Raw genomic sequence first — 72,089 nt, forward strand, 5'->3', positions numbered from 1 at the left:
TGATAGCAGAGCGCCCCCTAACAGCTATAGACGCACATGTTAAAGCTAGGGTGTGCAGTCTTTTCCAGAAACATTTTTGTTATACTGGTTGAAAGTCTCTTCACATCCTGAAAGCAATCAATAATTTAAGTGATCTAAATGTAAAAAAATATATAAATATCTTCTGTGGAAAGGACAGGACTAAAAAATGATCGACCAATCATTGCATTCGGTCCGAATGTAATGATAGGATGTCCTTCCTGTCTCTCAATCTATATTTGCATACCACCATGCAACTTATTCACGCAGACAATCACACGTCATCAGCGCAGGTTCCTTGATGCTGTGCAGAGCGAGCGCGAGAATGGAAGGCGAACTGCAGCTACCTTATGTTCCACCTGAACCACCAGTAAAAGGAAACAAGAAAAGAAAGTCCGTGTTAGAAACTTCTACAACGCACAACGTCTGGATCAAGAGCGTGCTAAAAGCAGAATTAACATTGGCGTTGCTTTCCCACACTGGAGACTCTGCTCTGTGTGTGTTTTTGTGTGTTCATGTGTGATAGAGGAGGCGTGGCTTTGGAGACACCTCTGAAGCGAGGGCTATGACTATCCTATGACTAGCTTGCTAACTGTTAGCCTCTCTGGATTACACAGCCTAGCTTTAAGCAGTGTAACAATTTTAGATGATGTTTATCATATTACAATTTAAATTGTCTTGCCTTGTCTTGCCGGACAGCGAAAGATGCATTTGATGGGTCCTGGTTACCTTCTCTCCCCCTCCGTGCTAAACAGCTGAATGCCAAACCATACTTTCCTTACAAGTGCTTTGGGTAAGTAATACGGGGCTGATGAACACTGTTGTCTTTTCCGTGTTTCCTGTAGCGCTTCACAGTTGATTTTAAAACAGCACTGCATGACTTGATAATGTTTTTTTGTGATGTGACGGTTAATCCCAGCTCTGAGACTATTTTCGTGTCTGGAGGATGTTTGAACTAATGCATAAATCTCTCACAATGTCTCATTACGGAGTACAGCAGAGAAGGTGTATTAATATAGAAAGGTGATTAAAACTGCCTGAAACTACCTGTGTATCAAACGGTTTTAACACACGCATTCCATCCAATCAGAATCGAGTATTCAAACACATCATGGTATAAAATGTGGTTGAAGGCGTACAATAAATCAGAAGATTTAACTGAGGAGAATGACAAGGATGTTTGCAGGCATAAAATTGCTATGGTGAAAATTCGTTTTGAGAAATCTCCCTTAATATTTCTGAACAAATATTTTGAAGGGTAGAATTCAACATACAAAACCACTGCTAGAAAAAAACCTGTTTTTGCAATTGGACTTTTGACTTAAAACCTTATAATTACTGAAACAATAAAGTAATAAGGTAACTATGAACTTCAAACAAGTACTCACCATAGACAGTCACACTGAATCTCATGGATGAGCTCTTTTTGCCAAAGATCTATAGGTAATAAAGTCCAGTGTCTGTGCTTCTGATGTTCTTGATGGTGAGAGATCCAGTCTCATTGTTCATCTGCAGCCTATTTCTGAATCTTTCCATAATATTAAATAAAGAGATGGTATGCTTATAGATTTCAGCTATACGAGTTTCATTAGGTCCAAACATCCACAGTATCAGATCATTTCTCTGTAATTCAGTAAGATCAGTTTGTAGAGTGACAGAATCTCCCTCCATCACCGACACTGACTTCAATCCGTCTGTATCAACACCAAACACACCTGGAACAACATTAGTAAGTAAGAGAGCTGAACCTCATCAACTATAACAACTTAAGATCTTCCAGGTTTATGACTTTTTATCAGAATGGGCCACAAGGAAGCAGCAGGATGTGGTTTATGTTAAACTTCTCATTTGTGGCTCATTTATACACCATTAACAATGATGTTTAGTTTGCAAAATCAGTTTGATTTCAACAATACTGCAATATTATCTGTGTACGAATAAACCAGTTAGAGTGTCAGAACTCACATCACAGAGACCAGAACAAAAAGTCATATTAATACTGCCAACACTGGTTAGTGGTTACCTTGACGTTTAAAAAAAAAAAAAAAAAAGTATCTATATTTATCTTTAGCGGCAACCATACAGACAAAAACACATTTATTGAAGGTATAATTACTGATAACAAACATCTTACCTGCCAAACAAATGAAAAACATGATGAAACTCCACATGTTGGTGTTAATTACCAGAGACTGACAATTGTGTGACTGACTAATGTGTTTTTTTCCACTCTGTTATTGTGGTTTGAATGTGACTGTGGGGGAGAGAGTACGTGAGACGAGAGACAGCATCACAACACTGTGGTTAGATCTTTGTCATCAGCCCTCTGTCCACATGTGTGACCACATACACATTTTTCCACTTAACATTTATTAGGCAGACAGGCAGACAGATAGACAGACAGACAGGTGAATGGACGAACAGATAATACTACTAATACTTAACACAGATGGACATACGGACGTACGGACAGACAGATAGATATCGTGCACACCTGTCGTAAAATGATTTGGCAATGTTTTAAACTCTAACAGTCATGCCAATAAAGCTGACTTGACAGACAGACAGACAGACAGACAGACAGACAGATAGATAGATAGATAGATAGATAGATAGATAGTTAGATAGATAGATAGATAGATAGTTAGATAGATAGATAGATAGATAGATAGATAGATAGATAGATAGATAGACATAAAATGATTTGGCAGTGTTTTAAACTCTAACAGTCATGCCAATAAAGCTGACTTGACAGACAGACAGACAGACAGACAGACAGATAGATAGATAGATAGATAGATAGATAGATAGATAGATAGATAGATAGATAGATAGACATAAAATGATTTGGCAGTAATTTAAACTCTAACAGTCATGCCAATAAAGCTGACTTGACTTGACTTGACAGACAGACAGACAGACAGACAGACAGACAGACAGACAGACAGACAGACAGATAGATAGATAGATAGATAGATAGATAGATAGATAGATAGATAGACATAAAATGATTTGGCAATGTTTTAAACTCTAACAGTTATGCCAATAAAGCTGACTTGACAGACAGACAGACAGACAGACAGATAGATAGATAGATAGATAGATAGATAGATAGATAGATAGACAGACAGACATAAAACTATTTGGCAGTGTTGTAAACTCTAACAGTCATGCCAATAAAGCTGACTTGACTTGACAGACAGACAGACAGACAGACAGACAGATAGATAGATAGATAGATAGATAGATAGATAGATAGATAGATAGATAGATAGATAGATAGATAGACAGACATAAAATTATTTGGCAATGTTTTAAACTCTAACAGTTATGCCAATAAAGCTGACTTGACAGACAGACAGACAGATAGATAGATAGATAGATAGATAGATAGATAGATAGATAGATAGATAGATAGATAGATAGATAGATAGATAGATAGATAGATAGACATAAAATGATTTGGCAGTGTTTTAAACTCTAACAGTCATGCCAATAAAGCTGACTTGACAGACAGACAGACAGACAGACAGACAGATAGATAGATAGATAGATAGATAGATAGATAGATAGACATAAAATGATTTGGCAGTAATTTAAACTCTAACAGTCATGCCAATAAAGCTGACTTGACTTGACTTGACAGACAGACAGACAGACAGACAGACAGACAGACAGACAGACAGATAGATAGATAGATAGATAGATAGATAGATAGATAGATAGATAGATAGATAGATAGATAGACAGACAGACATAAAATGATTTGGCAATGTTTTAAACTCTAACAGTTATGCCAATAAAGCTGACATGACAGACAGACAGACAGACAGACAGATAGATAGATAGATAGATAGATAGATAGATAGATAGATAGATAGATAGATAGATAGATAGATAGACAGACAGACATAAAATTATTTGGCAATGTTTTAAACTCTAACAGTTATGCCAATAAAGCTGACTTGACAGACAGACAGACAGACAGACAGACAGATAGATAGATAGATAGATAGATAGATAGATAGATAGATAGATAGATAGATAGATAGATAGATAGACATAAAATTATTTGGCAGTGTTGTAAACTCTAACATTCATGCCAATAAAGCTGACTTGACTTAGACAGACAGACACAGACAGACAGATAGATAGATAGATAGATAGATAGATAGATAGATAGATAGATAGATAGATAGATAGATAGATAGATAGATAGATAGATAGATAGATAGACATAAAATGATTTGGCAGTGTTGTAAACTCTAACAGTCATGCCAATAAAGCTGACTTGACTTGACAGACAGACAGACAGACAGACAGACAGATAGATAGATAGATAGATAGATAGATAGATAGATAGATAGATAGATAGACATAAAACTATTTGGCAGTGTTGTAAACTCTAACACTCATGCCAATAAAGCTGACTTGACTTGACAGACAGACAGACAGACAGACAGATAGATAGATAGATAGATAGATAGATAGATAGATAGATAGATAGACATAAAATGATTTGGCAATGTTTTAAACTCTAACAGTTATGCCAGTAAAGCTGACTTGACTTGACAGTAGGTAGGTAGATAAAAAGAACCACTCCCAGATACGCAAACAGAACAGTTTTTTCCAAGAACAAAATGACAACAGCATTGAGATTATGTGTTTGACTTTCACATTCTCCCTCCTTTCTTGATATCCAATCAATGTACAGACTATTACAAATGGAATGAACCAGTGACTTTAACCACAAAACCATTAGATTGGAAGTTTTTTTTTTTTTTTTTTATATGATACTTTTTATATTATGCTTTTCAATTCTACACATTGTTACAAGAGGATGACATTGTATAGCTATTTTGCATGAATCAATACAATTCAAATCAAATCCATACCATACAAACACAAATGAACCAAACAAATGTAACAAAACAACAACAAAAATTCTATATACAAAACAAGCCATACTCCTTGGAAAATAAACAGACATGTATCCATGCATCCCCACATACTGTACATACAGAAAACTGAGAACAATCCATTTTACATTAATATAAATAAATGATACAACATGGAATCCACAAGTCATTATGTCATAATAACTGTTCTTGTCACACGGTTACAAAAAAGGGGGAGGGGTTAAGTAGACAAGAGATAATACTGTCCTATGACTCAAACATTAGACATTTTGATTTAGCAAACATACTGTAGTGTGTCAGGTGAGACATTCCTGCCAAAGCAAATAGTCACTGGATTTGTCGGTCTGACCATTTTTTCACTGTCAGACAGTCAGTGTAGATTCTCATTTCTGGCTACCCGTACAACAGTAAAGGAAAACCCACAGCAGAGAAACAAATGAAACAGGATTATTTTGAAATGAAAATCTGTTTTATTGTTGGCACTCTATCACTTGTATGTGGTAAGTAGTAGGTCTTTTCCATGGCTTAAGCTTTTGCTCTTTTAGTCGAATGAATGGCAAAACTATAGATATGCAAATACATATTCTCACTGTAAACAACTCATCAATTTGTAATTTTCAGAAATTGGTTATTCTTATTTAGCCATCTTCATGTAAAGTGGGTCATTTTTTGTCTCAATTTATTTTTTCCATATATATATATGTATGTGTATTATGACAGGGCATATTTGCTTCCTTTTATGGTGTTTATACAGTATATATACAATATATATGAAATTGATTATTATCTAAATCCCTTCAACCTTTAACCTAAACACTGAACTGTAACAGTTTGGATTTCTTTACTCTTATGAATTATTATGACAAAGTAACTAAAGTAAGACTGTCATGGTTGAACTATTTCAATGAAATGAATTATGCCTTCTGTATAATGAACCAACATGGCCGAACACCAATAGAGGAGTTATTCAACTGGAAGTGTGATGTTTATAGTGACAGCTCATTTTTCTGACAAAATATAAGGTAATTATTAAAACACCATACCAAAGTTTTACCATTACAATCTAATCAATTCATCTTAATTTCAAGAAGAAAATACACTTTGAACAACTTGCCTTCCTTGTATGGTTATAGTTACCTGCGTCAGTAACCGGAAAATACCTTATGTGACATCAGCAACAAGCCAATCAAAAGCAGACAACTCATTGTAACAGCTAGGCATAGAGCTCAATCTATGACATTCCACATTACAGTGTTGCCAATTTAGTGACTTTTCAGACCTCTTTAGCGACTTTTATTCAAAAAAGCGCCTAGCGACAAATCTAGCGACTATTTGGACAAACCTTAGCTACCTTCCATAGAAGAAAGTCACCAGTACTGCCCCGTGAGCATGTGGTCTTGCTTTTCTGCCCAGACTCGGAGGCACACCTCTCTCTGCATCTACTCTGTTCAGTGAGACTGACAGAGAGAGAGGTGAGCAGGCGAGAAGACGGAGCAGCACAATCAGTTGACTGCACGGCAGCTGACATAGACGTGAATGAGCTGCGCATGTGCAAACGGCGTTGTCAAGGACCAATCACGAATCTGTATTGTTTTTTTGGTTTTTGTAAATATGCACATAGTGGTTTGTTATGGCTGAGCGCTGTGTGAGAGAAAAGTTCCGTTTCTCTCGCTTCTAACTTTCTCTCTGAGTGATTGATAGACATAGGGAATTAATAGGGTATTACAGTATGAACGGTAAGCACAGAGAAGCAAACACATATAAAGGGCGGACACTATGCAAAATTCAAATGTGACGCGATGACGTCACGAATATGCTAATTAGCTTATGACGTCATCTAGCGACGTTTAGCGACTTTTCGAGCAGGCTTTAGCTACTTCCCATTGAAACTGCATTAAACATTTACATGCATATTCGCCATCAATAAACATACCCAGTTTACACAGTAAGAGCCACCAACTGCACACAACGCAATAGTTTGCGTTCCCTTACGATAAGTTTTAAGTGCTCTCGCAATAGTTTTACGTTTCCTTGCAATAAGATATGGCGTGCCCTCGCAACAGTTTGCGTTCCCTCATGATAGGTTTTGCGAGCTCTCGCATGCTCTTGTAATAGTTTACGTTCCCTCGCAATAGTTTTGCATTCCCTTGCGATACGTTTTGCGTTCCCTCGCAATAAGTTTTGCGTTCCCTTGCAATAAGTTTTGCATTCCCTCACAATAGTTTTGCATTCCCTCGCAATAAGTTTAGCATTTTAGAATACAAAAAACACTATTAACCTTTAATTTATCTAATATATCTATAATTTATTTAATTCATCTATAATTCAGCTAAGTGCGTGCGCACACGCACACACACACCAATGATTCCCTAAAAAATCCTCCAAGTCCTGTAAGTTGCGAGGTGGAGCCGCCGTGGATTGGACTTGTTGGTCCAGCACATCCCACAGATGCTCAATAGGATTGAGGTCTGGGAAATTTGGAGGCCAGGGCAACACCTTAAACTTCATCATGTTCCTCAAACCATTCCTGAAAAATGTGTGCAGTGTGGCAGGGTGCATTATCCTGTTGAAAGAGGCCACTGTCTTGTGGGGTGTACCCGGTCTGCAAAGATGTTTAGGTAGGTGGCACGTGGCAAATTGACGTCCATATGAATGGCCGGAGCCAGGGTTTCCCAGCAGAACATTGCCCAGAGCATCACACTCCCTCCACTGGCTTGTTGTTTCCCACAGTGCATCCTGGTGCCATCACTTTCCCAGATAAATGGCACACACATACAGAGCTGTCCACGTGATGTAAAAGAAAACGGGACTCATCGGACAAGGTGACCTTCTTCCACTGCCCACAGGTGCTTTCGATGGTGGACAGGGGTCATCATGGGCACTCTGACCGGTCTTCGGTTGCTATGCACTGTGTGTTGTGACACATTCCTCCTGTAACCATCATTAACATTTTCTGTGACTTGTGCCACAATGGACCTTCTGTCGGTTTGGACCAGACGGGATAGCCTCCATTGCCCTTGCGCATCAATGAGCCTTGGGTGCACACCCTCCTCGGACCACTGTGGGTAGGTACTCACCACTGCTGACTGAGAGCACCCCACAAGCCTTGCCGTTTCAGAGATGTTCTGACCCAGTCGTCTGACCATAATAATTTGGCCCTTGTCAAAGTCGCTCAGGTCTTTACTCCTGCCCATTTCTCCTGCATTCAACACATTGACTACGAGAACTGATTGTTCGGTTGCCATCTAATCTACCCAGACCTTGACATGTGGCCTTGTTAGGAGATGATCAGCGTTATTCACTTCACCTGTTAGTGATCAGAATGTTTTGGCTCATTAGTGTATATACTGTATAAGCATGTTATATCCCATCTTTGTTGTTTAATGCATTCTTCAACATCCGTTTGGTGTTTCTTTTCCTCTGACACCTTAATATTCATACAAATATATATACTGTAATCGGATGCTGACACTATGTATCAGAGATAATTTCTGTCATAGGAACTTCATCACATATGTTCTTTTATCTCACATTTAACTTACTTTGGAAAATAATAATAATAATAATACTTTTATCCAGACCGAGCTTCTCTCTGACGCATGGTGTTAGCGTCCGAATTCGCTCACTGGTTTTTGTAGCCATTCATTCCTTTCTGATACAGTGATCTTAAAGAAATGTTTTCAGCATGAATACAAAATAAAAGTGTGACATTCTAATGTCATAATAAAAGCATATGTAATTAGTACAGTCCTGTAGTTTATTTTTCACCCTGATGACTTAGCTGAAATGGACCTTTGGAGAAGTTTGGACTGTATTAAAGAATTTAGAGAGAATTTAAGGCTTTCCCTTTATCTAAGGCACATTATGTTTATTTTCAGATGAGATCATGAACATATATCTTAGTTGGTTCAGTCCATTATTTATGTTTAAAAGTTTAATTTTAAACTTATGAACTTTTCTTGAACATGTTCCACGAACGATGGGTGCCGGTAGGCCTAAACATGAAATGAAGTCAGTGGAGGGAGATTCTGTCACTCTACACACTGAACTTACTGTAATACAGAGAGACGATCAGATACTGTGGATGTTTGGACCTAATGAGACTCAAATAGCTCTAATCCATAAGCAGAACATTGATATGTTTGATATTAATGAGACATTTGGAGACAAACTGCAGCTGGATTATCAGACTGGATCTCTCATCATCAGAAACATCACAATCAAACACTCTGGACTTTATAAACTACTGATCATCAGTAACAGAGGAACTTCATACAAGAGATTCAGTGTTACTGTATACGGTGAGTAAAGTGTTTCAGAACATTTTGCCCTATGCACTTTAAACATGTTAAAAATCAACTTTTATTTTGAAAATTTATTTTAGCAAGAAATACAGGTCAGCTTACTTTCTTTTCCAACCATTTTTATTAGTTCCTCTGTATCTGTCAGATTCCTTTGATGCTCCAGGATAAACACAAATTTACATATTTTCAGAAAGTTGTAACTGAGTGTAAAAAATAATTAAAGAATTCTGTCAGTGTCCCCCTCTGAACAGCCAATGAGAGTAGAGTGCTATTTATAAACATTCTGTTAACTCCCTTTCAATCCAAAAGATGTGTTAAAACAATCACAATGTACACTCACTCAGCTTTTTGACCTTATTCAGAATAGGGCCATATTTGATTTTTGACAGGAACAAAAACAAGGTTGTAATGGATAGAAGTACAGTCTCTTCAGTGGGCTGTTTAAATTGATGTTGATTGTTCAGCTAATGAAACATTGAGAATACATCTTTCCAATACATGATTTGTGAAAATTACATGTGATCTAGTAGCTTTATATGTCTACGCCCCACAGCCTCGTTTTCATTCCTATCAAACATGGCACTGCTATGAATAAGGTCGTTAAACAACAGGCTAACACATGCACTACTTGTACATGTAATACTAAGCTGTTCAATTTTCAATACTTCTTGTTCCTGACCTAGATCTTTATAAATGATCATTTTATTTTTTATTTTGAGCTTTACGGTATGTACGGTAAAAGAAGAACACCAAAAGAAACTGTTTGGCCAATATGGAGCTAACAAGTGAAGTCAGCCATTATGTTAGGATTAGTGCATGTTGCTTGTTGTAACAAAATGCTACTTTTAAATCAGTTTTCAATTAAATATTTTACATTTGATATATTTAAAAAATACATTTTCAAACGTTAAAACTATTTTAATATTTAAGAATAGTGCATTCTATATTCTGCAAACAGTTTATGGGAGATGTTAGTTTCACAGCCCGGTTTATATATTAAAGAATACAGAAAGTTATTCATACAGTAAAAAAATAAATAATTTGATCTGAATTTAAATGAAACAGTCATAAGGATTCTGTTGCAGTTTCTTCACTGTTTACACATGATTTTTGCATGACTGGACCAGCTGCCTGCTTTTTAAACGTGAATCGTGTATTGTTTGATTTGATTGTATGCCTGAGTCAAGCTAACAGCCTCTGTCAAATGTGAATTTAATAAAGTGAGAAACTGCATGATAGTGTATTTACTCCTGTTTATACTATCATGTTTTTCAGCTCATCTGCCTGTTCCTGTCATTATCAATAACTCTTCACACTGTTCATCATCATCATCATCATCATCATCATCATCAGAAAGATCATCGAGCCCAAAATGTGTCTTTCAATGTTCAGTGGTGAATGTGACACAGGTGACTCTCTCCTGGTACAAAGGAAACAGTTTAATCTCCTCCATCAGTGTGTCTGATCTCAACAGCAGTCTCTCTCTACCTCTGGAGGTGGAATATCAGGAGAACAACACCTACAGCTGTGTGGTGTCCAATCCCATCAGAAACCAGACTAAACATCTCAACATTACTGAAGTCTGTCAGACGTGTCCAGGTAGGACAGCTGCAGTGTTAAAATGTCTAATAATGTATTCTACTTTTGAACACAATTTCTGCTCTCAGATTACAATACTGAGAGAATTTCTCTCATTGTTCCCTGCATGAAGATATTAGAGGAGAAGTGCTTCAAAGATTTTATTTAATAAATCTGTATTTTCTAGAACTGCTGTTGTCCTGTAATTTCTGGTTGATGTCAGACTGAAGAAACTCTGTTACACTAATTACTTTCCTCTTTTTGTTTATTACAGAAACAAGCCTGAATTCATATTTAATACCACTGATAATTGTTGCTGTTGTGTTTTTTGTTGTGCTGCTGGTCATAATTGGAGGTGTGATGATTTGTCAGTACATGAGCGGTAAAAAACGGCAAGTATTTATCTTCATACAAAAACTATTTGTTAAATATTTCTGATTGACAAAAAAGGTTTTTGCTTCAGAAATTTTATTCCAACAATCCAGGCTTGTGAGGAAATGATGCAGCAGATCTGTGTTGAGATCTGTTTTGGCTTGCTCAAATTAAGGAACAATATTTGTGTGTCTGAATATTTCATAAGTGGCATTTATCTGCATGACATCATAGACAATCATCATTCAAATTTATAGCAGATGGTTTTCATCCAGAATGATTTATAGTAATTGCACAGAGATTTTCCTGGAGTGACTTGAGGTTTTATGTACTTGGCTGGTTAATGGATAGCCTATATTAAAGGATTACTTCACCAAAAACTGAAAATTTTGTCATCATATACTCAACCTTATGTTGTTCCAAACGTGTATAACTTTTTTCACAGAATCACACAATACAAAAGGAGGATATTTGAAGACTATTTTACTTGTAAGCCTAAAGAACGGGGACTAAGCACCATTAAAATGTCTTAAAATGTATCCATACGACTCATGTGCAACCCTATACAGTCTTCTGAAATCGTAGTATAGCTTTGTGTGCGAAACAGACCAGATAACTAAATTAGTGAGATGAACTCCACAGCCAGATCAGACTTATTTGTGAATGAATCATTCAGACCCTTTTTGTGAACTGTTTTTGTGAACCAATTCAAAGAACACTTTGTTCACAAATCACAATTCACTCCTCTCATAAACTCTCATGAACCCACCAAGGAGAGCTACGGTGGATGTCAAGATTTTCAGTGAATAAATGTTTCTCACACAAAGCTATCATATGGCTTCAGAAGACTTGTATGTACACAGGTTGAATGAACTACTTTGATCATAATTTCATGGTGCTTTTTCTCATCCTTTTTTATGTTGGAAAGCTTAAGAAATTTCACAGAAAAGTGTATGGAAAACAGTCTAAAAATTGTATCATTTTGTGTGTTCCATGGAACAAGTAACGCCATTCGGTTAGGGATGATATGGGGTGAGTAAATGATGACAGGATTTTCATTTTTTTTTTAATTAGATATGTCCAATTGAGAGAAAAAAACACCAATCGGCACTGTATGACCATAATGATTTCTTGAAGATAAAAGAGTTCAGCTAAAAGAGAAATGTATTGTTTTAAGAAATTTTGTTTTCGTTTTTTAATGTTTGGGTTTTTGTTTTCTTCGTTTAGGTTCGATGACTCTCCCCAGTCATGTACACCCCTTGTGTCTGTGCTTTACTGTCCATCCCAGAACCACAGGGCCAGAGTACCAGAACTAGATTCCTTGTCGTCCACTGAGCCATAGTCCAGGTTTGCCAAATCCATCACCCCAGCAGAGTCCTGATTCACCATATCTACCATCTGTGGTCCACACCATACATTTGACATGGGCTTTTTTCTGAACAGCCCATGTCGGAAGTTTGGTGTGGAAAGGTGAGGTGTGGAAATGAAGGTAAGGTCTTGAAAACCCCCATGTACAAAGTATGGCCGGCCAAACGACCATGTATAAAATATTATCTGAAAAATGCCCACATTCGGAGTATAGCCGGGAAAACACCCACACTCAAAATATAATCTGGAAAATGCCCACGTACAAAGTATGGTCGGGAAATGCCAACACTCAAAATGTGACCTGGAAAACGCTCACGTACAAATTATGGTCGGGAAAACGGCCACGTATAAAGTATGGTCGGGAAAACAGCAACACTCAGAATGTGACCTGGAAAATGCCCACGTAGAAAGTATGGTCGGGAAAACGCTCACGTACAAAGTATGGTCGGGAAATGCCAACACTCAAAATGTGACCTGGAAAACGCCCATGTACAAATTATGGTCGGGAAAACGCTCACGTACAAAGTATGGTCGGGAAAACAGCAACACTCAGAATGTGACCTGGACAACGCCCACGTAGAAAGTATGGTCGGGAAAACGCTCACGTACAAAGTATGGTCGGGAAAACGCTCACGTACAAAGTATGGTCGGGAAAACGCTCACGTACAAAGTATGGTCGGGAAAACGCTCACGTACAAAGTATGGTCATGAAGACATTCATGTGCTTGTTGTAGTTGTATGTTGTAGTTGTATTGTATATTGTACTTAATTTCTGAATAAAATAATCAAACCTCATAATGTGTTCATTCAATGTACAAAAAGCCGTAGACAAATACTTTATAGAGACAGATATATTTTTATTTAAACCATTTAGAACAGTGGTTCCTAAACTTTTTCAGTCAAGCCCCCTTTACTAATCGAAAAATGTTTAGCCCCCCCCCCCCCCCCCAAATCCATTCACACCTTTCATAGTAAAATGAGTTGTAATTGTTGCATAGTCATACAAAAAGCAATTTATTGTCTCTGCAAACAAGAATACAAAAGATAAAACTAAAGTTGATGTCAATTTGTTCAAATGTAATTGTAACTAATTACTAATAACTGATTTTGAAAGAGTTAAAAATGTGCTGCACATTAAAAATGTTCCTGGGTAAAAAATTATCTTCGGTGGTGGCTGACATACATGGTCATCACATGCGTGATGCAGTTTTTTGTTTTTTTACATAATTGCAATTCATATTTAAGATATGTAGTTGTATATATTGGAGCACTTGACAGTGAGGACAGTGAGGTCAGGAACTGATGTTGGTTGATGGGGCCTGACTTACAGTTGCTGTTCTAGTTCATCCTACCGTCTCCCTGCGCCTCCCCTGCAGTGCCCTTTGGGAGGCGTGCCTCAGAATTTGGGAACTACTGATTTTGAAGATATAATAGGGAATTTCACATATTTCCACATAGCTTGTAACCCAGCATCTGAACGCAGGAGACCGTAAATGCAAAATCATGCACAAAAAAAAAAAAAAGGGTTTTGATGCATTCAAAAGCTCTGACCAGCGAATTTGTTACATGATAAGACGTATGACCAATAGAATATCAAATAGCCTCAAATTCACCTCATGGCTCAATACAAATAGATAATTCAAAGCTTTTGATTTTGTGGGAAAGTGGAGTAGATTTTGAATACAACATTATTTGATATATATATATATATATATACAGTGAATATAAATAGGAGAGCATGAATTCAAATCCTTCATTTCAGTGATCGAAATAATTTTGCATGCTCAAAGTCTAGTTTGACCGCTATTAATTAAAAGCGGGAGGTGCCCGACCACGCAATGCAATGCCGTACCACGATTACGCCACTCTTGGCATGTGCACCTTGTACCTGTCTGGATGTGTCAAGCATAAATCAGGCTTGGCAGCCATGAACCCAACAAAGTTGTTGTTCTTTCATTCTTGTTTGCCCTGTTCTTTATCAGGCATTATATACTGTATTTCTCGACCAACAATGGTGAGCTCATTCCGTCAAAGTGTATTCAGTGATATCACAAATTACTTTTTTCAAAGTCTAGTCATGTTTTGAGTTTCAATGTAAAGAAAACTACCATTAGTTTCACAATTTATTCTTATCTTCTGCAGATGGCTATCCTGTCAAGTGCTACATCACCTGGGATTTTTTCTTTTTCTTTTTTTTTTTTTCTTTTTTTCTTCTTTTTTTACAGGATTCTTATGAATTGAACCCGAGGATTGACTGTGTCCAAAGAAAATGTTGTAGAACACAGATGTAAGTTATTTATCAAATTTGTTTTCATTTTTGCTTTACACATTTCTATATTATCTAAATTGCTGCTTATGTACACTGTGAAACATTTAGTGAATCAGTCTTTCCAATATTGTATTTTAACAAGACAACTTAAATTCTTTAAAAAACAAAAACAAAAAACCAATGCGTGTGATAATGCAATATGAAATGATATATCAATTCAAATCAGTCTCCTTGTCAAACAGGGGTCAAGAAATAGACTGGTTAGCATGACCCTGTTTGCCTCTGCTTGTAGATGCTGGAAATACGATCTTAGTCACATAGCTCTGCAATGCGAACAGGGTTTGAAATTAACTTTTCTGTGGCTAGTAGTTTCCAAGGTCACAAACCAGTCAACATTTTCACTAGCCAAATTCTCCCGCCTCTCAGAAAGTGATAAATGTAACTGGAGACTGTAACTGCATGCATTTGTTTGGACATTATTTGAACAAGAATGAGATTAGTTTAGCAGGACACAAGTTGATATACGTCGTGCACGAACCTGCACTTGCATGCTCCAGAGAAACAGTACGATAGAGCAGAGTGCGTCTCGTGTGTGATTCTCAGTGGATCGCACAGCACTCACGCGAAACCAGTCTTTAAGCAGCCCGCGCTTATCCACATTCCGGATGAGAAGCTTAGTTAGCGCTTATAAAACTGGACAATCAATTACATACCAAACACTTGTACTTTCTTATTAAATGACAGTTATAATTCAGTTATAATGCATGATAAAACTTCCTACTAATTAGTTTGCTCGTTTTAAACACGGATAATACATTACACGTTATAAAAAAACATAATTGTCAGGGTTATCATCTACATAGGATGCATTTGTCCATATTTTTATTATACATGGCTGTGTATTAGGATTGTAGTGAAATAAGACCAAAGTCGATGTTAAATGTTCATGAATTAAGCTTCATGTGAGCTGGTGAGCCAGAAACATGCCTTATGATTAGTATAATAATTTTAAGTGTAGAGAGTTGGTTATTTTGAAGAAGCATGGAATGTCTTTGTTCTGTGGTTTCCATGGCGACGGTTCTTTATTTATCTCTTGGAATGTGTGTGCCAGTTGTGGGGGGGTTTCTAGGAGTGTGTTCGGACAGATCTGCCCTTTGTATTTAAGACAGTTAAGATTTGCCAGATGCCAGAAATTCAGATTGGCCGGCACCAGTCCAAATATCTTTATTGCTCAGGAGAATGTCCGTGTAGATTCTGAATTTAAGTCATTCTGCATAGAAATTATTAATTGTTCTGCCCATAACATCCTACACTATGGTATTTGTTATAAAAAATAAAACACTAATAGCCTAAACACATTTAGAAACCTTTAACTACAACTTTTACAGTGGTAATAAAACTGTCTAATAGATTCACAATAATAGATTAAATATGAATCTAAGTTACCAGTTAGTGCAGGAAAAAACATATTTTAGTAAAACATTACCAAATACCAAATAATTTTAGTAACGATGATAATGTGTATTTTAAAAACTGATCATGTGTATTATTTGTTTCCTCTTTACCTCATCAGTGCTGTTTATAATGAAGGGGATGTCTAGCAGTTTGAGGGGTTTGATTTCCTCAATATAGAACTTTATACTATAATGTGCTATGAAGAATTCAAATGGGTCACATACGTTTTATTGTCTCCGCCATCCACTCTGATATTAAGTAATTCTATGTTTCCACTGGCACGTTTAGAGCAAAGGTGAGAGAGCATTTTCAGTTCATTGCTATGGAAGTCGAGTGCCACGCTCTCAAGGTGGATTGTGGGATTGACAGCATAGCAAAAAATATATATATCTGCAATTTAATATATGCAATTTCAAGACATTTATTTATGTGATGAAAAACAAATGAAAATATTATTTGTAAAAAATATTATTTTTGAATTGTACCTAGGTAGGTTACCTAAAGGTTTAGAAGGTCCTTGTATAATTAACAGCATTAGCTGAGAGTGAATTCCTTTCATATGTGAGCAAAATGGACATTATAACCGAAAAATGCCCATATTGATATTGAATTAAATCGAAATCTAATTGAAAACTTGTTAATCAGAATCAAATCGAATCGGAAAACCTGCATCAATGCCCAGCCCTAATATAGAGAGTGACTTTGGTTTAGTTAAGTGCTTGTGGAAGAGATGCAGCTGTTTGTTGAAGGTTGTGATGATCTCAGCAGATCAGGTGAAATTTGGAAGCGCGTTCCACCACAGAGGAGCAGAGAGAGTGATGGTTCTAGAAAGTGACTTTGTATCTCATTGTGAAGGAGCCACCAGGTACTGACCACATGGGCTGACCACAGAGGACAGGAGGGGACATAGACCTGAAGAAGAGTCCCAGCAGAAGTCCTGTCTTGAACTCGAGGTGGAAAGCTACAGGTATTTTAGGCTTCTCAGATCATCAAATACAGTACTTTCTAATCAAAGTCTGTAATTCATTCCAAGCCGGTTGGTTTTATTCAAGGATTGAATTAATTTAGTGAAGAATTTTCTAAAATGCCTTTGGAGAAATTGAATGGAAAGAAAACTTCGGGTGGTCTTTGCATTGCTCAGTCATTTTGTAAATTTTAGTCTTCTTATTCTACATCAATTCCCAAAGAGTTGAGAATTTGGGGATGAACTTTGGCTCCTTTGAGAGTTACTGAAGGTATTTCATACAAAATTATTTTATGGTTTATTTTGACCAACTTTAGTAAGCTCGATACACTTAAAAAAAGAATTGAACAACTTACCGTATGGTTTTCTTTGTCAAGTTGTTAAAAGTAGAACTGAAAAGTGTGTCAAGGTTATGCAATTTCTATTATTGTCGCAACAAAGCTATTCTCTTTGATCTTGCTGACTAAATAATGAAAATTTGGTTGACACAGTTCGATCAATCATTTTGATTTCAACATGCTCACTCCAATTAAGGGTGAAGTCTCGGGTAGCCAGATCTGTGACTGAAACAGCAACGGTCTGGACTGTACAGGATCTCAAATTGGCCAAAACAGGAAGAACCACTTAACTGACATGTAGAGCGATCAGTCGGAGTCGGTTTTGTCATTATGTGCCATTTAGGGGTTACCTGAGATATGCTACTTTAATAAAAGTCCAATGCAGGGAATAATTAAATAATGTTGCAGCAGTCTCTGCAAATCATTGCACAGAAAACACACGGAAATAAAGCAGAAAATATGTAGAGAGTCTCAGAACGGCACACAATACCTCAGTACAAACTATTTCACAGACATAACTAAGAAAACAGTAGAATATATAACGTTTTAGTAGTGGATAGTAGTCGCTTAACCTGCAACTATATGCCTCAAATGAAACTCTGTATATCTTATCTGTGTCTGTATATACTCTGGCATAACAAATGATTATATCGTCCTTAAAACCTCTTGTTCTGTTAACCTGGAACTTTGTGAACACGACTTTCAGGCGGACTCACAGAAAGTCCTTTGTGCTTTTACTCGTGGAAGTTCTATCAAACCAGCCAAACTGATTGCCACTTACTAAATCGAGAAAGCGTTTTCCAGTTTTGTGTGCCATATGCATCAGACGATGCCAATTGAACTTAAATATTTAGTGCAGTGAGAACACAATTTAATGTTGATGCTTTATTTATTTTGACAGGAAAAGTTCAACCCAACAACTGAGGTGAATCTTCAAAGGCAGTTACTGACAGATACTATGACATGGTCAAGACAGTCCAGTTTTATCACGGACTTGCAACAAAGTTCATGATACTCTTTTGATATCATGGTTAATCTTTCTGGCTGACTGGAGAAAGAGCTGATTCATCTCAACCACAGCTTCAGAAAACAACATTAGCTTCTACTGCCTGCAAATGTCAAGCTAAGATCTTGTCTAGTCTTGTTCTGTCTTAGTAAGATCAAATTCTTGATTTGAACTGAGTACTTAAGATTGTAGCATACCTGCATTATAACTCAAGTTTAATGAAACATGTTAATTATTTCAGTATAATTCATGTTTTACCAGTATTAACTGTGCGTCATTGTGAATAGAAATATTTGTGTGTACTTTTTTTATTATTTATCATTTACTATTTATTATTTACCAACTACCTCATTTTCATCCTGACAAGCCTCAAGTGAAAATTGTTATGGCTGCTTTGTGTTACTGTATTGTTTTTATTATATCAGGTTCAGTATATTCTGAGGAATTCATATTTCACGCTTATTATCCATTTAAATGGATTTAACAAGCACTATAAAGGAGTTCACAGTGTAATGCCACTCGTGTACAAATAAGCTAGTTAGCTAACTAGTTTGCCCTGTTAACAGGACATTTTCCAAGTGTTCAGACATGAGCGTATTTTCACATATTATAAACGATATATTATAAATATTTTGTCAGTATTATGAATTCTGTATGGCTGGAATACACCTGGTCAATATAACCTTTGTGTATGTTTGCACATTTTGTATTCATTTCTTTTAAACATGTGCCAGCCCGAGGAGGAGGGCTTCCCCAGCTGAGTCTTGGTTCCTCCCAAGGTTTCTTCCTCTTTTACATCTTAGGGAGTTTTTCCTTGCCACTGTCGCCTTTGGCTTGCTCACTGGGGGCATTTGTAAGGCACTTGTTTTTGTAAAGCTGTTTTGAAACAATATACACTGGGGCCAAAAGTTTGGAATTATGTACAGATTTTGCTGTTTCGGAAGGAAATTGGTACTTTAATTCACCAAAGTGGCATTCAACTGATCACAAAGTATAGTCAGGACATTACTGATGTAAAAAACAGCACCATCACTATTTGAAAAAAGTCATTTTTGATCAAATCTAGACAGCAGCCATCACTCCAACACCTTACCCTTGAGTAATCATGCTAAATTGCTAATTTAGTACTAGAATTTTTTTTATAATTGCCATTATATCAAAAACAGTTGAAAGCTATTTGGTTTGTTAAATTATGCTTAACATTGTTTTTGTGTTTGTTTTTGAGTTGCTACAGTATAAAATAGACTGGCATGCAGGGCCGTTTCTAGGCATGGGCGAACAAGGCGTTCGCCTAGGGTGCCACCTGCTGGGGGTGGGTTAAGAGGAGGGTGCCACCTCCTGGAGGGGCACCAATGGGGATCTCACCTAGGGCGCCAGAATGGTCAGAAACGGCCCTGCTGGCATGTCTTAAGGTCAATATTAGGTCAAAAATGGCAAAAAAGAAACAGCTTTCTCTCGAAACTCGTCAGTCAATCATTATTTTGAGGAATGAAGGCTATACAGTGCTTGAAATTGCACAAAAAAACTGAAGATTTCATACAAAGGTGTACACTACAGTCTTCAAAGACAAAGGACAACTGGCTCTAACAAGGACAGAAAGAGATGTGGAAGACCAGATGTACAACTAATCAAGAGGATAAGTACATCAGAGTCTCTAGTTTGAGAAATAGACACCTCACATGTCCTCAGCTGACAGCTTCATTGAATTCTACCCGTTCAACACCAGTTTCATGTACAACAGTAAAGAGAAGACTCAGGGGTGCAGGCCTTATGGGAAGAATTGCAAAGAAAAAGACACTTTTGAAACAGAAAAACAAAAAGAAAAGGTTAGAGTGGGTGAAGAAACACAGACATTGGACAACAGATAATTGGAAAAGAGTGTTCTGGATCTTAACCCCATTGAGCTTTTGTGGGATCAGCTAGACTGTAAGGTGCGTGAGAAGTGCCCGACAAGACAGTCGCATCTATGGCAAGTGCTACAGGAAGTGTGGGGTGAAATGTCACCTGAGTATCTGGACAAACTGACAGCTAGAATACCAAGGATCTGCAAAGCTGTCATTGCTGCATGTGGAGGATTTTTTGATGAGAACTCTTTGAAATAGTTTAAGAAGTTCTGAATGTTTTTTTCAAATTGTAATAGTAATTTTTCACGTTATTAATGTCCTGACTATACATTGTGATCAGCTGAATGCCACTTTGGTGAATAAAAGTACCAATTTCTTTCCATAAGAGCAAAATCTGTACATTATTCCAAACTTTTGGCCGCCAGTGTATATTGTCAAAAGTGTTATGAAATTGCACTGAACTGAAAATGTAAATAAATATGTGATATTTTTAATGTATTATGATCCAAGTTTTTTTTATTATTTTTAGTAACAGTGAACCCCAAAATTATTTGGACACATAGTGTAAGCAGTGACGGACCCAAGGGTAACCCTAACCCTAACCCTACAAAAAAATAAATAAAAATGTGGGTGGAAATTTGGCCCATCCATTTTTATTGAGGCCCAGAAGTAATTTCCTGGCTACGCCCTTGACTGTAAGCCACACATAAAAATGTTTGTCATGGCATTATAAGGAAATATCAAATCAAGTGGTATTTATTTTAAAGAAGTAAAGCAGAAGCACACTTTTCAAGCACAACATTTTAGAAAAAGGGAGAGCTGACTTCATATATTCACTAAAAATTACCTGGAAAGGTAAGCAAATCATTTCAAGATCCATTCTGGTTGGTCAGTTTCCTAATGACAGGACGCTTTACATTATATGCATCTTAATTGTGCAGATTAGTAAGGAAAATTGATTATACTACTTTTTATAAAAACTGTTAATGCAGTTGTTCTTGTTTTACATTTATTTTGAATAGTCTAAATCCTCACCCTAACCCAGTGTATGATCTGTATGATCAGGTGAAATTACTGGAGATCATTGGGTAAGTGGATACATGTCAGATGAAGACCTTTGTGTCTGATAACTAATTTGTCACTTTTGTCATATTATTTTTGTTGAGCCATCATCTTATCCTAAACTAAAACACTGAAACACTTAAAGTGACACCTATAGGTATTTAATGCAATGAGGTTCTCTAGACACTAGAGGGAATTCTCTGTCCATACCAGGTCCAAGAAGCTTCTTACAAGCACAATTTCTCCTCTACCCCTTACTGTTTCTGTCTCTGTACTTACAGTTTGTTTCCTTGTGGCTCTACTGAATCCATTTAAATGAGGTGAGTAACACACAAACTCAAGTCCGGTGATTTTTTGTATGTTTGTTTGTTTGTTTTGTTGTTTTTTCCCCTTTTTTATTACATAAACCGTGCCATTAAACTGTACATAAATATGTTCAATAAAATGAAAAATAAAAAAATTAAATAGGCCCCAATAAACAATAACATCAAACCTACAACATGAGCAAATGAGCTCTTCAGCAAGTTAACAAAGGGAGAAATAAAAAAAAAAGAAGTGTAAAAAAAAAAGAGAGTCAGACAGGAGCCAGTGGGCGGAACAGTACAACAAACCCTCTCAGGTTGCACCAGTAAAAGGCATGATGTGTAGTCTGTATTACTGATCGAGTGCAGGCAAATTTACCCACTCAGAGTGTAGATGGAACAGATTTCCAGCATTGGTGGAGTTATTTTTTTGTTTTTTGTTTTTTTATCAATTTCAAGTCATTTTTATTATCGATTATCTAGATTACTGGACTAGTGAAGGCACAGTCTTATAGTTCATCTTCAAGCATGTTTATTTGACGCCTGGTCTGACAGCTTTGCTTAAGTGAGTTGTTAGATTATTTCTCCTATAATCTATGTAGTTCGACCTTTTCGCCCCCAGCACTCTCTGTTGTCCTCTCGCTCAGGGATATGCTTGCAAGGGAAGAGACTCTGACACAAAATTGACACCAAAGCATCTTCAAAGGTTTATTGACAATCAAACATATTTATACCAGAAAAGTGCATCAAGGAAAATCATCATGCATCAGTAACAGACATCTCTATCTGTATGCCAGTCTAAGAGGCGCTCTACGCTATCAGAATACCAGTTTATGCCAGTTTGTACTAAAAGACGAGCTTAAGAAATCCTTGAGCTTCAGATATGGAGAGCAGAAGGAACAGAAAAACAAGTGCTAAGTTTCAGTAAAGACTAACGACAATGGGGGCCCAAAATGAAAAAGTAGGCCTGAAACTGAGAGCAAATCTATATTTCTCACAGTGCCCTCTTTGGTTCTAAAAGAACCACGAGGTCTCAGTTTAGTTCAGTAAATGCATGACGAAGAATACCGTATGTGACCTAAACTATTCAAGAGTGGTACTTTACAACCCAGTTTCTCCTTCTGCATTGTCTATTGACCAATCATGTGTCACCTACTTTCTTACCAATCAACCGTATTGTATAGTACCATTCTTCGGACAACAAGCCAAACATTTCTCTCCTGAACTGACTAGAAGAGAGTGAAAGATTTGCATCCACTAATCTAATTACCAAGCAAAACAATGAAATTGATTTAAAACACAAATTGATTACAATTTATTTCTGGTTACACATAATCAAAGAGTGGTATTCTTAGAGGTACATAGATTCAGTTCTAGCATGAAAAAGCGCATACTGAGTAGATACAAGGGTATTCATTGTCCTATTAATCAAAGACTTAATCAGTGGCAAAATGCAGCGAGCAATAAAGGCTAATATCAAAAGGATTACACCAATGGGTATTAATGCATTCAGAAATAGCTTCTTCCAGCTGTTCATCCAGGCCAAAATACCATTTTCAGCATCAATTACTTCTTTACTTCATAAATCATTAGCAATTCTTGACATGTTCTGCAAACCTTCGTCAATCAAATGGCCATCAGCATCGTTATCAGGGATAAATGTACAGCATGTTACTCCTACAAGAACACAAACTCCTCCTTGGAGTATACCTTGGTGTATACCAAGCAGGAATCTAGCAAAAAAAAAAGACAATCTTTCTCACATTCAGGGTACAGTACAGTTTTTTAATGTTTTGAACAACTTTCTCCTTGGCAACATGTGACATACCATGATAGTGTCTGCACCAGAATGCATCATAGGCACGTCCGTGCCCGCTTTGTCCAGAAATTGACTTATCATTGTTTCTTAGCTGCCCATTTGGCAACCTCGTCTGCATATCTGTTTCCCTTTGCCTCATCTGAGTCTCCTGCAGCATGTCCAGCAACCTTGACAACTGCCAACTTAGTAGGCAATTGTGCTGCAGATATAAGCTCGGCCACAATGCTATGATTAGCAATTGGTTTTCCCCCTGAAGTTTTAAAGCTCCTCTCTTCCCATAATTTTCCCATGCGCTACACCATTCAAATTCACCTTCAGTCAAAAGTTTATGTAAATGTACAGTAGAGCCATGCACAGTGGATGTAGGTTTTAGGGTTAAATTTGCAGTAGCTAATAAAATTACTTCAAACCCTGACCTTCGTTGCGCCGTCATATGTTGAGTCGTTATGTTATGCATTATAGCACCTACCTGATGAGACGTGTGCACCACAAGAGGGTGTGATAAGACGATTCGCTCAGCGTCTTGTACCATGAGAGCTGTGGCAGCCACTGCCCGCAGACAACCAGAAAGTCCTTTTGCAACTGCATCAAGTGTTTTGGACAGGTATGCAACAGGTCTGTAGTTACCACCATGCTCTTGGGCCAGGATCCCCGTGGCTATGCCCCCACGCAAAGTCTTATCACAGTTTGAACAGTTCGGCACCCAGGATCTGCAATAATTCACCAGTCCCAGAAAGCTTGCATCTGATTCTTGTTCTTCGGATGAGTGAATGTAGTGATAGTTTTGTCTGGATAGCCTGGAGACAGGCAGACTGCGCCACCTGTGAGGATATGTCCCAAGTATCCACCTTCCTCTGGACCCATTGAAGTTTTGCTTTGGAGGCTTTAAATCCTGCAGCAGCGAGGATATTTCAAACAATGGTGGATGCAGCAGCGCACAAGTCTTTAGACTGTCCAGTGACCAGAATATAATTTGCATATTGCAACAGGCAGGTGTCGGGAGGCACTTGTGCGTTTTTCAGGGCGTTGTGCACTACAGCATAAAACACAGCCGGGGAATCTCTGAACCCTTGAGGAAGGTGCGTCCACGTGTATTGGACCCCACCTTGCGTGAATGCGAACAGTGGCTGTGTCACAGGATCCGGCACACTGAAAATAGCAGAATCAATCACTGTAAAGTATTCATGATTAGATGAAATAGAATTAATGGTAGTCTGCACGTCTGGAACAATAGGAGATAATGGTTTAATCAGACAATTGATCTTCCTAAGGTCCTGGGTTAATCTCCAAGTACCATTTGCTTTCTTTAAAGGGTTAATGGGCATGTTGCATGGTGAGTGAGTGGGAACCAGAATGCCCTGCTGGAGTAGTTCAGCAATAACTGGTCGAATATCTTCCTCTTTCTCAGCATAGAGAGCATATTGTTTACAATATACTGGTGTATCTGTTTGTTGCGCTGCTCTGTATGGAATGACATCAATAAGTCCTGCCTCGTCTTTGTGGGCGGCCCACAACTTTGGGTTAACGTTAGCTACTTCCTGTGTCTCTTCAGCAGTTCCTGTCTGTAGTGAGAGAAAAAACTGCAGGAAAAACAAGTTGTACAGAGTTATCATCAAATGAGATTTTTGCACCAATCTTATACATTAAGTCACGTCCGAGCAATGAGAATGGTAACATAGGAATGATAACATTGTGGAGTTTTCATTGGAACCTGGATGAAAGCATGCATTTTAGAATCTGTAAACGCCCCCGCTCTAGGCAGTTCACGCAGCCTGCGTCCCATATCCTCAACTGAAATATCACCTAAATTAGTGGTTGTGATTCTAATTAAAGAGGCGATCTCTTTGTCCATGTTATTTAAAAGTGTGTTGAGAAACAACTGTCTATGAGCTTCCGTGATCGGTAGGGCTGACCCTTCAGTCCATGTCTGCTTAAACCTGATAAAGAATGCAGTTGGTGTTTCATTCTTCTTTTGTTTGGTATTAGCAGCATATGAAATGTCTTGTTTTGATGCGGTCTGAGTAGTCAAGTATTTATCCAAGTGTTTATAGAAACCTTCAACAAAGGCAGTGGATGCCCATAATAATTCTGCCGGTTCAGTTACCTCATCTTTACTTCTAGTCACCACTTTGTTAGTTTCAACGGGCATGTCATTTTTTGGATCTAGTGCAGGCACCTCTTTTATCAACTCACATTCATTGCATTCCGAAGGGAGAGTTTTGGAGAGTATGAAACGGTAGTCTCTGCCTGTAAGCTGACTATAGGAAGTCAGACGTATAAGCATGTGGGTCCTTAACGGGGTTTGGAAGTTCTTTACAGATAGCCATTGCTTCTGTCACTGAGAGAGGAGATATTTTGTAATAATTTGGGACTTGTGCGAATGGAAACGCACGGACAGAGCTATCAGGTGGGGGATCGACAGTCTGCGTAAGGAGTGTTTTTTCAACACTCGATATCTCGAGAGATCTTTTGACTCTTCAACAGTGTGTGTAGATTAGGGTACAGCTGTTGTTTTACAACAGTAGATCCTGTGTGTCTCCCACTTCCGTGCACTGAGGGGGAGAGACACAAGGAGGGGCACTTGGCGGAGAGGTTAGACCTAGAGCAAATTGCGCAGCAGAAGCATGCTGGGCCCATGACCCAGAGATCGATTGTTGATTCTAACTACTGTCCTTTTTTCTCTCAGGGCCCTTCTCCCAAAACAGCTTCATGTCTTTCCATATAGAAAATGAAGTTTTCATGTAATTATAATCCCACGCTGGGTCTCTCCAGCCTCCGGTGACCATAGATTTCATGCTAGCCATATCTGCGGTTTTAAATGAACCTTCCCATGGATACGGATCTATTTGAGTTTTACCCTCTGACCATCCTGCCAGAACAAAAACGGTTCTGTGTTAAAGCCTTTATTATTTCTGATCATCCAGTGTCTGGGTATTTCCCCCAGCATCGGCTGACTTATCTTGTTCCCCATTCTCACAACTCAACAAAGATGTTTCCTCCTCAGTGATACAATAGACAATCAATTTGATGACCAAATAGTCTACAATAAATATTTCTAGGCTTTAATTTTGCTCTGACCACTCTTATTGGTATAAAGAGGAATAAAAATTCATTCATGAGCGAAGGACACAAAGAGTCCTATAGGAACAGGATCCCACTGAAAAGTTTCAGAAAATTATTTCATTTAATCCTCTTCCCACGTTTATAGCTCGTGAGGCTCCCACTTCCCAACGGAAGAACTGATCTGTTATAATAACATATACTGAAATATGTCATAGGTCTTTTGGGCGAAAACGAATGTATTTCTCTGCGGACAGGAGTGAAAACATAAATATGTTTCTCTTACCTGTCCGGAGATGCAGAACATTCAGTGTGTTTCTTTCCTACTTTTGGTAGACTGAGAGACAGAGAGTACTGAAACATTGAATATACACAATAGCCAAAAGTGCTATATCTCAGGCACTGATGTTGGGTGATGAGGCCTGCTGTCTGTTGGCATTCAAATATATCTCAAAAGTGTTTTAGGTGTTATCCCAATAGGGGTTCAGGTGTGGGCTTTGTGCAAGCCAGTCAAGTTCTTTCAACCATGTCTATATGGACCTTGCTTTGTTTACAGTGGCACTACCATTCTGGAAAAGTAAAGGGAACTCAGAGTGTGTAAGGGACCATCTTAAAAGTTCACCCACTGTGCTAAACGTCAGTGGTCGAAATGTGGTCAAAGTGAAGGGGCAAGAGCTACACCTCACACCTCTGTAACGCTGATATTGAGCACTCCTAAAACTAGTGGAAGCACACAATTCTCTACAATGTCATTATATGGTGTACAATTACTATAAGATTTGGTTGATTGTGCACATTTCTCTTTCATTTTTCACTAAAAGCCTGGCGACTGACAATTTTGATTGTATTGTATTATTAGTGCAACGTACAAAATAGTGTGTGTGTGTGCCATTATATACAAGTAGGTGGGTTATATACATACTAACATACATTATATGCATATTAACTGTTTACACTCACATTTGTTGTTCTCATGTTTCATGAATTTGTTCCATTGAATGTCACAGGGAAAGAAAAAGGGTAGATCACTCATGATCTACCCCATGATCTATGGTGGTGTAGTGGACTAAAGCACTGAACTGGTAAGTAAAAGGTTGTTGGTTCAATACCCACAACCACCACCACTGTGTTCTTGAGCAAGGCACTTAACTCCAGGTTGCTCCAGGGGGATTATCCCTGTAATAAGGGCTTTGGATAAAAGTGTCTGCCAAATGCATAAATGTCATGAAATGTAATGTTCAGGAAGATACCTGCTAATAGTGTCAACACTGAAATATCAGATTGTTAACATAAACTGCATCAGAAGTATCTGGACAGTCACACTTAAAAAAGGGGGGCACCTTTCAGATCTAACTTTTAATCATCTGGTTAGGTTAGTTCAGTTGATGTTCACACAGGTTTCCTAGCCACGTAACCACAGGTGGAGTTCAACACATTAACTATGAACATCTTGGACTAACATTTTACAATGATTTTCTTGACAAGTGTTCTTTTGTTTTCTTTCTTTAAAAGAAATGCTGCTTGCTTTCATACTGCATTAGTTGATTTGTTTTCTAATGCAATGCCTTTTATACATTTTAAGTGTGGTTTGGGGCCAAGCTATTTCTACTGTCCCTGACTTACATGAGAATACATTTGATGCCTATTTGATGTGTGTGTTTACATCTGAAAGACGTATTTTTTTTACATTGTTTGCTCATCTGCAATACATCTATAAGATGTTTCTTCTCAGATGTCAATAAGACGTTCAGCAACGTTTATGGTTAAGAATGTTTGTAAATCTGATCTTTTTAAGATGTTTAGCAGATGTTAATTAGATTTTGATGCTTTCCAGATGAAAAGATCTAAAACAGACATCTCAGAGATATCTGGGGAATTACCATCGTTTTTATAGTTATTAATGTTTAAGTTAGATCAAAATTCAAGTGTCAGTTGTATACAGCGTACAGTCCTCTTGGACTGTAAAATAAGGGTGGAAAGATTTTCTTAGCAAGTGGGAACATGTCTTGTCTGACAGGGTAAACAACTAACTGTAGTCAAGTAACAGCAGGTTAGAAGCAGATAATGGGATTAAAATAAGCGCCAAACATTCAGGATCTATAACGTGTCTGACAAGATGCAAAACTCAGATGATCAACTTATCTATCTATAATCATTTAGTCAGCTGGTGTATGGGGGAAATAACAACAGTGTCAGATGTGGCTTGTTAAGAGTAAAAAAAGCTGTACATTAATTTTACTCAGCCTTAATTATTCAATATGAATAAATAATATTAAAGGAAAATTCCAGATTTTTTGCTTTCGCTTTAAAAAGTGTAACACAAAGAATTAACATTATTTTTGAAAAATATATTTAAGATCATGTGCACTTTAATGGCTATATCAGCCAGCACAAAAAACAAAAAACAAAAAAACAATTGAAATACAGAGTGCATCTTTAATGTCCTCATTGGCACTCAGTGACATGGATGTCATTGTTTGCATACAAGAACAAATGCTAATACTGAAAAAGTGCAAATACAGATACAGAAAGAAACATTTTACAAAACATTTTTACATTTCTCAGGTCAAATCATTCCAGAAGTGTCTTTATCATTTTGTTTGCTGGTTTTACTCGTGGTCCACTGCCTTGGAAATTTCAATTAATCAGTTTGACTTATCTCACTGTAAAAAAAGGAATTGCTCATTCCTAGTCCCAGACAAAGTTTAGAAAGTTCAAATGTTTGAAAGAACTTAAATGTATTTGTACACCAACTTGCTTTACATTGGGCTGCATTAATAACACTGATCACGTAGGACGACAACTGAGTAGACTGTGTGGTTTTCTTCAATGGCTTTCTGTAAGAAACAAACCACAGGAACTGAATTAAGAAAATCTGCTACAAAAACTGTTGAAAGTTTTCTATCATTTTTGGAATGAAAACTGTAGATGCACGTGACTTGGTTTGATGGTGCTAAAAATGTACTGTATGATATAATAGTGTGTTAATATCGCCTAATATCATTTACTTTCATTGCATTTTTTGTCATACAATGAAAGTGAAAGATGACTGAGGCTCAAATTCTACCAAATATTTCGACATATCAATTCATATGGGCTTGGAATGAGGAAATGATCAATTTTAGTTTCTGTGGTGAACTATCATCAAACCAAGTGACAAAGTATTAAAAAAAAGAAAAGAAAAAAAGATAGCACAAGCACACTCGCCAAGCAAAATGATTGGGAAAAAAAGATTGTTTTCAGATTTTCTAATAAATATGAAATTAAGTCAATGCTTTTGCCATCTGAAAGACTTTAAGGCTTTTATAAGTATATATTTCTATTGATTAATTCATCACAGGTGGAGCAGTAAAATAGCAACTGGAAACTCCCACATTTCCTGTCTTCCGATTCATCTTCCCTTGAATCATCAGGCCTGATGAACCATGCTGTTGTGAGGAAATTACAATGACACATGAGTCACTGACTAAGCTTTTCGGGGCTCAGACATTAATCATGGTATTCTGTAACCCTCCCAAAACCTCCGAACACTGAAACCCACAATTGAGCCTTGGGGATGGTACCAGTGGAGGATTTAGGCATGGACGACATGAGCAGTTGCCCAGGGCGGCATCGGGGGCGGCACGAAGCACCCACACAGACCCCCTCTTCCCCCCCCCGGTCAACAACTTTGGGGGCGTGTTGAAGCGTGTTTCGCCCAAGGCTCCCTACAAGCTAGAACCGCTACTGGATGGTACCATGTAGAATTCGCAAGGCTACAGCGTAAAATCATAAAGCAGGAAGCATTTACAGATTTTACAATAAATAGATAAATGTCTTAATTGATGCCACATCATGCACAATCAAATAACTACAAGCACTAACAACTGCACATCAAGACACATAGCTCCTTTACTGGAGGTTTTTACTGGCAGACAGGCGCATACAGTGCACACAACAATTACACGTCTTACCGTACTCCGAATACCACGTTCACAAAATGTTGTATCAGCGTAAAGTACTTCTTCCTCATGAGTCTGAACTGTTTTAATAATAATAATCACAGTTTTCAGACTAGAAAACATTTGATAAGTCTGAAATGGTTGTTTAAAAAAAAATAATTCATATTTTGGCGCATCTTTTGAACACTTTATTTTTGCCCAAAAAGGCTCAGTTCAGTGGTAAATAATACTTGCCCTCTTTTCTTGTTTTTTTCTTGTGGTGAAAGTAAATCCCACCTACAACTGCAGCCACAATCAGTATCAGTAGAGCAACACATATCCCCACTATAACGGGAGAATGCTCTCTGTCTTCTGTAATGAACAAAGAATAAACATTAATAAGTGTAAATAAGTCCTGCCTGAACAAATATTGAATATGCACAGTCTCATATACAAACCATCATCATGAGGGAAATTGCTGAATTTGTATGTCTTTGTTCAGAGTGTAAACAGCAATGGTTTGATATGATGGTCATAGAAGGAGCATGGTACAAGACAACCCTAACCATGCGTGTCTCCTGGTGTGAGCGCAGCGAAGTGGGCGTTTTCAATTCATTCCAATGGCAGCCGATTGGATGCAGCTGAGGTGGATTCTCATTGGAATTAAGTGAAAACGCCCGCTTTGCTCGCCACTTGCCAGTGGACACAGTATCTCTGTTGACATACCTGAACATTTCTGACAGACTTCAGTAATGTTGAGATGTTTAGTCTGGTTTCTGATGGGATTGGACACCACACAGCTGTAGATGTTGTTCTCCTGATATTCCACCTCCAGAGGTAGAGAGAGACTGCTGTTGAGATCAGACACACTGATGGAGGAGAATAAACTGTTTCCTTTGTACCAGGAGAGAGTCACCTGTGTCACATTCACCACTGAACACACCAACACACATTTAGAACTTGAACTTTTAGGTAATGATGAGTTTTGTGAAGAGTCACTGCTGATGACTGGAATGGGCAGAAGAGCTGAGAAACATAAGAATAAATGAAAAGAGTAACATTACTTATAGAAAGCCTAAATACCTTAAAACCTCTAATTTAGTGCCTATTAAGTGTTTTTAAGTCTACAATGTATTTCCAACTGTATTTATCTCTATAATTAAACACTTGTGTTTACTCACCATAGACAGTAACATTGAAATGTTTGTATGTGATCTCTATACTGTAGATAGTTAGTTTATAAATTCCAGAGTGTTTGAATCTGATGTTTCTGATGGTGAGAGATCCAGTCTGTCTGTCCAGCTGCAGTCTGTCTCCAAATGTCTCATTACTCTGATGCATATCAATGTTCTGCTTATAGATTTCAGCTATACGAGTATCTGAACTTTTAATCCTGAATGCCCACAGTATCTGTTCATTTCTCTTTATTTCAGTAAGATCAGTGTGTAGAGTGACAGAATCTCCCTCCATCACCAACACTGACTTCAATACATCTGTATCAACACCAAACACACCTGAAACAAAAAAATATATATATATATATATTTTGCACAATATTACATAGATAAAGCTATCAGTTCCACAGGCAAAAAGACATTCCTTGTTCTGTAACTCAAACAAGAGGCCTACAAAAAAGGATCAATTATGCAATCCCTTCATCTTTTTTCTTTCTTTTTTTTTCTTGTATGCTTTCTTTTAGATCACATTTAGCAGAGTTGTCCAAATTACAGTTCTTTTGGCCATCTGCAGCCTGTCGACCGCTCTCCTGCACTCCGCAAGGCTGTTTCTGAAAATCGATTGTTCTTTCAGAAAGACTTTTAGTAAACATTACATCATTCAGTTCAGCCATCTCATCCCATCATAATCCAGCCAATGCACAGCTGTTCTTCATAGCATCATTGTTTTGACCCCCAACCACCCCTTCACCATCCGTTTAGGTCCCGTCCTGCTGTAGGGGTTGATGTTGCATTCAATTCCTTGCGTTTCATCCATTTTTACCCCAAATACTATCCCTTCAGTTATTGGACAGTTCTTGAAAAACTTTTGATTTAATCACCTTGAACAAAACTGATAATGACAAAGTAAGTATTTTGATGAAAATAAACGTGATAATTTTAGGAATTTTCATTAGCTACATAAATTTGCAACATTTAAAAAATATTGAATATTACATCCAGTTAACTCAAAATCAACCTTTAAATATTGCATGCAATGATCTCATGGATCAGGAAAACTTTACTGTGCATAGTGACAAATAGGTGTTTAGGAAGGTGTTGTGGTGTAGTGGACTAAAGCACTAAACAAGTAAGCAAAAGGTTGTTGGTTCAATCCCCACAGCCACCACCATTGTGTCCTAAAGCAAGGCACTTAACTCCAGGTTGCTCCAAGGGGATTGTCCCTGCAGTAAGGGCACTGTAAGTTGCTTTAGATAAAAGCATCTGCTAAATGTGAACATAGGAAAGTACTGTGGTAGTTTTTGTTGCTATTTAGTGTTTTTCAAGAAAATATGATTACAAAAAAAAAATGTATTTTACCCGGAGGGGCCCTTTAGCCCCATTAAACCCTACTTATTAACATATGTACTTTTCAAGCACACAACAGAGAAGTGTGATTAAAACTCATTAAGCGTACAATATAACGGTGATGATGTAAAGATGGCAATTTAATAGCACCTAGTCCTATTCTTTTTCGGAATGACTATTTGCACCCTGGTGTTAATAGCACCTGCCACATTGTGAGGCTGCTTGCACCCCAATAGATTTGTGGAAACACACAAATATGCAACAAACTGCACTGTAAGAGTTGCTGTAGTGGTGTGGGGCACAACACTGGTGTAAAGGTGTATTTTTGTGTGGGCGACCTGGATTAAAGGTGCACTCAGTAATTTTTTCCCCATTAAAACAGTTTTACTCCTAAAGAAATGCATTGTAATTTTGAAACATATATATAAAATCTTGACTACTCACATGAGATGAGGACTCTAGTCATATCAGTAAATGTATAAAAGCTGTTTTATTCTACATGGGGCAGGGGCGCCCTCAGGGGTGATGCCATTTAAGAATCACATGACCAGCTGTATACTACTCGCTGGTCAACCGTCTCAGTAACCGTCTTGTTATTGGACACTTTCACTCTTGGATTAAATTAATCATGGCTGATTGTGAATAGTGAATGATTCTGCATCCACACCACTAGGTGTCACTGTAAGTCCAAGATGACACAAACAAAAAGTTACTGAGTGCACCTTTAAATTCCACCTGTGTCCCACTCTTTTCCCCATTTTGTTTCTTATCTCCACTGTTAATATTTTCTTCATAACTACTTATAATAATAAATAAAAATGTAGTTTTACTGTAGTAATATTGTAGTTACCATGTTTTTTTGGTGGAAACCATAGTGTTGATGCAATTACTATGGTGTTACTACAGTAATATGGTGTTGTTAATATAGTAACCTTGTTTAATTTTGTGGTTACTATGATTTTACTACAAAATACCATGGTGATACTATCGTTACTGAAGTAAAACCATGGTTAATTTTTGTAAGGGAAGGTTAAGGTTAGGTTTAGGGGTAGGGGTTGTTGAAGGGTGTCTGTGGGACTCTTAATAAACACAATAAACACGCTGCAGTGATGCCCTTATACTGTATGTTAGTGTTTAATTAGGGGTGCAAATAGTATCTGCCACTATTTGGGTGCAAATTTATTTCCATTCTTCTGCAAGAGCCCAGCGCGTCAATCTACAGATGCCAAAAGCGCCCTCTGGGGTCAGTTTTACGACGCATCCGGCAAGGACATTCTTTTTAATGAAAAACCTTTGACTGACGCGATGGGCATTAGAAGATAGAGAGGTTTGAAGTCAGAGACTCAGCGATTATGCCATTGGCTCTCGCATGTCTTGTGACCGATTACACAGACCTCAAGTTCAGATGTATTTTTTGAACAAGACGTCCCTGTAGAATCAGGATGACACAGGATCAGGATGCCTTCACGGAGGGGAAATATTTTTTACCAATTAAAACCTTCAGTTTCACTCTGCTACTCACACAATGCCATTGTATGTTTTGGAATATGGTGCATTTTTAGAAATAAATGATCGTGACTGTACTTTATCTGCTTGTTACCAGTGCTTGAAGTGGGGTGGTATGCAGTGGTACGCAGTACCTGCACTTCTCAAATTTTGTCTACAGAGTACCAGCAGTTTTTCTTGCATACCACCACTACCCAGAGTCTCCCGGTACGATGTAATGTCTTTATTTAATGTAAGTCAGTGATTCGACAAGGCCAGCCAATCACTTTATCTGACCTTCCAAATGATTTTGATAAAAACGTGGTGGTAAACATCCGAGCACTCTCTGCACAAAACTCAGCGGTGAGTTGAACCACACTCGACACGTGCAACAGCATCGGCACTAGTCAAGCGATCCGTGGTCCAGTTCCGAAGGAGCGTGCGTGTTTAAGCTTGTCTGGCCATAATTAAGTTCCACTTTCCTCCAAAACATAAACCAGCAACTTTTGGGTGAGTGCATTTTATTGAGTCTTATTCATTCAAATGTATTTATGCAAATTGTTTAGCTGCTGGATGCAGTCAAAACTACAGACTCGTATGCCCAACCTTTTTTCACAAAAGATAAATCGATGATGAAAACCGAAGCTTCAAAGAAAATACACAGGAAAATTTGCATTTTATTCTCCATTCTTTTATATAGTGCTCATAAAAAGATTGTGTGAAGTGTCACTGAACTTACCTATGCATAAATCCTGAGAGTGTTTAGTTCTATATACAGATGTGTGTCAGCGTTCACAGTCCTGACTTGAACATCCTCAAATCAGTTTGTTCACCGTTTCTTATGATTATTTATTATCTGCACAAGTATCTGGCTCCTGTGTTCAAATTAATGTGTGCAGGACAAGAAAAGGCTATTTGTCCCCTCATTGAATGGGAGGATAATAAAGAAAAAGGGAAAAAAACAGACATAATGCTCTTTTTTCAGTTTTAGGCTGCAGACTTTTATGTGGGTTGATATTGTCAAAGATACAGACTTAAGCAGATCTAAATGCTCTTCCTCAGATTTCATAAACAATAACCCTACATTGTATGTTTTTATTTACCTATTTATTCTTATTTTTGGGGGGCGGAGATTCTGAAAGAGTACTGAAGGGAGGGGTGTGTTTGTTTGGCTGTGCAGAGAGTCTGAGGGGTGTTGGTAAAAGTTGTTTGAAAACATACTTTATTTTTGTAATTCCGTTTGGTGCTACTAGTAGTGCAGAAATTGCACAAACCCTTGTCCGACAGTTTAAAAAAGTTACTCAGAGGTCCTTAAAGGACAAAAATGTCTGCATCAAAAAACTGCCATAATAATATTATATATTAATATTATTTTCCACTTTCAGTTAATACATTTTTTTAATCAACATCAGTCCTGATCATAACTATCAAATATTCATTCATTTTCAGGATTTTAACCTTTAAAATGCCAGTTTGTTTACATAATGCCACTGTTGTTTTTTACACACACACACAGACAAATTTCTCAATACACACATACAAAACACACTCTGACATCCGTACCAACACACCCACACAATTTTAGCTGCATCATTTATTCAGTTGGCCTGCAGTGCTCTATAATACAGTAAACAGAAAATAGGAAAAAAAGCATGTATTTGCTCCATAGGCTAAACATGAGAAATATGGCACTATCTGGTGGAAAATATTAAAAAATTATAATTTTGAAGCCAGAGCTCCGGAATGAAAGCATAATATCATAGAATTCATGATTTTATGCTTTACTGGCACTGGGATCAAATATTGCAGTTTTAATGGGTTTCAATGGGGACATTTTTGTCCTTAAGGTCCTGAGTGTAACTATTTTGTGTACACAGTGTATTATAGATGTACAGGGTTGAGGAGTAACGGAATACATGTAACAGGATTACGTATTTAAAATACAAAATATTAGTAACTGTATTCCACTACAGTTACAATGTAAATCATTGGTAATTAGAATACAGTTACATTCAAAAAGTATTTTGATTACTGAAGAGATTACTTTGCATTTTATTGTCATTTGTTTCATTTAATATTTAGTCCTTTCAGATGGAAAACATTTATACATATAAATGATGCGATCCAAAGTGCATCTGAACAGCGGTGAAACACTTTCTTATGATGTGTTACATTCATACGAGCAGACAGAGAAGTAAGTTTGAAGTACGTTTGGAGCAGAAGAAATAGAAATAAACCTTGTGTAAATTGTCAGCTTTACGCTAAGCTAAAATAATATTCCTAGCCATTTTACATGCACATGTTACAAGGCACGATCATATTTTTTTTTTCAAGAAAATTCACGTTGGATCATAATTTCTTTTTTTTTTTTTTTTAGTAAGACCTTTGATATTAGGGCAACAATCGTATTCTTGATAATATTTTTTTTTATTATTGTTTTCCTGTAAAAATATTTAAAAATCCTTAAAGCAAGATCAGTTTGATTTATCTTGTTTTAGAAACAACACTGCATAAGATATTTAGGTTTAATATATTTAGGAGAATATATTTTTAACATGTGTATTTTGTCTTACTGTACTGGCAGAGTTTTTATTGTCAAAACACGTGAAAAAATCAACCAGTGCTGAAGAAGTAATCCAAAGTATTTAGAATACTGACCTTGAGTAATCTAACGGATTACACATTACATTTTACAGCATCTGTAATCTGTAGTGGAATACATTTCTAAAGTAACCCTCCCAACCCTGTAGATGTATTATTTGAAATATCACAATTCCCCAAAAAATACACAGCATTGGCTAAATGTATGCTGTTGGCATTAACACAGCCAAAATGATCAAAAAAGAAAAAAAAAAAAAAACGAAACTGAAAATGACAAAAATGTCCCGAAGTTCGCACAAGGTTTAAGTTAAGATTATCTTATTTTAGCACATTCCAAATGAGTGTTACAACTGCCCCTGTGTAGTGTTACAGTACCCTGTATGGGGACAGCTGTATGTATCAAATGTGCCCCTAGTCTCCACACACTTCTTGTAGAAAATATAAACTATGCATATGGGTTTTGGACATTTATTTTATTAGTAGACAGATAAATCTCATGTGGAAAAAATGGCATGTTTATGCTGATTAAAATTGTATTTTAAGATATCAATAATAGTATTTTTACTAGTTAAAATCACATTTATGATATCAGTATTCTCTTGCGACATGAATAAATGCTAAAACGGCTTGCCATACTGGTCAGTATTCGTGGCGTGTAGCAAAAAACTGTTAGAACTGTTATCTAACTGCAGCCTTTCACACATTAGAACAGAGTTAATATAGGGAATCTCATTTGATAAAATAAAATCACTTACCAAATACGAGCCACAAGCATAAGAAAACCAATTTAGCAATCATTTTAAAATCCGCATGATTTAGAGCATGGATTAATTCCAGAAAAGTCCGATCTTCTTGCTTTCTTCAGCTGAGATGTAAAAAGTTTGATATTGTTTATAGATCCCACTGCTAAAACAAAAGCCTTTGGGATTAATAAGGGTCCACAAACAAATAACAGTCCGAGTGTATCGTACAGAGATCATTTAAGAAAAAAAAGTATAGCTTCTTAGCACACTTTTCTTTGTGATTTCCACCACAAAAAACATTGGCTCGATGTAAATTGTAGCGTTGCATAAAGGAGTTTCTGCAAACTGATTAAAATATATGTAACCCTGCCTAAAAGTGGCAATACTGTACTGTTCTGCGTAGATTAAAAACAAAAAAACAAAAAATTTTAGGGCCATGCCCCGCCTCAGCGCCCCTCCCATACTCATGATCTCATAAATTGGCTATAAGTGTATGACATTATTTCTTTCTTTCTTTATGAAAGGTGTACTGTTTTTTGAGCCCATAAAGAATAAAAAATGGTGATGCATGGACCCATTGAGATGAATATGAGCTGAGAAAAGCATCTCTTTCATAGACAAACAGAATGAAGACTGTGGGCTGGCACTGTGTTATAAAGCACACAGTTGTATGATTATACTGTGAATCAACAAAGTCTCTTTGTGCTGCATTGATTCATGATTTTGTTCAACTGGTGGTTTGCATCTTTTCTCTATACCTCTTCCTGTAATTTTCTTCTCTGCAAGAACAAACCAAGCCTTTCAGAGTGAACAGATCTTAACCTCTTGCACATTACATGGACTTCCTAATCTATCACACAGACCAGTGCAGAACACATTTTTATGATTATTATTTACATGATTTATTATTTGGTTTCATAACCAAATCTTTGTTTGTTATAAGGACATTTAGGAGTCGTAAGGTCTTGCACCTTTTGAAGCTCCTCTCATTAGTCAGTCAGGAGATTTTTCATCTATTTATTGGAGGAAACACAGTCTTGTGCTCATGGAGTTAAAAGATAAGCATAACAGTGGTTCAGTGTCAGTCTTTAAAGGATAAATTGGTAATGCTTCTTAATGTCTAGTGAGAGTCTGGTAATACTGCTTTGCAAACCAGTAACATTTGCATTTAATCATTTAGCAGATGCATTTATCCAAAGTAACTTACAAATGAGGAACATATCACAAGCAATTTTTCATGCAAGATCAAACAGCATTGCACTGTCCGTTGAATAACCTGAAGTTCTACATCGAAACAGGGCCAAATACACAGTACTGATGAAATCGGTGTGTATAGTAATTTACAAGATCAAAAACTGCCCAATTCTGCCCTGACTGTCTTTGGGAGCAAAGCATGCTAATAATAGTTATTAAGAATTTGAATGTAATCTATAAATAAACAGCTTGTCATAGTGGTTTGAGTTCAGAACTGAAAGAGAACGTCATTTAATTTGTTTTAAAACCCACCACTGAATTCACACTTTCAAATTTTTTTTTTTTTTTTGACACTTTGGCTTTTGGTATCCCACCATTTCCTGTACAACAAAGAGACTGAATTATTTTCAACAGATGGCTTGTGTGCTGAATAATAGTGTGGGTATGTGTGGAAGTAAGAAAAAACATTTACTTTGTGTGGGACACACTTGAACACTCTGTGATCCCGTGTTCGTTATTATATCTCAGTTGAGTGTCCCTCTCCTTCTTTAACATTCAAATGAAAATTATTTGTTCTCTTTTGGTCAGGATAAGATCATTTTATTTTGTTTGTGCATCATCTGCAGTGTGAAAAGCAGAAACTCCCCCACTCTTTAAACATCCTGTTTGCATATGAAGCCACGTGTGTAATTATCAAGTTCCTGCGTGTTACCGTAATTCAGAGCGTGTTCACATCAAAAGATGTTTTTCTGATTACTGCCTCTGTGGTAAATGTTCAAAGTAGTCCTAGAGCCTGCTTCTGTTTGTCTTGGATTTATCAGTGCATCAAATCATGATTTTCTTTCACAAACGTCATTGGATTATTAATTTTTTAGCGGTCTGATCTCATTGAATCACATTTCTAGACCTAAGCAGTTTCCTTGTGGACTTTTATTCACTTTCGCACAAATCACGAGTAAACAGCACATTTTCAGTTCATGAACACATACTTTTTGCACTGCTATTCGCAATGCTCTTATGACATCTAAACACTTTAACTGTAGCGCGTGACTTGTAAAATAATACATTTTAACATTTGCATTTTATAACTAATTACATTTACACACTTGTTCCAGTGTGATCAAATTGTGCAATAGCTCAACTGATGGAGCGTTGCACTTGCAATGCGACAGACAAGAGTACGAATCCTGAAGAGCACCCGAGTCCACACGTGAGCCCAAAGTGTCACAGAAGCACCACAAAATGACGTGGTTTCTTCAGCAATTGTATTTGTCATCTCACATTTGTTTTTGACACTATCGGTTAGGTTTTAGGTTTAAGGTTTAGGGTAAGGAGACCGATTTTGTTGATTTAAAATTCAATAGATCATTAACTCTGAAAACCTCATCGGTTTTGAAGAAAATGTAACTCACTTTTAGCTCCACACAGAAGATGTCGCACACTCAGAACTGCAGCGAAACATGTAATATGCGCATAATAACATTTTACAAAAATGCGTCTGGTAATTTTCATGAAATCAGTCTTTTAGCCTAATACGCACAAATGTTTGCCCCTCCACACTCTTATGCAGTGAGGAGAAGAATCAATAAAGATGCACAGTTAACACTGCCCAGTGCGTGGGAATTTGGGTTTGTCAAATTTTAATGTGATGGTCAGAATCTCCAACGCTTCACACTGTAAACTGTGAATTGCTCATGTTCCCCAGACCAAGACACCATTGTTTAAGACATCAGCAAGGTGTAAAGCATTCCCAAAGTCTTGAGTTAAATGATAGGGTTTGTTCTTTGTATTCTACGGTAAGCTGACTCGTTCTCAGTCATGTCAGCCACCATCTTTATTCAGTGGGTACTTTTATTCCCTCTCTGTGTATGACCATTGTTATTTTTTTCTCTTCTAGCCTGTCCACCATTGCGCATTCCCCTAAATGCTTTTCAACTTCGTAAGTTTCTTTGCATGATTTAAGCATATAATCATAATCGACCCTATTTAGTTTCCTGGTCTTGTTTTCAATGACTCAGTGAAAAAAAAAAAGAAGTTTGTCTCAATAATCTATCATCAAAATGTAATAACTGTGACTTTCCCTTTCCATTGATGTCACTTAGCCAGCCTGTTTTTTTGCTGTGATGTTTTCACCACTTTAGTCTATAGTAACATTACAGGTCAGGTGTTAAACTGAGCCTGTAGGAACGAACCCTTCACCCATATACTGCCACACGCGCAAGTGCATAACACATTTTGCACACCTACTTCACACATCCCATAATAGACTTGCACTTGTACCACATCAATTTACTGCATGTTCGAGACCCTATACTGACCTACATAACCAAGACCACAGCGGAGCTCGTTTTGACTGTCTCTGTAGGCCACAGTGCATAAAGCATCACATCTCTGCAGATAGAGAAAAACAGACAGCTTGTGCATGCCCTCTTCAATGCAACTGCAGAAGACTGAAATATTGTATAATCCATAGAAAATGAAATCAAGTTTCAATACCACTTTTTTGTTTGTTTCTGCTCTAGGCTCATTGAAACCAGTTTGTCCAGGATACTATACGGGTAACAGACTCTACCAGGTACATTAATATGATCTTTACAGTACATTATACAGTCTTTGATACTGACCTGTAGTCGTTACCTTAAGGATACCTCACTGCATCATTAGACACATGCACAGATCTAAACGTCAACTGCTTAGCCTTCATTACGTCTATGTTGGGTATTTTTCTGATGTTTTCTTTTGACAATGCATCATTTAGTGTTTAGATTTTGTGGTCTCAAAGCAACTATCAGCTGTAATGGCAGATCTCTGTCGCACTGCATTTGAAAACATACAATAGAAATACACAGTGAAACAGGGTGCTTGTATGCCACCATTTTTTAAATAAGTTTCCCTTTTAATTTACTTATCACACATTTTTGCACATATACAGTGAAATTCTTTTTTTCACATATCCCAGCCAAGCTGGGGTCAGAGTGTAGGGTCAGCCATGATACAGCACACCTGGAGCAGATAGGATCAAGGGCCTTGCTCAAGGGCCCAACAGTGGCATCTTGGCAGTGCTGGGGCTTGAACCCCTGACCTTCTGATCAGTACCCCAAAGCCTTAACTGCTGAGCCACCACTGCCCCTATCTCAGTTTATTTCAGCAATAAAGTCCAAAAGGCTGTATTATATGGATAAAATCACTATGCCACTATTTCATATGGAATGGCATACTAATGTAGCTTGCAACTCTTAAATTTGCTGCTGTATATTTCTGTAAGCACACAATATGCATATGACCTACTACATTTGCCAAAACGCAGAACACTACTGCACAGAGTAGGCCTACTGTATCATACAATGCAATGCGGTCCATTTGAATTTCGGATGATCCAGAAGTAATATCATCTCTTTCTGAATAATTTTTTTTTTTTGCAAAATTAGTTTAAAAAAGAGCAGCAAAATAATTGTTTATTTCTGAGGGATAGCAACCCACTGAGTTAAACATGCACGTAATGACAACATTCATAAAGCTGTTTGAAATATTTATGTTGCATATTGCATGCTGTTTCACATACAGTTTCTACTGTAGTGCAGTATGCAGTATGCTAGTACATTCTATTCCAAACATAAATACATGCATTAGATCAGTTTGATATAGGCCTACGTTATAGTTCATATATTGTCTCTTTTTTCAATCCAGCTGGCACCAACCAGCTGCTGTTTTTAAAGGTGATACAACTAGGCACACTTGGATGCCATCTGCACTAGTCATCCTTTTACAAACTGCCATCTGGCAGAGGCAGTACAAAGACATGGTGTGAGGAGGAGGAGGGTGTTTCCTAGTAATTACACAACACTTGATTTACTTGTTGTCAAGAGTGGTATCTGGTGGTGTCTTACTGTAAATTCAACAGTTTTACAACAACAGTGCCCTGTAGTGTGCTCCGATGACTTGCACTCTCCTCTCCTGTTGAATGCATCTAGATCTGAAGTCATAAACCACTAGAGTTAGAGCAGCCACGCCCACCAGACTAGAGATGACCAATCAGCTCACAGCTTCAGTAACACTGCAACAGAGGATGACGTCTGAAAGAAGAGAAAGAACAACATGTGCACTTTAAAAACACGTGTTTACTCACCATAGACAGAAACACTGAAATGTTTGTATGTGATCCCTCTATTGCTGTAGATACATAGTTTATAAAGTCCAGAGTGTTTGATTGTGATGTTTCTGATGGTGAGAGATCCAGTCTGTCTGTCCAGTTGCAGTTTGTCTCCAAATGTCTCATTACTATCAAACATATCAATGATCTGCTTATAGATTTCAGCTATACGAGTCTCTTGAGGTCCAAACATCCACAGTATCTGATCATCTCTCTGTATTACAGTAAGATTAGTCTGTAGAGCGACAGAATCTCCCTCCATCACCGACACTGACTTCAATCCATCTGTACCAAATCCATCACCAAACATGGCGAACAGGAGCAGAGCACACAGATGAGAGGAAAACATTCAACAGATCTAAAGAGTCTAAAATATCACACAGTTTCAAGCAGTAGACCAGCTCTTCTTAAACATCTCATTCTTCACATGTCATTTTATTTCTCTCTATCACATCCAAAAGCTTATACACAACATATATAAATATATAAATATATATATATATATATATATATATATATATATATATATATATATATATATATATATATATATATAAAACAATAGATATTTTCTGTCATTCTACATGTGATTGCATACTGTGTTCAATGCCCCTCATTTGTTGCAGAAATTGTAATACCCGGAGTAAAAAAAAAGTTGAGCAACGACATACTGTTTGTGAACATTCAGACACCGGCCACACCACTGTGGGAGGCGTTTAGAAGTAGGCTAAAAGTTTGACAGCCTACAGACTCCCAGAGTCAAAAATGATGTCACTGGGAGTTGCTAGATGACAACTTTAAATTGTAAATCTGTAATTACACCAATGTATGCCAAAGTACAAATCTGAAATCTGTAAATGAAGAGGAAAGACAAAAATGAAAAAGATTTTCCATTTTAAAGAATATATGCTGAATTCTAAACAATGCCATGAGAAGCATTATGTCTTAAAACATCTCAAACCAGCCTTGAAAAATAAGAAATGAGGAGTGTGACCTCTGGTGGCTGTGATTTGAACTACAGGACTTGGGATGCATTCTCAGGACAATGCTGCTTGTCAAATGTATAGAACTGCATTAGTTTAAATGTTAGTTCACCCCAAAATGAAAATTCTCTCATCATTTACTCACCCTCATGCCATTCCAGATTTTCATGATTTTCTTTCTTCTGCCAAACACAAATAAAGATTTTTAGAAGAATATCTCAACTCTGTCGGTCCATACAATGCAAGTGAATGGGTGCCAACATTTTGAAACTCCTAAATCCACATAAAGGCAGCATAAAAGTGATCCATATGACTCCAGTGGCTAAACCCATGTGTTCAGACATGATATGGTAGGTGTGTGTGAGAAACAGATCAATATTTAAGTTCTTTTTTTATCATAAATTCTCCTCCCTGCCCAGTAGGGGGCAATATGCACAGAGAATGTAAATCACATAGCATTAAATTACATAGCATTGTTAACGATAAATGCTACTTTGTAAAACATTCACATCGCATTCCTTCAAAGGCGACGGAAAGTTTACTTGGAATTGGTGTCTGACGACGGAACACCGTCGTTGTAAGAAACAAGTCAATAATTAAAACGTTTTTAACTTTAAATTGGAGCTTCTATCCAGGGCTCTGATGCTGTTTGAAACTGCCGAAATCTCACGTGATGTTCGTTCTTCTGTTGTAAATAAGCGCCGCTTACATAACGCGACAGCTACGTGAAGCGTCAACTGCTGGCAGGAAGTGCTTTTAAAAGTTAATAACTTTTTAATTATCTATTTATTTTTTGCACAAACATATCGATTTGCTTCACATGACATTCATTGATCGACTGGAGTCGTGTGGATTACTTTTATGCTGCCTAAGCCTACGTCTACATTAATCCGGATACATTTAAAAATGACGTTTTCATTTTTGAAATGCTCTCCGTCCACACTGCTGTTTTCAAGCGTTTTCCAAAAGTTGCTCATCCACATTGAAACATGAAAACGCTTAAATCCCCTTACTGTGCATGAGAAAAATCACCATTGCATGTACGGTCTGAAACGCAATTGTTCTTGTGTTCTGTCGTCAGACACCAATTCCAAGTAAACTTTCCGTCGCCTTTGAAGGAATGCAGTGTGAATGTTGTTCAAAGTAACATTTATCGTTAACAATGCTATGTCATTTAATATTAGGCACAACAACACCGCTATGACACAGGCGCTATCTTGATTGTTTTAGTTGAATGGATCACATGACTGCGCCATGTGACAACAAATACGTAATAGTTTTCAAAAATATCTGTTTTCCCAGTCAACACTACAACACGAAAACTGCGTTTTCACATTTCTCCACTTGGGAGAGTGTTTTCAAAAAGCTCTGTTCAAACGAAAATGTATTAGTGTGGACGTGGCCTCAGTGTGACATTTGGACCGTCAAAGTGCTGGCACCTGTTTACTTGCATTAAAAGGACCTGACAGAGCTCTATCTTCTTCTAAAAAAATTAATTTGTGTTCTGCTGAAGAAAGACAGTCATACACATCTGGGATGGCATCAGGGTGAGTGAATAATGAGAGAAGTTTCATTTTTGGGTGAACTATTCCTTTAATTTGCATCCTTGTTTGACAGACAGCAAGAGACGATGACAAGACACCGGTTTACTACACTTCACGTGCATATCTTGTGCGTTTGACAGCCTAAGTAATCAAATAAGCTTTTAATTGTGCTAATCGCCCCACTACAGTGTCTGGTGTAAAATTCCATGGGTAAGATATTTAATTAACTATTAACGCATGCACTTTGTGTTGTGAGGATGATATTTTTCTGCAGCTGTAGAGCAAACTGGTGCTAAGATGGCGCCTACTTCCAGGGTAGTCGTGGGGACCCTGTGCCAACTGAGCACCGCAATAGAGATGATTGGCAATGCTAACTGATAGCTCTCCCAAGGTAAAGCTCCTTGCTCACTACACAGGTGAGACTTCAGGATTGTATTTGTCACTACATCACTGCCCCTCATTGTTTTTTTGATTGTTTTGTTTTTTGGGGGCTGAAATCGTAATACCCGGAGTAAAAAGTAAAGTTGAGCAACAACCTACTGTTTGTGAACATTCAGACACCGGCCACACCACTGTGGGAGGCATTAAAATGTGCTATCAGTAGAATTCACATGAGATCAGTAAAAAAGCTGTTTTAACCACTCAATGATCATTTAAAGTAATATATATTCAGGAGACAATGTGTAATTTGTCAAGCTTACATTCTGCATTCATGGTGCTAATGTGCTAACACTGATTACACTCCATTTTTCTCATTTATCATGACACTGATACTAATGAAAAGATGGGTGTATAAAATAGTGTTAATGGGTAGAATACAGACAAAAGAATGATGATACATACATAAGGCATGCTTTACTATGGGCAGACGTGTGAGTGGCTTTCAGCTGCAGAAGGCAAATGAGTGAAGCAGCATTACATGAATGGGGACTTCACAGTATTTGAGTTGCCTAAAGTACAATTATAATCCTTTTCACCAACACTAATAATGATGCAGAACAGCTGCTGTGTTGAGTTTCAGGAGGTTGCATTTTTGTCCCTAACATTGCATTTTGTCTCTACTAATAGTTAAGGTTAGGTTTGGGTTTTGGTTGGGGGGTAGATTTAATAAAATAAGCATTTCTCTTCACTGTTTTGCACCCTGTTCAGCTGAAAACAATTATTTTTACTTATTATTATTATTATTTCTTTAATATAACTCTTGTGTTTACTCACCGTATACAGTAACACTGAATCTCTTGTATGAAGTTCCTCTGTTACTGATGATCAGTAGTTTATAAAGTCCAGAGTGTTTGATTGTGATGTTTCTGATGATGAGAGATCCAGTCTGATAATCCAGCTGCAGTTTGTCTCCAAATGTCTCATTACTATCAAACATATCAATGATCTGCTTATAGATTTCAGCTATACGAGTCTCTTGAGGTCCAAACATCCACAGTATCTGATCATCTCTCTGTATTTCAGTAAGATCAGTGTGTAGAGTGACAGAATCTCCCTCCATCACCGACACTGACTTCAATCCATCTGTATCAACACCAAACACACCTGGAGAAAAAAATATCATAAACTAAATGTAATTTTGTGCCCAATCATGTAGCTTAAACACATAAAATCTGCAATAGTTTTAAATTGTTTCAATTAAAGAAATAAGCAGTTTGAATTACTAAACACTCAACATTTCCTGATAAAAAGTGCAAAAGCTTTAATAAGAATATCTTAAAGTCACTCACCACAGAGGAAGAACAGAATCACAGCACACTGAGAGCAAATCATTCTAATCGACACTTAAATAATGAATTAAACATCATCAGAAAACACATTTATTAAACGAACGCATTCAAACTTTAAGATGATCTTTCACACACTGCTGTTGACATTATGAGGTTCATTTGTGGATGCACAAAGAAAACCAACATTTTACACACACACACACACACACACACACACAAACACACACACACACAAAGACACATATGAACACACACACACACACACACACACAAAGACACATATGAACACACACACACATACACACACACACACACACACACACACAAAGACACATATGAACACACAAACACACACACACACAAACACACACACACACACACACACACAAACACACACACACACACACATGCACAAAGACACATATGAACACACAAACACACTTCTTTCTTGTACTTTAGTTGTTCATCTGCTCACCACAATAAACCACATGCATTCAGTTCAGACCCCCAATTTACTGACCTCAATAACAGCAGCTCAGACGCAAGAAAACTGATCAGAGTTTATATGCATGTGTATTTATTAATTCAGTTTAATGTAGTTGAACTGCTTTAAAAAATAATAATAATAATAATAATGTATGATTTATCCCCTTGCAACAATTATTGTTCAACCAATTCTTCCGTTTTATTATTTCAGCTATAACAGTATTTGGATTCTCAGGTCCACACTTCCAACTTTTCTAAACATCTCTCTGTATTTCAGTAAGATCAGTGTATAAAGCGACCGAATCTCCCTCCATCACCGACACTGACTTCAATCCATCTGTATCAACACCAAACACACCTGAAAAACAATGAGACTCAATAAAACAATAAACTTAACAGACCAGTCAAACAAAGAGAGCACGCAAAGATAAAAATGTGTCATTGATTAACAAAATAACTGCTAAATAATCCTAAATAATTTTAAGTCTGAATTTAATGAAATCTATGTGGGGTCCCATATTGGAAAAACATGCAATACAAATAGAAGTCAGTAGGCTAGTTTCATTTCTACACCAATCACATCTAAAACACAAAGAATCCAGATATAAGAAAATTAAACCTGTTTAACTCATTACATCAACCGTACCAAATGATCGCCAAATTTAGCTTTGAAAAAATAAGTCCTAAATACTGACCTTTTGTTTTTATCACATAGCTTATACAAAAATAAGTCTGATGTTATAAGATTAGGCTAAGCGTAAGTCATAGATAATCATTTTTAAATTAAATTTGTCATTTAATTTAACGAACACAAGGAGAAATTTGACATCCATTGGCCCAAAACATCAAAGTCCATAGATATGAATTACCATTAATGACCAAAGGAAGAGGGATATGAAGGTTGTCTTGCAGCCTGATCTCACATAAAAATCGGCAATTCTTTAGCCAAAATCAGTATACGTTGACCGAATTTGAAAACACTGCCTCCAGAGGCTAAAGCGGTAAGTGTTTCAGAGCATATAAACAAGTGTGACATCCATTTATATCCAGGAGAGGTCACCAGAAGCCAGTTGTAAAAATAATTGTTTTCAGATGAACAGGGTGCAAAACAGTGAAGAGAAATGCTTATTTTATTAAATCTACCCCCCAACCAAAACCCAAACCTAACCTTAACTATTAGTAGAGACAAAATGCAATGTTAGGGACAAAAATGCAACCTCCTTATCATGCTCGTGATTGTTTATATTAACAGGATTACTTCCTTGTATGATGGGGATTGAACTGTGGTCTCCCATGCAATGGAGGCAACACGCTACCAGTTGAGTCACGAGGGAAAGAAATTACCATTGATCCATTACAAATATGTCCGATGGGATTTAGGGCATTTCAGTGAGTCGGCATACTGTTGCCGATCCTAGGGTAAAGGAACTTTCGGAAACAGCATGCCGACATCCCGTATGATCATGTTGTGTCTCGCTGAAAGTATTCCTCAACAGTTTGATGCAAAAATAATTAAACTCCACATGGTATATCCGAGAAGAGTCAGACTCTATGGATGTATATCCGACGGACAAAAGAGCGATTTTTAATCCCGATCCCTACCTAGGCTGGGTTTCCCGATAACATCACAACTTCATCTTAACTGTAGTAATGGAGCACGTAGATCACTCGTTATAAAGTAGGGCCTTGAACTTAAGAGCTTTGTTATGGTAGCTGTTCAGTCCAAAGCTACACGCTGAAACTTGACATGTTTGTCTTATTGACATGAAAATAATGTGAAAATATACTGACAAGTCTTGGAAATTGGATGTAACCTTGTCAAGGCGCCGAAAGTTGCCTAATTATTACTGAATTTAATGGAAGATATAATGAGGGCTTTGGGAAGGCAGGGTTACAAATGTATTGCTGCTCAACATCATAGAGATTAATGAAAGTGACGCAAGAAATGCATGTAATGTGAATGCACACGATGTGAATTATAAGGGTTTCTCACGTAGACTAAAGTTTTGTTCCTTTGGCTGGAAACTGTGCAGATACACACAGAACAGGATTAAAATGATGGACATCAGAACTGAATCACTCTTAGACCTATCTAAATATTAATGGATCATCTGGTTAGACTTCAAGACACTACTTGTTGTCTTTTACAGCCTTTATGCAATATGCAGTTTGTGACTGCAATATAAACAGACAATAGGAGTGCTGGAGCCGATGGCGGGGAAACATCCTGAACATGTGGGTAGTCCATCATAGGGCATGACACACAGACAAACACATTCACACTCTCACTCACACTAACGGGCAACTTAGATTCTCCAGTCCACTTGATCTGCATGTCTTTGGACTGTGGGTGAAACCGGAGCACCCGGACGAAACCCACGCGAACAAACTCCGCACAGCAAGGCCCCGGGTGAGACGGGAACTACAAAAAAACAATAATAATAATAAATAAAAAAATTGAACAGGAGCACAGGTCATGCCATGTGAAGGGAAAAACAAGCCCTGCATCTCAATTCACATATTCATCATTCTAAATATTATGTGACAAGCTCAAAACATCATCCGAAGGAGATAGTTTGTCATTTAGTATCTTTAGGGAAGTACACATGGATGTAGCAGAAGGACTGAAAAGTGTGGAGTAGTGTAAAAATTACATTAATGGCACTTGATCTACATGATGTTATTTTATGTTACTGTATTTTATTCTACTGTATTCTTACTATAGAGACTCAGTTACTCAGTTACACTTTATAAGAAAATGTACATGCTTCATGAACACATTCAAGCTTTAAGCTGATCTTTCACCCACTGGTGTTTGTGGATGCAAGAAGAAAACCAACATATGCACAAAGACACACATGCACAAACACACTTCTTTCTTGTGCTTTAGTTGTTTATCTGCTCACCAAAATCAACCACATGCACTGAGCTCAGACGCCCAATTTACTGACCTCAATAACAGCAGCTCTGAATCTACCCTGAACAGGACAAGCAAATAAAGTTGCCTCTGAAATTAATTGCTATTTTACAACATATTAGGGACCACATAATACATTTCCATATATATATATATATATATATATATATATATATATATATATATATATATATATATATATATATATATATATATATATATATATATATATATTTAAATATTGCTTTTATTTTCCATTTTCTTGCTTGTATAAATCATGAAAATAACATTGAAAAGATACAGTAGGAGCATTTGCATTGAGGTCAGCTGCCTTCTCACAAACTGCTGCCTTTTTACTTTTAGATAAAGATTGTGAGTTGATGCCTGACTTTAGATAAAAAGACACATGTTCTCAGAATTTGCCGGGACCCCCTTTTAATTATTTTTCCAAAAAATGTGACCGACTCACTCACTGCTCCTCTCCCCAGCCTCTTAAATGTTCGTATCATCCAGGATGATACAGTTCAGTGTAATGCCACAGAAAACACGAGTTATGGTGCTTTTATGTTCAACAACATCCATCAAAGCATTTCATATACACTTATATAATACAAACACGTTTAGCTGAACAGCTCACATATTGCTTGAAGCACTGGTTAATTTAGCCTAAACTGTGATTATATTCTCTTTTTCTAACACTAATAATGATGCAGAACAGCTGCTGTGTTGAGTTTCATTGTGTTGTGTGTTGATACGTCACAGCATTCACAGTTCTGTTCACATCCTCATATGATTTCTATCAGAGAAAAAGAGAATCATTAAAATCAATATAATCTGATCAAGCAAACAGAAATCATTTCAGATATTACAAATCTGTTGTTAAAAACTAAACCATGCAGTCTTATAACTGCACATTGAACCACTTAATCAGACACTATCATGAGTAATTAATCACTGACCTGTGACAGATCTGTCATCTGAAGACTGTAATAGATGATCTGTGTGTATTCTGTCACTTTGATTGTCTGATCTACAAACACAAACACATGTGAGTCATTGTGAGGAGATTTTCAGTGTGTAATTAACATCGATTACACAAATATCACTGATCTGATCAGCAATTATTATGAAATAATTAAAAAAGGGAAAACAATAATAAGACTAATAAACCTTTTGCCACTTTTTTATGCCATTTTTTGGTCACATTTTCTTCTTGCTGTATCAGTTACAGATAATACTTGCCTTCCTGTCCTTGTTTTCTACATTTCCTGCAGCCACAGCATATCACACATGTCGAGATGAACACTGGGACTACAGCAGCTAAAGTCAGCAGTATAAGATATGAGAGACGTAAAAATCCTGTAATGCACCAAGAGATAAAAAGTGTCCCAATGTGACTTCACCCAGAAACAACACCTGAAAAATATGAATTACAGTTCAAGTCCAAGTTAAATGTTGAAAATGTTGCAGTAGAATAATCATACCTGGACACGTCTGACAGACTTCAGTAATGTTGAGATGTTTAGTCTGGTTTCTGATGTGATTGGACACCACACAGCTGTAGATGTTGTTCTCCTGATATTCCACCTCCAGAGGTAGAGAGAGACTGCTGTTGAGATCAGACACACTGATGGAGGAGAATAAACTGTTTCCTTTGTACCAGGAGAGAGTCACCTGTGTCACATTCACCACTGAACACTCCAACACACATTTAGATGAACTTTCAGATGATGAAGAACATTGACAAGAGTCTCTGATGATGACAGGAACAGGAAGAGGTGCTGGAAAACATGAAGGAATGAAGTGGAGAAAGTGTTTACTTGGACAGTGCTGAAACTAAAAGTTTAAAGAGTTTTTGTGTTTCCACATCTGAACACATTGCTTCTCGATCTGCGATGAAGGTTTAAACTTCTAAACTGACCTATAGAACTAAAGGGCAGCCATTTACAAAACTGTTCAAATTTGTCTTTGAAAAATAATCTCTTAGGAATAATTAAAAATAAATCGTGTAAATAAAAAATAAAAAATGAACAGCAGCAGTCATTTTACCATTCAATTACAATGTGTAACAAACAATCAGAAAATTATTTTAAAGCTGGCAAACTAAAAATGCACATAGACACTCTTGTAAAAAGGTTACACTATGAATATTGTACAAAATTAATATTATCTCACCGTATACAGTAACACTGAATCTCTTGTATGAAGTTCCTCTGTTACTGATGATCAGTAGTTTATAAAGTCCAGAGTGTTTGATTGTGATGTTTCTGATGATGAGAGATCCAGTCTGATAATCCAGCTGCAGTTTGTCTCCAAATGTCTCATTACTATCAAACATATCAATGATCTGCTTATAGATTTCAGCTATACGAGTCTCTTGAGGTCCAAACATCCACACTATCAGATCGTCTCTCTGTATTACAGTAAGATTAGTGTGTAGAGTGACAGAATCTCCCTCCATCACCGACACTGACTTCAATCCATCTGTATCAACACCAAACACACCTGGAGAACACATAAAACATTTTATGAGTGACTTTAAACTCTGTATTTAAAGACTGATCAATTTACTTATAAAAAGTGAACTATAAAAATAATTTCTTAAAGTCACTCACCACACAAGAAGAACAGGAACACAGCACACAGATGAGAGCAAATCATTCTAATAGACACTTAATTACAAAATCACACTTAAAAAAACCCTCATTTGCTCATGACATTGAAGCTGATCTTTACACACTGGTGCTGACATTATGAGCACACGTGCACAAAGACACATACGAACACATATGAACACACATGCCCAAACACACTTCTTTCTTGTACTTTAGTTGTTCATCTGCTCACCACAATAAACCACATGCATTCAGTTCAGACCCCCAATTTACTGACCTCAATAACAGCAGCTCAGACACTGGTTGACAGACATCAGTAATGGCACATTCATCCATGGTTATTCTTTATCTCCACATAGGTGGGTGGAACAAACAAAGATGTTGTTCTATGTACAAAGTTCACTGCCAAAGAAACAAGGCTACTCATACAGTGCTGCACATAATTTTTTACAAAACCTGGGAAACTCTTAAGAGTAACTTGAGATGAGAACAGATGCCTTTAAAGCAAATTGATACTTTGGTTTTAGAGACCTCTGGTGCTGAGAGTAAGAAGTACAAGGCGTCAATGTGACCACATACACTATATTGCCAAAAGTATTCGCTCATCTGCCTTTAGACGCATATGAACTTAAGTGACATCCCATTCTTAATCCATAGGGTTTAATATGACGTCGGCCCACTCTTTGCAGCTATAACAGCTTCTGGGAAGGCTTTCCACAAGGTTTAGGAGTGTGTTTATGGGAATTTTTGACCATTCTTCCAGAAGCGCATTTGTGAGGTCAGACACTGATGTTGGACGAGAAGGCCTGGCTCGCAGTCTTCGCTCTAATTCATCCCAAAGGTGCTCTATCGGGTTGAGGTCAGGACTCTGTGCAGGCCAGTCAAGTTCTTCCACACCAAACTCGCTCATCCATGTCTTTATGGACCTTGCTTTGTGCACTGGTGCGCAGTCATGTTGGAACAGGAAGAGGCCATCCCCAAACTGTTCCCACAAAGTTGGGAGCATGGAATTGTCCAAAATCTCTTGGTATGCTGAAGCATTCAGAGTTCCTTTCACTGGAACTAAGGGGCCAAGCCCAGCTCCTGAAAAACAACCCCACACCATAATCCCCCCTCCACCAAACTTCACAGTTGGCACAATGCAGTCAGACAAGTACCGTTCTCCTGGCAACTGCCAAACCCAGACTCGTCCATCAGATTGCCAGATGGAGAAGCGTGATTCGTCACTCCAGAGAACGCGTCTCTACTGCTCTAGAGTCCAGTGGTGGCGTGCTTTACACCACTGCATCCGACGCTTTGCATTGCACTTGGTGATGTATGGCTTGGATGCAGCTGCTCGGCCATGGAAACCCATTCCATGAAGCTCTCTATGCACTGTTCTTGAGCTAATCTGAAGGCCACATGAACTTTGGAGGTCTGTAGCGATTGACTCTGCAGAAAGTTGGCGACCTCTGCGCACTATGCGCCTCAGCATCCGCTGACCCCCGCTCTGTCATTTTACGTGGCCTACCACTTCGTGGCTGAGTTGCTGTCATTCCCAATCACTTCCACTTTGTTATAATACCACTGACAGTTGACTGTGGAACATTTAGTAGCGAGGAAATTTCACGACTGGACTTGTTGCACAGGTGGCATCCTATCACAGTACCACGCTGGAATTCACTGAGCTCCTGAGAGCGGCCCATTCTTTCACAAATGTTTGTAGAAGCAGTCTGCATGCCTAGGTGCTTCATTTTATACACCTGTGGCCACGGAAGTGATTGAAACACCTGAATTCAATTATTTGGATGGGTGAGCGAATACTTTTGGCAATATAGTGTATCAAGTCATAAAACAAAGGGAAAAATCACTCCTGAAGGGTCATTTTTTTGCATGTGATATGGCGAGCATCCCACAGAGCGATTTCCCCTGTAATAAGTGCACTGTAAATGGCTTTGGATAGAAGTTTCGGCTAAATGACCACTGTACTTACTCTCCTATTTAATTTCTCAGGTAAACAATGCTAAATGTGAACTGAAATCAGAGTCGATGCAAGACACTTTCTACTGCATAGATATGCTACTGTTCTTAACAACTACCTGTGTTGGTGTAACCTAGTTTGACATTATACTACTATATCAAACTCCTTATGACACTGTGATGAACTTTCTCAAAATCTCAACTTAAAGTCTTGGCAGGACAAGTAAAAATCTTAACTACTGTACTATAGCAGAAAGCAATTATTATTGAACCCTGAAACACATAAAAAGTGCAGAACATCCTGCTACCAAACATAAACACCTCAAACATCTGATAAGAGTTTGGGTAGCTACTCAATACCCTACTGACCTAAATAAAGACCACAGCATGTCGCAGTTTGACTCAGAATACATGCAGGTGCTGTGTCAGTGCACAAAGAGCTTGGTGTACATTTTTCTATGTGTTATTCTGTTTTCAATATTAAAAGCATGCTTGATCCCATTGGTGCATCAATATTTGATGCAGGTCCTTGCTTGTGGTCATCTGACAACTATAAAATGAACATCCATTATGATGAACATGATAGGATAGGGCAAGAATGCATAGGATAAGCATGACCAAACTCATTTACATTTTGTGCACTACTCTGATAAAAGTCAGCATTAACTCTTAGAGGGATGGCATCACATGGATGACTTTAAAAAATGAATAAAATAGAATATTAAAAATACAAGCACCAACTGGAGCTTGTGTGCAATTCAAACACTAGTAATGAAAGAACAAGCCTGTGTGTTCACCAAGCACACTTGGGCAGGTACAAACATGATTAACTGCAAGATCAGGAAATACAGGAGTCTCATTAACTTGGCTGCGGGTCCCTTTTTTACTTAACTATTTAAGTATATCTGTGATAACGGTGTTTTAGAGCAGTCAGGATTCTTCTAAATACTTCTTAGTGCACATAAACCGGCATGTTTCTAAAGTACTTACAACTGAGTTGAGAGGCATGACTTGAGTTTAACAGGCTACAAGTTCACCAGAGGTGATTTCACTCAAATTACAACTACCAACCAGCTACACCAAACCAACAAGAGTGAAAAGAGTGAAAACTACAAGAATTCTTTATCACAATGAATACACCTTACACATATTTTCCCTTGTCTTGGCCAATAATACATAATTTATTCATGTAAAAGGCTTATTGTTATTCCACACAGCTGCAGTTTTGTACTTGATAGTTTAGAATGTACAGTATTGTAACGATGAAGGAGGTCACGAGAGCAGGATCTAGGTGCAGCTTAATTTAATGAAAAAATATACAAAGACAAACACAAGTGAGTCAGTGTGGGGAGATTTTCAGTATTAATAAGTACTGTAATTACTGATCTGAAGTTGTGATGAAAACCTCTTGGCACTGTTATTTAATGCAATGTTTGAACAAATCTTCTTCATATGTCAGTTACAGTTAATACTTGCCATCTTGTCTTGATTTGATGTAGTTCCTGCAACAACAGTATATCACACCTGTAGACATGAACACCAGTGTGTTGATCACACAGCTGTAGATGTTGTTCTCCTGATATTCCACCTCCAGAGGTAGAGAGAGACTGCTGTTGAGATCAGACACACTGATGGAGGAGATTAAACTGTTTCCTTTGTACCAGGAGAGAGTCACATTGCCACAGTGTGTCACATTCACCACTGAACACACCAACACACATTTAGATGAACTTTCAGATGATGAGGAACATTGAGAAGAGTCTCTGGTGATGATGGGAATGGGCAGATGAGCTGGAATACATGAGAGTTAAGAGTTAAGTGTTTACTTGGACAGTGCTGAAACTAAATGGGGAGTTTTATTTGTATTTTTTCACAACACTGAACACATTGACTCTAGATTTGATAAGGTTTAAACGTATGAAATTATCTATAGATGCTGTTAAAATGTGTCTTTGTATCTCTATTTTGTGATCATTCAGAATCATTCATGTAATATAAAATCAGAAATCTTGAGGATTGCAGCCATTTTACAGCTGTCATTTGCCATTTAATTAAAATGTTTATGTTCATGATCAGCAACTTATATTGAATGCAGTTGGCCTACTCAACATTACACATAGACACTTTTAAAACAGCTTACACAATAGATTTGGTACAAAAGTGATATTTAACTCACCATAAAACATTGGATATGTACATTTATGCATTTGACAGATGCTTTTAACCAAAGTGACTTATAGTGCACTTATTACAGGGACAATACCCCTGGAGCAACCTGGAGTTAAGTGCCTTGCTCAAGGACACAATGGTGATGGCTGTGGGGATTGAACCAGCAACCTTATGATTACCAGCTATGTGCTTTAGCCCACTACGCCACCCCCTCCCTGCACCATATCGTGTATGAAGTTCCTGTGTTGCTGATGATCTGAAGTTCATAACGTTTATAAAGTGTGAAATACTGATGGTGAGAGATCCAGTCTGATAATCCAGCTGCAGTTTGTCTCTGAGTCTTCCATCATCACCATCATCTACAAAGCTCAAGTTGACCCGTTTAATAATGTGAGCTATATGAGGTCCAAACTGCCACACTATCAGATCATCTCTCTGTATTTCAGTAAGATCAGTGTGTAGAGTGACAGAATCTCCCTCCATCACCGACACTGACTTCAATCCATCTGTATCAACACCAAACACACCTGAAAAATCATATTTAACTATATTAATCTCATCCTCAGTAAGTGATAATCTCTTAAAAACAGGGTCCAAAGTGTTTTGTGATTGGATCACAGCACCACGGTGTGGCGTTTTGAGAAAGCATATGCAAATAAACCATAAAATGTGAATCCAGAGAGACAGAGAACATGGAAGTTGAACATGTGAACAAACAAGTAGATGAATAAGGAAATGATGCAAAACAATGAGACTCTAATTCTATTGGAGACCAGCCTTGTTCTTCCACTTCTAAATTCAACATTCTTCCTCAGTAGGGACACATACATTATTTGCACAGTCAGTTCAGGTTTCAGAAAGGAGCGAGAACAACACAGTAACATGAATAATCAGTTTTGGTTGTGTTTTTATTTTGTTTTTTGGCTGGGGAAAATGCCATCCATGCTGGACAGGAAGGATTGTGCAGCAGCAGCAGCAGTGATTTAAGAAACCAGGTATGTACCAGATTTACCTGAATCAAGCTACAGCTAATCAGAGACTAAATCTGTAGTCTACAGCCGTGACTGTTGCTTAAAGGTGCAATATGTAATATATTTCCTGTACTAAAGCATACAATTATCATAATATGTTATCAGAGATTACAATGCTACAGCCAGTATATTCTACTTTGAAATGTTCGTTCCTGGCCGGAATTTCTGTTTGTGTTTTGGCCTGTATGATCCCGCCCACCGCCCATTTCCCAACAGTATTTCGACACCCTGTGTTACCAGATTTGAAACAAGTTAGCGGGCAAACACAGCGCGCTGCAGCCATGGAAGCCAGCAATACATCTAGCTAACATTGGCAGAGTTATAAAAAATCCACATGAGCTGGTTTATAATTTGCAAACATATAAAAACATTGCAAATGTATACATTCGCTGATCAACTTACAGTGTAAGGCTCGTCGCTTGCCATTGTCAGTATGCTCGTTCCTGTTGCGTGTCCTCAACCTGGAAACCCATGTGAGAGTCTGGGAAGGAGGGGGCGGGGGAGACAACTCTCTCCAATATTTTGAATTTGAACTGCATTGCCCATTTTAAACGGTTGATGTCAATGTTACATATTGCTCCTTTAAATGTTTACAAATAAACGAAGGTGCGATAATGAGGTGTACATGTCTCTATTTAAAGGAATATTCCGGGTTCAATACAAATCAAGCTCAATCGACAGTATTTGTGGCATAATGTTGATTACCACAAAAATTGATTTCGACTCGTTCCTCCTTTTCCTTAAATAAAGCAAAAATCTGGGTTACAGTGAAGCCCCGAAAACACATGCAGCGACTTCAGAGCGCGACATGATCCCATTCACTTTCAATGAGAGCTGGCGACTTCCGGTGACAGGAGCGACCTCTAGCGAATAGATGTGGGCGTGGCGAGCGACATGACAAAGTTGAGAAAAGTTGAACTTTATGCAAATGAGGAGCGACTTTCGGGAGCGACAACCAATAGGAGTGAAGATGGTGTTCACTGGAGCTGACGTCATCCGTCTCCTTTGAGTTAGTGGAGTCGAGTGCAGGCAAGACAGAGGAGAAATGAAGTTTCTGGGAGCGATTTCACTGTTCTGTATGATTTGTCTGTAACCACATACATTAGACTATAATAAAAAAAATGATGCGTGGAAAAGATATTGTCGGCAGTCTGAGTGAGTTTGATTCGTACATTGATAGTTCGTTCGATCTAATGCAATGAGCACTCCTGCAGTTCATATAAAAACACTCTCCCTTGCAGAATGTTCATTTATAGGGATAATATAACTGATTATTTGTCAAATTAGAATGACGTTTTAGAAATTATTGGCAGTCTGAGTGGGTTGATCGCTAATCTGGTTAATGATTAAAACCAGAGATTATTTAGCAGAGCCGGTCCACTTCTATTAAAATGAATGGGAGAAATTGGAACGCTCAACCAAGAAGCTCTGAGCACCCAACGGTCAACGGATGTAGAAAGGAAGTCCCGCCTTACAGTTAAAAGAGCCATTCACCATTTAGATACAGACATCACCTGTCAATCAACTCTAGAACGCGCATGCGCATTAGCTATACAAGCCGGGAAAATTGCGTTTTTTAGCGTCACATAATCATAATGTATGATACCAGTATTGTCAGATTTTATTGCTATTTCAAATATGTTCTTTGATCGTAATATTGACCAACCGTTCTGAAGATTTTGGTCTTTCTAAATTCAAGTAGATAGGAGCTGCACTCGCATGACTGGAAAAAGCCTCCCGAGAGTGTTCCAAAAATGACCAACAGTGGACTGACTTGCTAGAGAGACTTTGTTAAAAGCATTGCTCCTGTAAATAATGCAACAACACTCTCCACAGCAGAATATACATTTTTAGTGACAAGAAAGCGAATTTCTTGTCAAATTAGAATTAAATCTTGCTTTTTGTGCCTTGGTTACAAACAGCATATTGATGTGACTTGTTCAAAAAGGTGGTGTGGGTCTTGTGATGTGAGTGTTGAGAAAAGGCAGACAACTTGGTTACCAAAAGCTTCCACTGTATTGAACAAGCCTAAATCTAGATAAGGGAAAAGAAGGGGTCAGTGGCCTTTGGCTATAATGTCTTATTTTTATGTCCATTTTAGAGCCACTGCATACAGAAGATAAATATTAATATATTAATGCATTTTTAAAATAAATATGTTTTAGAGGTTTGTTTTGTTTGATAATTGTCTAGGAGTGGGTGCACAGTGGTATTGTTTGGTTCAGTTGTGGAGATATAAATACAAATACTGTATGAAGACATATATATATATATAATGCACACAGGGTTATAGAGCGTAAAGCATTGCTGGTATGGTTTTCCCTTCTCACTTAGTTTACACAGTAGGTGGCAGTACATACAATGGATGTTGCATCTAGTTGAAGACAGCACGTCCACCCACATTCTGTAAATCTGGTTCATTCTGGAAGAAATTCAAGTTCACCAAGATATTGAACACCATGAGTGATACCTATGAAGTGTCTTTAAACATTTAACAAGAACACAGATGCCTGTGGAACTGCAGATATGACATAACAATATGACACAAAAAAACATGTAAATAAATTGCTCAGGTGGTGGAGATAAGCTTGTTTGTTACAAATAAACAGTGTTCATTCTGCCTGTTAACTGCTTCCAAAATGTCAGGCACAGGTTGCAGAAACGATAGAAAAGTAAGTAAAAATTATTGCAAAGAATTTTTCAGCATTGCAGATAACTTCATTGTTTGATCTGCCACTCTCTGACATCTCACTTTTTTTCTGACCGCTCTGCAGTTTGATTCCTAGAGGAATAATTTCCTTTCAATCTTTCTGGTGATGTTTTCAAGATCAGTTTACTTCTGAAAAATTAGAGTTTGCTTCTGGAGTAAATTCACACTAAAATAACAACACATCTAAAGGTGACATTTATTATGGAGTTTGTGTGTAATTGTTGTTAATATGTAATTAAAAAATAGTTAACCATGGTTTTACTACAGTAATATTGTAGTAGTAACCATGGTTAATTGTGTGGTAACTATGGTTAAACTAAATCCCATGGTTAAACTATAGTTACTGTAGTGAAAACATGGTTAATTTTTCTAAGGGTAAACAAAACAGAAGTCTAATAATTTTCTGTTTTGGCTCACAAATGCAAATGCACAAAAAAAAAAAAAAAACAATGACTGAATTATGACTTAAAATAATATTTTAAATTACCCATTTTATCCCAAGAAATCACAAAAAAAAAAAAAAAAAAAAAATCGACAATTTTGGTATTGACAATATTGGACTTGAAATTATTGTATCGGATTGAAAAGAAAATAAGTGGTATCACCCATCCCTGTTGAACTGTGATGGTAAACATTTGGGTTTCCAGCATTTACCATTTTATACGTTTTGAATTTTTGATCTCGGATTGCCTGTTTCACTTAGAAACTTCATTTCACAAAAATTGTGGATTTTGAGCAAAACAAACATTTGATTTCAGCTTGTGCTGAAAATGTATAAATGACTTCTTGATGTCCTCCGTTCATGAAGCACCTGCATATGTGAGTCATTCTGACACACTTTGACTCTCTTTCCTCAGACAGGTGTGTTAATGTCATTGCCACACTTCTGCCAGAGGGTTAATGTTGTCTTCTGACAATCGTGTTGTTTGGTTTGTCATTGGGGCTCAACACACCGGTGTTTCTGAAACACTGAGAGTTGGTCACATACTGTGATGTTTGAAACCCCAAGACACTGAACTTTTTAATAAGGAAATCTCTTTCTGCAAGTTGGTCTGCCTATGGCTATAAAATTATGATCTTAAACTTTTTAGTTCTGGTCTCCGCTATGTGTGTTAGTGTGTGAGAGTGAAGTGAGGTATTTGAATGTCTGTGTGAGAGTGAGATAGGGAGGGGTAGAAGAAGGAGAAAGAGGGTGTGTAAATTTGACACCACTGATGGGCAACATGCGTCATAAACCAAAGTTCAGCTGGAGCAGCACAGCAGATACTTGCTTGTTTTTTCTGTCTGACTATATTGTGCGGACACCGGAAACTTTTGATTCTGTTTCTTCAGACACAGACTCATTTCGTACGATAGATATCTGGGTGTATATCGTGTTTTGAGCTTGTAATTCAGAGAAGCCGAAAGATCAGCATCACACATTATATTCAGAAGCACATAAACGACAGAAGAGCACTCTCAGGAAATCAGGATGACACTGTTGAGGAGTTTGAAGAAGAGCAGAATATTTGTTGGGTTTATCCTCATGTTTGTGAAAGGTAAGAACTTGAAATACGTTAAACTGGTAATGACTCGTTGTCCCGTTCTGTGTGCTTCTTTAAAGTTCTCCATCTAGTCCAGGGGTGTCAAACATACGGCACATGGAAAAATGTGCTTTTGCATAATTTTGGGGAATTTTTATTGGGCAAAATATTCAATAACTTTACTCTTATGCAGTGTAGTGTCACCAAAATCACTTCACACATCAGTGGTCTCCTGTTGGTTATACTACAACACTTAGTTTGGAAAAATGTGCTTTTGGGGAAAAAAGAAAAGTTGTTCGGTTTTAGTTTATTGAGGCTAGAGCTCCAGCCAAAGAGTGAGTGGTTCTGTCTTTTTCCTGTAAATATTGGTGTTTGATTCCCTTCAACTAATTGAGTGTGTGTTTGTGATGTAACCTCTGGTTAATTAGCAAATTCCGTGTTTTTCCTTTTGTTCAGAGTAAAATTAGCACCCACCAACCCGCCAAATGTGGATATTTAATGCGCAGTGGTGGGTTATATCTGTGGCAGCGACTTATAAAACGTCTTGGAGTGACATATGACAAGAAATGCTGTTGGACACAAAGACACGCATTTGAAGAAACACACTTGATTATATTTTGAAGAACAGAAAGAAAAGCTGTTGATGCGCGTATCTGATTCTGCCGCGCATAAGCGCAGCGCTTCTCATGAAACATGCGCATGCGCAGAGTGCTCACTGTTTCTGCTGTTTCAGTCATCTGAATATACAGTAGTTTGCTATTGCAAGAACAGTGTCGTCCATGACAACGCCGCAGATGATCTCAGGAGATAGGGAGGGGTAGAAGAAGGAGAATGAGGTGTTTCATTGGAGGAAACCGGAAGGAAGAGCGGGTGTATAAACAGTTTGACACTGATGGGTTGAACAGAAGGTTTATGACGCGTGCTGGAGCAGCACAGCAGATACTTGCTTGTTTTTGTGTCTGACTGTATTGTGTAGAAACTGGGAACTTTTGATTCTGTTTTTTCGGACACGGACTCATCCCATATTCATTCATTCAGAAGCACAACCATAAACGACAGAAGAGCACTCTCAGGAAATCAGGATGACACTGTTGAGGAGTTTGAAGAAGAGCAGAATATTTGTTGGGTTTATCCTCATGTTTGTGAAAGGTAAGAACTTGAAATACCTGGTAATGACTCGTTGTCCCGTTACAAACAAGGATAAGTTCTGTGTGCTTCTTTAAAGTTCTCCATCTAGCGTTTTTGACTGTGTGGATGAATCTTTGACAGGGTGCTTATAAAGGAGATTAGTGATTGGTCCTTGGCAACTCTGTGTGCACATGCGCAGCTCATTCTTTCAATGGTTTAAACTGGGCTTAGTCTTAAAATGTCTACAATTATGTATAAAAATTTCCCAGTGACAACAAAATGTTGAGAACAAAGTCCATGCACCGTTTTTATTTTTTTTAATCCCCTTTTTCTCCCTATTTTGGAACGCCCAATTCCCACTATTTACTTGGTAATTATTTTTGCACCCATTCACATTTAAATCAATAGCCTGAGCATTAAATAAAACTCTAAACAATCCAGCATGGAGATGACTGAAAATCAATTCATCATCGTTCCTTGACCTTGTGAAGAAGACTCTCTCCAGTGGATTTTATCTTAATTTCCAAAACTTTATTTCAACTGCATGATAGGCCTATAGGTGCTGGACCACTTTTAATGGCATATGCAGGTCCAAACGGTTCCATTTGTTATTTTTATTTGTATTTTGTTGCGTTGGCAAAGAGTGCTTACTACCTATTATTTAATTTGCTATTATGCTGATAAAATAAATTACTACAGCATATTAGCTTGCTATAGCCTAATACTGAGTCGCTAAAATAATTGTTAGGCCTATATGAGTAGCCTATTGGCATCTGTGTAAACAACAACAATAACCATTGATTCATCTGGAAGGTTTTTGGGGATGCGCGATCTCACGGCACTCTTGAATAGCTGCCTCTACCAGCATGTGGTACTGACTTAGAGCTAAGCATAGGCCTTAAAAAGTTTCTGAGCAAGTATACTCCTGAAATGGAGCTGGAATGTGTGAAATGTGTCAGACAAATACAGTGTCGGAGCCAACCCAGTCTCGTGAAATTTCCTACATGTTTTACAAATTGGCTATTTCGTATGTGTTCGTTCGTATTAATTTGTACGATTTCATCAGGTGCAAAATGGCCGGATGTCTAATGTGGAAGTAAACGTGAGTTTCGCGCACAAGGTGTTAAGGAAATGCTTTTTAATATTATGCCCTTACCCAAAGCCCTTATCTAAACCTAACCGACAGGGGTGGACTGGGAATAGAAATCGGGCTGGGATTTTACATAGAAACTGGCCCAAAAGTTGTTGGCGGGTTGCTGTCCTTTTCTGCATATCGCGGCGCCAATCGCCCCATTTCGCAGCCAGCACGGTTCTCCCGATGGCCAGTCCGCCCCTGATCGGCCCCAATGTGCGTCGGCCCACCGGGAAAATGCCCGGTATGCCAGATTACCAATCCAGCCCTGCTAACCAAGCAGTAGAGTGTGTAAACATGATAGGAAGCTGTTGTGTGTGACAGAAGTAATTGTCACGTATTAGATGGAAACGATGTCCAGCGACATCATTGGCTGTAGTGAAAGTCGTACGAATTCATACAAGTGCAGATGTACGATATCATTAGAATTAGCCAAATTTAGAAAAGTTGTATGAATCCTGACGATTTCGCCATGAGAGTGTGTTGGTCGGAACATAAAAGAAATAGAACAGGCTGACAAACAACCTGAGTGATGAAATAAGAAGAATGACTGTGGGACAGATGGCAGAAACAAAAATATCTAAATATACACAAACCTGATGGGGGTTTTTCTGATACACTGCACAATCGTCATCATCTCCTTCCTCCTTCTCATCGAGATGTTCCTCATCAAAGTTAGTTTCAGTGCAGTGTGTTTCAGAGTGCTCAAAACACACCACTTTCAACAATTCACAGACTAAACATGAAAAATATATCATTTATTTGTTGTAGGTATAGTAGTACAGAAACAAGTCGCTAAACTAAACCAGAGACTTTAACATTTTTGAGCAATTATATGTTTGTTATTTACTATATTGTGTGATATATTGGCATTGTATCGGCCTATCGGCCGCCCTGCTCTCTAGATATCAGCATCGGCCATTAAAAAACCCATATTGGTCGATCACTATTACTTGAGGATAAACATTTCTGTTGACTCTCATTTCACTATATTTTCAAGAGAAAAGGAATACTTTTATTCTGATAAGTTTCTCACGTTACTTTTATGACTGAACACCACAAAAAAACATACGTGTAAAGTACATGTGGATCGTCGATAGTGATGTCTGATTCGTAAAAGAATAATTTAAGTGAAATCTTTTACATTTGGTCCCAATACGCGTGACGTCCTACGCCTACGTAACGAAGGCATACACATGGAAATCCCTTCAATGCACACAAGGACCTCTAAAATGCAATTACTAGTTGAATCTGCGAGAACTGAAAGTGAAACAATGTAAGTGAATGCAATACAGGGTGCGGGAGAGAGAAGCGCCTTTTTAGCTAGGAGGGATCTGAAGTCCATCTGATGCGCGAGAGAAAATTAGGCTTCGTTCACATTAAGCTGTGTCGTCAGCAAGTCTTTTTCCATAATTCTTTCAGTTTGCACAGCTGGAAAAATCCAACTGCGCCGCCTGGCTCTTACAACTGTACGCGCTTTACTCTCTTGAGTATTTTTTGGCATACGTTAACATGAAATCACAGCGGACAGATTTCTAACCGGCATGCACGTGCCGCTGTTCACCGGTGATCAGTTCTGCGCAGAACTTGCTCATCTCAAACAAGCCTTATATTTCAACTCATGTGACTAGTAGTGATGTCCAATTCCTGAACGAATCATTCTTTTGAACCGGTTCTTTTTATTGAATGAGTTGAACCAGTTCACCAAATCGGACTGAATCGTTTGAAACAGTTTGTGTCTCGAGTCAACACTAATCCACAATTTAATCTTAACCTGTTTCTCGGATGTGCCGGGAGTAATATGATCCTAGAACTGGTGAAATCTGCTTTTCCTAACTCTTCTTTGCAATGAACCACTTCATCTACTTCACAAATTGGACTGAACGCTCTGGTTGCAACAGTTCTCGAGTCACCAGTACACTGAACTGAGAATCGCCAATTTTGGACATAATACTGAGAATTGCTGATCAGTGAGCAGCGGATGAGCATGCGTGAACCGAGGACTTGAATGAGGGGGCGAAACATTTCAATCGAGAGATGTAAATGAATTTTACTATTGAGTATTGTGCATGCAGATTATATTTGAAGTTGCTGGATCATGGTTTTCTGGAAAAGGGTGAGTTGATTAAGACTAGTTTAATCACTTCACAGCTGATTTTCTGGCATCATTACTTTCCAAATGATTTAGACATATATTTATAAAAATGTGAAGAAATGAAAAAAAAAGTTCCTCTTTAGACATGTGTAGAACATCCACGTTTGTAGTGTCAGTATTGGACGCTTTAGGTGCAAAATTTTAATGTAGGATGTGTTGTAAGATCATTGAATGAAACACTGATAATTTCAAATACCCTTATTATTATTATGTAATTAAATACAATTTAATAATCAGCAATATGCACTTACATGTGGCTTTATTGAATGTGTTTGAGCGTGTATTCTACAATGCCGGCGTATTTAGAATTATGTACAGTGACGTCATTACATGATGATGAAATGAACTGGTGAATAATGTTTTTTTAAGAACCGGTTCGTGGAAAAGAATCAGACGTCCCATCGCTAGCAACTAGAGCATATGCGACCGCCCAACCGGAAGTGATGTCTTCATGCAAAACTATCAGCGCGAAGTGAGAAATATCAATAGATTTTGTCCTAAACTTTTTTCTAAATGCTTGCTACTTCTGTATTTTGGACAATTAATAATGTAGAAATCAGAAATGATGACTTTTGGAATTACAGTATACATGTGATTAAATGTGTACATGTGTCATTTATTTCTGCACAAAACTACATCTTTAAAATCACATCTATGAATTTCTGATTCATTTTTGCTGAATTATGGTTGTTGTTGCTGTTAATTATCACAATCTTAACTATAAAACAGTAATAATGATTAATAATACTATTAATAATAAATACTGTGTGAATATTAATCCTGAATTTTACTGAATTCATTCATCTGCTCAACAAAATCACACACAGTAATGTCATTCTTAGGTAAACCTCTGGTAGCTTCTTCTTCAATTAACAAAATCCATTGCGAACAAAATGACAATGTGTCACGACTGCCACTAGGGAGAGAAATACGACAGTCGAAGTGAAAAGGTGGCTTAAGAGACAGTTGTTCAACAACAATCACCTAGTGAGAATAGACTTTGCATCATTGAAGAATTGACGTTTGTGCTTTCTTCTCCTGTTAAACTCTTCTGGATCTTAAGTGCTCAACCAATACAGCAACAGTAGCCACACCCACCAGAGCAGAGATGACCAATCGGATCACTGCTTCAGTAAAACCATAACACTGCATAGGATCTGAATGAAGAAAACTGTGAAACAGAGCTGTGCATTTCAACAAGCTTCGGTAATTAGATTTAGAAAGGGAATAAATGGCAGATATTAAAAAGAAAAAGCATTAATTGGATGCCGCCATGATGAATTAATCTGTATATGAGGTCACAGATCAGCTCAGTAAATAAACACTAATATGCTGACATACCTGAACATGTCTGACAGACGTCATTAATGTTGAGATGTTTAGTCTGGTTTCTGATGGGATTGGTGATCACACAGCTGTAGATGTTGTTCTCCTGATATTCCACCTCCAGAGGTAGAGAGAGACTGCTGTTGAGATCAGACACACTGATGGAGGAGAATAAACTGTTTCCTTTGTACCAGGAGAGAGTCACCTGTGTCACATTCACCACTGAACACACCAACACACATTTAGATGAACTTTCAGATGATGAAGAACATTGACAAGAGTCTGTAGAGATGACAGGAATGGGCAGACGAGCTGGAAAACATGAGAGAAGAAACTGTTTTGCCGTCTCCCAATAGACTTTATCAAAACTTCAAAGTCCAGACCGTAACACCACTCATCCAGCCCCCTTTTGGTCTCTGGAGATTGTAATGTTCAATAGTTCTCTAAAAAAGTTACGTTCAGTGTGCTGACATGCAATGTGCCTGATGTTAAATATAGTGTGTTTTGCAACTCGATCTCATGGGAAATCTTAAGAATAGTATGAGACGGAGAATTCATAAGAAAACTTACAGCGTTGTTTGTATGAAAACTTACAACTTATACACCAACCAGTCACATACAGTACACTTCCCATGTATATGTAGACCCTGATGTTTTGTTTCTTCCTTGTTAAAGTAAATGTGTGTCCAGGCAAAGGTAAATCTAACAAAGAGGTGTAACACATTACCCAGACCCTTAACCTGACCATGATAGTTATAATAAAAGCCCTAGCAAGAAAGAGAAATGTATGTGTTTGCAATGTACATTTGTGATATTTTTTCTAACTGTAACCCCTAACCCAAACCCCATACCTAAACCTAACCATAAAGTGTAATACCTTACCCAGACCCTGAACCTAATTAGTAATGAATTAGTAATGTAAAAAGGCTTGTTGTGTGCAATGGAAGAAAACGGAACTTCCAGGTTCAGAATGTACGTTTGTATTATGTTTTGTAATTTTAAGCTCTAACCCAAACCCCATACCTAAACCTGACCATACATTTTAACCTGTGACAATGATTGTAATTGATAAATACATTTTGTGTGTGATGGAAGAAAGAAAATATGATGGTTTTGAAGGAGACGAGAGAAGCGTGTGAGATTGGTTTGTGTATAAGTCATACATTTTCTCATGAATTCTCCATCTCGTGTTATTTGTTTTTCTTTTTTTTTTTTTTAATCCCCTTTTCTCCCAATTTGGAATGTCCAATTCCCACTACTTAGTAGGTCCTCATGGTGGCGCAGTTACTCACGTCAATCCGGATGGCGGAGGATAAGTCTCAGTTGCCTCCGCTTCTGAGACAGTCAAGCCGCGCATCTTATCACGTGGCTCTCTGTGCATAGCATGTGGAGGCTCATGCTACTCTCCGCGATCCACGCACAACTTACCACACTTCCCGTTGAGAGCGAGAACCCCTAATCGCGACCACGAGGAGGTTACCCCATTTGACTCTACCCTCCCTAGCAACCGGGCCAATTTGGTTGCTTAGGAGACCTGGCTGGAGTCACTGGATACAAACTTGCAACTCCAGGAGTGGTAGTCAGCGTCAATTCTCGCTGATCTAACCAGGCCCCCCCATCTTGTGTTATTCTTAAGAATTCTAATGAGACTGTTGATAATTTCCCATTTTCGGGTGCTCAGCCTTTCAAAATATACTCTTTTGACCGCAAGCCCATACAGATGTGATCGATGCACGCTCACTATGACTGCTTTGTGATACTCTTTAGTACAGTAAACACAGGCGCATACACAGACAATGCACTAACACATAGACTGTCCACATCCTTAGAAAAAATGGGCTGCATGCGAGCAGTCAAGCATAATGTGTTGGTGATTACATTTTCATTGCGCACTGCATGAGATGTAGTGGCATGCAGAAAATCTAAGTATACTTTGGCTTTAAGACTCACGTGGAGTTTGTTGCTCAGTGACCCGAGAGTTTGTACTGATGACAGGTGTTGAAACAGGTGCTTTAGAACAAGAAACAAAAGAAGCAAGAAAAAATAAGATAAAGTAAATGCGACAAACCGAAATGTATGAGATATTTAACTCACCATAGACAGTAACTGGAAATGCCTTGTGTGAGACTCCTTTTTTGCTGAAAATAGTTAGTTTATAAAGTCCAGAGTATGAGCTTCTGATGTTCTTTATGGTGAGAGATCCAGTTGTAATGTCCAGTTGAAATATGCCTCTGAATTTCTCATCATATATAGTAATATTCTGCTTATAAATGTCAGCGATACGAGTGTCTGGAGGTCCAAAAATCCACAGTATGGTATCATCTTTCTGTATTTCAGTAAGACCTGTATGAAGAGTGATGGAATCTCCCTCCATCACTGACACCTTTCCATCTGTCTCGACATCTTAAACACATTTATATTAAAGAATACAGACACCTCAAGCTTAATTGCAGTGTGTTGATTATTAAGAATTGTTTTATTGTGTTTAAAATGGACCATAAAGGAAGTGACCAACAACAGGAAATGGTTTTACACATTCTGTTTCCACTTGGCTCCTTTGTGTGCCACTTATGAATAACATAACAATGATCATATTTTTAAACCGATTTTTAAACTTAATATTGCAATAATGTCATCACATCGTTCTAGATTCAATGAAATTATATTGCATTGCCTAAGTGGCTTGATTTATCAACAAGACATAACACATTTATCAGAGGCAGAATAATTTATAAATGATATTAAATACCTCACCTTGCACACAGATGAAAAACAAGATGACGCTCCACATAGGCATTTTACAAGACTGAACAGTAGTAATGCAAGTCTCTATAGAGTTTAAATTCAGCTAATGACTGCTGGTGTCATGACCGTCAGATCGATGTAAAACAGTCCACTGTGTTACTTCCACAATCTCTGTCTCGCTGAGGTTTAGTGTCAGGTTAATGTTCCTCTCATTGCACATGTGCAACAAAACTGAAAGTACAGAAACCCTTCATGTCTATACCATTAAAGATCGAAATGTGCATGAGAGGCTAAAGCATCGCCCACTGCTGTGGTTACATCTCTCTTGTTTGCTTTCGAACCACATTTGACCACAGACACTTTTTTCCATCAGACATTTATCATAGTTCTCCTAGTTTTGTCTTCGGTGACACAGTTAAGTCAGAAGTTTAATGTAGAAAACATTTCCTGTCTTAGGTCAGTTAGGATCACTAATTTATTTTAAGAATGTGAAATGTCAGAATAATAGTAGAGAGAATGAATTATTTCAGCTTTTATTTCTTTCATCACATTCCCAGTGGGTCTGAAGTTTACATACACTTTGTTAGTATTTGGTAGCATTGCCTTTAAATTGTTTAACTTGGGTCAAATGTTTTGGGTAGCC

General features: G+C 37.7%; 5 protein-coding genes across 20 annotated transcripts in view; 2 read left to right on the forward strand and 3 right to left on the reverse strand.

Annotated features, from left to right (window-relative positions):
- The first annotated feature begins 5,217 nt into the window (after positions 1–5,217).
- LOC127438835 (SLAM family member 5-like) lies at positions 5,218–20,933 on the forward strand. Of its 7 annotated transcripts, XM_051694744.1 has the most exons (8): positions 5,218–5,437; positions 8,912–9,238; positions 10,517–10,650; positions 10,738–10,840; positions 11,094–11,211; positions 12,419–14,846; positions 17,139–17,250; positions 18,487–20,933. In XM_051694744.1, the coding sequence occupies exons 1-6, from the start codon at positions 5,374–5,376 to the stop codon at positions 12,531–12,533; spliced, it is 861 nt and encodes a 286-aa protein (XP_051550704.1). In that variant the 5' UTR covers positions 5,218–5,373; the 3' UTR covers positions 12,534–14,846; positions 17,139–17,250; positions 18,487–20,933. The 7 variants fall into 7 exon arrangements, with proteins under 7 accessions (XP_051550704.1, XP_051550701.1, XP_051550700.1 ...); XM_051694741.1 differs by having other exon boundaries at positions 10,517–10,840; positions 17,049–17,250; XM_051694740.1 differs by having other exon boundaries at positions 10,517–10,840; positions 17,052–17,250.
- Positions 20,934–22,494: 1,561 nt separating this feature from the next.
- On the reverse strand, positions 22,495–38,359 carry LOC127438829 (natural killer cell receptor 2B4-like). 6 transcript variants are annotated; one of them, XM_051694719.1, is made up of 6 exons: positions 37,962–38,358; positions 31,780–32,112; positions 31,325–31,624; positions 30,854–30,970; positions 30,632–30,699; positions 29,095–29,515 (listed from the first exon to the last, which is right to left on the reverse strand). In XM_051694719.1, exons 1-6 carry the CDS (start codon positions 38,002–38,004, stop codon positions 29,453–29,455), a joined length of 924 nt encoding a protein of 307 aa, XP_051550679.1. In that variant the 5' UTR covers positions 38,005–38,358; the 3' UTR covers positions 29,095–29,452. The 6 variants fall into 6 exon arrangements, with proteins under 6 accessions (XP_051550676.1, XP_051550677.1, XP_051550679.1 ...); XM_051694718.1 differs by having other exon boundaries at positions 29,095–30,699; positions 37,962–38,359; XM_051694720.1 differs by lacking the exon at positions 30,632–30,699.
- Positions 38,360–51,221: 12,862 nt separating this feature from the next.
- LOC127438838 (natural killer cell receptor 2B4-like) lies at positions 51,222–53,822 on the reverse strand. The gene is made up of 6 exons (XM_051694748.1): positions 53,569–53,822; positions 53,129–53,458; positions 52,438–52,734; positions 52,196–52,312; positions 51,913–51,983; positions 51,222–51,749 (listed from the first exon to the last, which is right to left on the reverse strand). Exons 1-6 carry the CDS (start codon positions 53,612–53,614, stop codon positions 51,687–51,689), a joined length of 924 nt encoding a protein of 307 aa, XP_051550708.1. The 5' UTR covers positions 53,615–53,822; the 3' UTR covers positions 51,222–51,686.
- Positions 53,823–58,496: 4,674 nt separating this feature from the next.
- Positions 58,497–72,089, forward strand: part of LOC127438849 (uncharacterized) — a 687,566-nt gene continuing 673,973 nt past the window's right edge. For 2 of the 4 annotated variants that reach the window (XR_007896818.1, XM_051694759.1), the window contains exon 1: positions 62,696–62,975. Coding sequence is in view for 2 of the 4 variants with exons in the window: in XM_051694759.1 (XP_051550719.1) it covers positions 62,909–62,975 (67 nt within the window). In the remaining 2 variants the exon portion in view is untranslated. Of the gene's footprint in view, positions 58,692–62,695; positions 62,976–63,842; positions 64,110–72,089 lie in introns of those variants that run through there. The other 2 variants (XR_007896819.1, XM_051694760.1) reach the window with 2 other exon arrangements.
- Positions 65,850–71,612, reverse strand: LOC127438844 (uncharacterized). 2 transcript variants are annotated; one of them, XR_007896817.1, is made up of 6 exons: positions 71,456–71,612; positions 70,796–71,104; positions 70,652–70,711; positions 68,717–69,013; positions 68,360–68,532; positions 65,850–65,956 (listed from the first exon to the last, which is right to left on the reverse strand). XR_007896817.1 is itself a non-coding variant. In XM_051694753.1 (5 exons), the coding sequence occupies exons 1-5, from the start codon at positions 71,496–71,498 to the stop codon at positions 68,417–68,419; spliced, it is 825 nt and encodes a 274-aa protein (XP_051550713.1). In that variant the 5' UTR covers positions 71,499–71,612; the 3' UTR covers positions 66,034–68,416. The 2 variants fall into 2 exon arrangements, 1 of the variants encoding a protein (XP_051550713.1); XM_051694753.1 differs by lacking the exon at positions 65,850–65,956 and having other exon boundaries at positions 66,034–68,532.

This window comes from Myxocyprinus asiaticus, chromosome 50 (assembly GCF_019703515.2).
Source record: "Myxocyprinus asiaticus isolate MX2 ecotype Aquarium Trade chromosome 50, UBuf_Myxa_2, whole genome shotgun sequence".
In the NCBI taxonomy this organism is placed as follows: domain Eukaryota; kingdom Metazoa; phylum Chordata; class Actinopteri; order Cypriniformes; family Catostomidae; genus Myxocyprinus; species Myxocyprinus asiaticus.

Bases quoted from the DNA above. Each gene is read 5' to 3' on its own strand.
- LOC127438835 (XM_051694741.1), top strand. From the start codon at position 5,374: ATGAAACAGGATTATTTTGAAATGAAAATCTGTTTTATTGTTGGCACT. The intron at 9,239-10,516 runs GTGAGTAAAGTG...CATGTTTTTCAG, and splicing joins ATTCAGTGTTACTGTATACG to CTCATCTGCCTGTTCCTGTC. The intron at 10,841-11,093 runs GTAGGACAGCTG...TGTTTATTACAG, and splicing joins AGTCTGTCAGACGTGTCCAG to AAACAAGCCTGAATTCATAT.
- LOC127438829 (XM_051694716.1), bottom strand. From the start codon at position 24,597: ATGCAAATTATATTCTGGTCACTGGACAGTCTAAAGACTTGTGCGCTG.
- LOC127438844 (XM_051694753.1), bottom strand. From the start codon at position 71,498: ATGCCTATGTGGAGCGTCATCTTGTTTTTCATCTGTGTGCAAG. The intron at 71,105-71,455 runs GTGAGGTATTTA...AATGTGTTTAAG, and splicing joins GTTTTTCATCTGTGTGCAAG to ATGTCGAGACAGATGGAAAG. The intron at 69,014-70,651 runs GTGAGTCTTAAA...CATGTTTTCCAG, and splicing joins CACTGAGCAACAAACTCCAC to CTCGTCTGCCCATTCCTGTC.
- LOC127438838 (XM_051694748.1), bottom strand. From the start codon at position 53,614: ATGATTTGCTCTCATCTGTGTGCTGTGTTCCTGTTCTTCTTGTGTG. The intron at 52,735-53,128 runs GTGAGATAATAT...CATGTTTTCCAG, and splicing joins ATTCAGTGTTACTGTATACG to CACCTCTTCCTGTTCCTGTC. The intron at 51,984-52,195 runs GCAAGTATTATC...TTGTGTTTGTAG, and splicing joins TAGAAAACAAGGACAGGAAG to ATCAGACAATCAAAGTGACA.